A 68072-nucleotide genomic window follows, 5' to 3' on the forward strand; every position below is an offset into this window, starting at 1 on the left:
TGTTGCCACCTCTCTGGTCCAGGGATGTAAGATCCCTCCACTTCCTGTCCCCTGGTGATGTCACACTATGCATTCAAATGTATGTTGTAGGCTTTACGCTGCTACAGCCGTGTTGCTTTTTTCTGGAATACGTGCTCAGATTGACCATAAGCACAAAGTAACTACTCTTAGTTGACTTCACAAATTCAGCTTTTCTGGAACCGAAAAGTCAGAGTTTCCCATTTTAGAGTAATTCAACTTAGAGTTCAGGGTTAGGCTCAGAGTTTGTTAAACCTACTACCTGGAATACCCCCCAGGAAGACTAACAGAATATGAAACTTTGAAAATGGACAATAAAGGATTTGCACTTTGTGTTTTATGTTTTCATTAAATCTTCAATCCAACTTCTGCTGAATGTTATCTATTGTGTCTCACTTATCAAGACAAATATTCCAATAAGGGAGAAGGTAAGCCAGCAAAGAATGATATTAATAGTAACATTACTGTAATATTTCTGTGGCATGAGAGTAGGAGTCAGACAGCGTTAGGACCACTTTTATATCAACAAGAAGGAGATGATCCTTAACTACTCACACATGCTGCAGTCCAGCACTGGATCCCAGCTACAGCAGGGACTCCTTCCAGGTTAGAACATGTGACAGAGGAAGAGTTAGTTAGAGAGACACCAGAGCCCCCTTGTAGGTGGATGTGTGACTGCAGTTCAGACACAGGCCCGGCGTCAGCTACGAGGGGTTTTATCTCAGAAAACAACCACAGGATGGCAGCATGAGACCAGTAAAGGAAAGACAACATCCAACACTGTCCATGTGTCCATCCAACACTGTCCATGTGTCCATCCAACACTGTCCATGTGTTCATCCAACACTGTCCATGTGTTCATCCAACACTGTCCATGTGACCATCCAACACTGTCCATGTGTCCATCCAACACTGTCCATGTGTCCATCCAACACTGTCCATCCAACACTGTCCATCCAACACTGTCCAACACTGTCCATGTGTCCATCCAACGCTGACACACCTGAAGCTTTACTGTGTGTGCGGTAGGAAGCCACATACGCATTTCTTTCTGCCCTGTTTCTGAAACATCAATAAGTGGTCAGCAAAAATGAAGTACAAAACAAATAAAGTGTATGTTTTCAACTGACTTTAAAACAGTGAACAGTGATGTTTGTGAAGCTTCGGATGTGTGAGAAAGGTTTGGCTGAAGGGGGATTTGTGTTGTCTGCTGCTAGGGTAATCCCTCTCTGGGTTCAGGAGCAAGTGTACTGTGGGAACAGCAGTTCCTCCTGCCAGTAAGAACCAGTTAGAACCAGTAAGAACCAGTAGGAAACCAGTAAGAACCAGTGAGAACCTGATCGTGAGTCCAACATTGCGTCTGAGAGCTACACTCCACTATACTCGCACTACAAAGTTCAACTTTCACATCCTGCCTCTAACTGCCTCTAACTGCCTCTGACACTACAACTTGACGTGTGCTCTCCTCTCCTCCATCATTTCTCCTGCTCCAACTGCCTTCACCATCCCAGTTCCTCTCATCTTTACCTCTCTTCTGCATATGATCTCCCTGTGCCAGACAGCACTGCTGTAGTGAGGCCAGAGGAGAGAGGAGAATATGGAGGGATGAGGCCTGAGAGAGGAGATTAGGATGGAGGGATGAAGCAGTGAAAGAGGAGGAGCTCTGCTTCTCTGTAGAGGCAGCATCTACTGCTGCAGCTGTGGTGATTGGCTGCTCAACCACAGTGAGCGACAGAGCAACAGCACACTCCCTCCCACTCTCTCTCTCCCTCCCTTTCTCTCTCCATCTCTCTGTGTCTGTACAGTGGGGAGATAGCAGCTTCTGCTGGAGAGAGAGGAGCACCTGTCCTACTGGGGTGTGACAGACCCACGGCCGGGGGGAGAGACAGCCACACGTCCACGCTGCATGACTGACGAAGGTAAGCCCTCGGGGGGGTGGGGGGGGGGGGGGGGGGGTGAAGGGGGGGGGGGGTCTGCCAGGACTACCACCCCTCCAGACAACATGGGTGTTTCACTGTTCCAGATCTGTTCTAAAGGAAGTGAGGACTGGGGCTTGGAGAGTTGGGTCAAGCAGGATGACTCTATGAGAAGCAGCTGGCATTACGCTGATATGTGGATTAGAGAGATGAAGTTTCTGAGCGTTCTCAGAGCTCTGTGTGGTTTCAAGAGGCTGGGGTGTGTACTGTACGTGAAGTCTGATTTGGTTGACTTAGTTGAATCATCTTGAAGGGTTAGGGTTAGGGTTAGTTGAAGGATTTTTTCCTAATTGCTTTTTAGATGTGTCAGTCGCATGGTTGTTGCCGTAGAAACAGAGACTGATTAAACTTCTGGGGGCGAGTGAGTGAGACTAAGTTTACCTGGTGGAACAGGAGCAGGTTAGGATTTGTTTAAATTGAGGAGCTGAGGGAAAGCTTGTCTGTGTTCATAAACACTGTGTGTTCGTCCAGCAGAGGCTCTTAGAGTCAGCAAACTGTCGACAACAGCTGACAGACAACGTAGGATTTATCTGTAGGATATTAGCACAGTGACAATCTGCTGAGTACAATGGCAGATTAATACAGTAATCCCATTCCCTTACACACACATCAGCATGCATACAGAAGCTGCACTGAGGTTACAGTAACTTCCATGCAACTACACTGCAAAACCCACACTAGCAACTACACTGTAAAACCCACACTAGCAACTACACTGTAAAGCCCACACTAGCAACTACACTGTAAAACCCACACTAGCAACTACACTGCAAAACCACACTAGCAACTACACTGCAAAACCCACACTAGCAACTACACTGCAAAACCCACACTAGCAACTACACTGCAAAACCCACACTAGCAACTACACTGCAAAACCCACACTAGCAACTACACTGCAAAACCCACACTAACAACTACACTGTAAAACCCTCACTAGCAACTACACTGCAAAACCCACACTAGCAACTACACTGTAAAACCCACACTAGCAACTACACTGTAAAACCCACACTAGCAACTACACTGTAAAACCCACACTAGCAACTACACTGCAAAACCACACTAGCAGCTACACTGCAAAACCCACACTAGCAACTACACTGCAAAACCCACACTAGCAACTACACTGCAAAACCCACACTAGCAACTACACTGCCAAACCCACACTAGCAACTACACTGTAAAAACCCTCACTAGCAACTACACTGCAAAACCCACACTAGCAACTACACTGCAAAACCCACACTAGCAACTACACTGCCAAACCCACACTAGCAACTACACTGCAAAACCCACACTAGCAACTACACTGCAAAACCCACACTAGCAACTACACTGCAAAACCCACACTAGCAACTACACTGCCAAACCCACACTAGCAACTACACTGCAAAACCCACACTAGCAACTACACTGCAAAACCCACACTAGCAACTACACTGCAAAACCCACACTAACAACTACACTGCCAAACCCACACTAGCAACTACACTGCCAAACCCACACTAGCAACTACACTGCCAAACCCACACTAACAACTACACTGCAAAAACCACACTAGCAACTACACTGCAAAACCCACACTAGCAACTACACTGTAAAACCCATACTAGCTACTACACTGCCAAACCCACACAAGCAATTACACTGCCAAACCCACACTAGCAACTACACTGCCAAACCCACACTAGCAACTACACTGCAAAACCCACACTAGCAACTACACTGCAAAACCCACACTAACAACTACACTGCAAAACCCACACTAGCAACTACACTCCAAAACCCACACTAACAACTACACTGCAAAACCCACACTAGCAACTACACTGCCAAACCCACACTAGCAACTACACTGCCAAACCCACACTAACAACTACACTGCCAAACCCACACTAGCAACTACACTGCAAAACCCACACTAGCAACTACACTGTAAAACCCATACTAGCAACTACACTGCCAAACCCACACTAGCAACTACACTGCCAAACCCACACTAACAACTATACTGCTAAACCCACACTAACAACTATACTGCTAAACCCACACTAACAACTACACTGCCAAACCCACACTAACAACTACACTGCAAAACCCACACTAGCAGCTACACTGCCAAACCCACACTAGCAACTACACTGCAAAACCCACACTAGAAACAATGTAGTTGGAACGGCCATGAAGTTTGTTTCGGTGAAGCAGTGAAGTTATTACGACAGTAAAACTTGGTATGGGGGAGGTAGGGTGAGGCTTTCCAGTGGTAAGTGGATGTTAACATTGATATTGTTTTGAGAACACAACCTTCAACTTCACAACATCCCCTCAAACCCCTCCGCCACACTGGGCCTACTGGCACTTTTGTAACAACCTTTACATAACTTTATACTATTTCATGATAACAATTCTGATTAACAATGTTTTGCTATGTAGTCACAGTGTTGTCAGTGGCCAACCTTAAAACGTGACTACCTTTGTATCATACTATAGCTAACAAATTGTCCTTTTTTGGGTTATTTTACTTGTGCAGCTGCAGCAGCAGCCCACCATACTAACTGGTGTGGAGAAGTCTGAATTCATAATGAAAGAGACTAAAATAGACACAAACAGATGAAGGAGAGAGAGGGTGAGAGAGGGAATGACTGAGAGGGAGAGGGGAGGAAGAGAGAGGGAGGGAGGGAGGGAGGGAGAGGGAGGGAGAGAGAAAGAGAGACAGAGAGTGAGGTAGGAGGGATAGAGGGAGAAAGAAGGAGAGAGAAGGAAATGTGAGAAGTGATGGGGAGGCAGTGGGCTGCCTGGGTCTGGGGGGGGGGGGGGGGGGGGGGGTCAGTGTCACCCTGACCAGCGGTCTCAGCCAGAAACAGAGACAGCTCTGTCTGAGGCTGCTGGGCCTGTCCTCTGAAAACACACAGTCCTGCTGACTGTGACCATCTACAGACACCGTCCTGCTGACTGTCACCATCTACAGACACAGTCCTGCTGTCTGTGACCATCTACAGACACAGTCCTGCTGTCTGTGACCATCTACAGACACAATCCTGCTGTCTGTGACCATCTACAGACACAGTCCTGCTGACTGTGACCATCTACAGACACAGTCCTGCTGACTGTGACCATCTACAGACAGAGAACCGTCCGGTTCAGAATATTCTGCTGCAGGAACCTTCAGCTGCAGGAACATGAAGCACTCAAAGATGACCTCTGAGTAAATCTCTGGAGAGCAAGCAAGGTAACAAACACACAACATCCGCCCCAGCGATGATCACTCTTACGAAAGGAAACTGCTAAAGGGAACACGGGAACTGTATCGGAGCAATCTCTGATCATGATCGAGGAGTAAAGACAGTAATGTAGGATGTTGGGATGTGAAATCTACAACGTTGGAAACTGGTCCTGCAGCTGGGGGGGGTGGGGGGGGGGAGGAAGCACATGGGGTCGGACAGACTTTTGTCCGCCGAGAAAATAAATACACAACAATGGAATGACATCAACCAGGAAAAACACAGAGGCCACCAACCTGTACCGGAATAGCCCACATATCCAGTCAGCCTCACGGGGGAAGACGGGGGAGAGTGGGGAGGCCAGGGAAAAGGAAGGTTGTGTTGGGGATGAGAAAGAAATTCTCTTGAAGACTGTCTAAACAGACCCTATGTTGTTATATAGGATGTGCCTGGGAGTTTTCAAAGATATATTCTTTTGCCATTTTCCATGCTTTATTGGACTGTTTTAAGTGAAGTGTGACAGAAATAGCAAGGAGAGAGAGAGAGAGCGAGAGAGAGAGCGAGAGAGAGAGAGAGAGAGAGAGAGAGAGAGAGAGAGAGAGAGAGAGAGAGAGAGAGAGAGAGAGAGAGACATAGAGAGAGAGACATAGAGAGAGAGACATAGAGAGAGAGACATAGAGAGAGAGAGAGAGAGAGAGAGAGAGAGAGAGAGAGAGAGAGACAGAGAGGAGAAGAAGAAATGCAGCAAATTCTGGTTGATGGAGATTTGCTTGGTGTAAATGACATGTAGTGTGTTTAGCTGTCACTTCATGATCCATGGAGGCATTCATTATCACTGCTTTACAATGGTCTGGGCTGCTTGTTTCAGCCTGAAACAAAGACAAAGGTTTTTTCTCTCACTAAAACACAAAGGCAGTGTTCAGCTTCATAGATATACTCCTTATTCGTTGTTTCATTTCATGGCACAGACATCTGACTGCTAGCATGACTTCCTGTTGGAGCAGCGTGTTGCTGTGTTCAGCTTCAGTGAGGGCCCACGGGGTTTGTGGTTCATCCATGCTACAAATATGTCTTTGTTCCCAAACAGCAACTTTTCCCCGTTTGACCAATCACCATTTCTCCTTCACTAAACGATGATGATGGACCAACATCCGTCCACTCTTTCTCACTAAAGTCATTCGATCCCCCTTTTCCCCTCATCAGCACCATCCTCCTCAGCTCCAAGCACGGCGCTGGGACCCAGTCTGCGTGTGTTTGTGAGTGTGTGTTCTATTGATGAGACCAGGCAAAATCTCATAGAGATCAAAATAATCTCTCTGCTATAAATATATAAGCTTCTTAAGCCTGCTGTCCTGCAGGACCCAGTGGGCTGGCAGGCTGAACAGGGTCAGGTCCAGCTGCTGACGTGCAGGCTGTTCTGCAGCTTTCAGCCCATCAGGGGGACACAGATAATGCAGCTTCACAGTCAAGAGAGATCTACTCCGCAGTCACCGCTGGGCTCGGACCAAAACTTCTCTGGACGTCAGCGTTAATTGCTTAACACCAGTGGCCATTCAAGGTGGCGTAGACTACTTTACAGTAGACTACTTTACAGTAGGGTTAGGGTTAGGGTTAGGGTTAGTACTTTACAGTAGACTAATGACATGGATATTTTACTGATTTAAACAACCGATGCTGAAGTTTGAGTAGAAAATACGCTGCAATTCTGTATTCAATTTTGCGTTAAAGGGACAGGAGGCTTTTTGGTGACTGAAATCTGGTGATATAACTTTTCTTATAAAAACGACTTGTCGTGATCAGGTTTGACTCCAGAAGTTCAGTAAAAAAGGATATCTGAGTGTTTACGTGCATCAGACCAAACTGAGTTGACTCAGTTGACTCTGCTGTACTGATCTGCCTCTGGCTGTTTCAGCTCAGCCGAACGCTACAACGCTATAGTAACAAATCCTTCTGTTATAGCGACTCCTTTCCCTAATTGTCTGAAAGTGATTTCCTCCAAGGAAATCCTCGCTACAGTATCTATGGCAACGCCCATTAGTGCCGTCTGAGTCAACATCTCTCACAACCAGAAACAGAATTTACAGAGAACAATAGGCAGCAGGAGAAACACGAAACTCAAGTGTGAACAAGCTTTGACGTGTCTAATTGCTACCTAGAGACATGAACCACATGAGCAGAGAGCAAAGTGGACTGTTTACTGAGATGATATGCAGACAAACCTAACCCATTAACCTGTTTAAACGTTAAATGGCCTATGAAAACAACAAGTTACAACAGTAGCCCATAGCCTACAGTAGTGTGTTTTGGTTCTTCAGTGTGACTGAAGGGCCTCTAAAACGTTAGACGTGGGGGAGGAGACGGATTCTTCTCCGTAAAGAGAGAGGAAGAGCAGTCTCTTATGGAAGCTATTTTGGACCAATGAAAAAATAATATCATCAGGAAGGGGAAATTGTGTTTGCTTGGGGTCACAAGAGTGACAGGAAATCTATACACCCCTTGCAGTTTGTTCATTATTTTGGTCTGTTTTAATGTGAGGTCTACAACGGTGTCAAGTTAAAGTCACAACGTTGGTAACGCGTCGCCAGTTGACTATCTGTCAGAGGTTTTCTCTTTGGTCAATTTTAGGTGGATATAAGGCCTATAGCCAATATGAAGAATACATCTCTCTTCTTTCTATAGGGAAAGAAATATGACGATATACCACTCACGCTACAAAACCCTGAAGTGGAAAATAACCAAGGACTAGCTCTGGAAAAAAATAGGTCAAAGTCCTGATGCCATGACGTGAAATGCGTCACATTATTTGAGGGGTTTAAGGCAGCAAACAGCCAGCTGTTCCTCCCAGCAGAACGTATCTACTGGAGAATGTGTAACCCTGTGGTTCCTGGGTCTGTCTGCAGTCTGAAAGTAGGACAAAGGACAAAGGTCAGAAGAAAGAATCAGCAGCTATTGTCTTCAACCTTTTAACTACTCCACCCCCTCACCCTCCCACCCTCCGCCTATCTTGTTCACCACACCCAGACCCCATCTTGTTTACCACACCCAGACGTTTAAACGACAAACTAAACAGGAGGGAGACTCAGCTGGCCTGGGGGCTAATTGATGTTGAGAAGGCAAGCATTACTTCCCAGCAGGATGCTGCCAGCCTTGAATAAGCTGCCTGTCTCTCTGCTCTCACCAGACAGCCCTGTCTCTCTGCCTGTCTCTCTGCCCTCCCCAGATAGCCCTGTCTCTCTGCCTGTCTCTCTGCCCTCTCCAGATAGCCCTGTCTCTCTGCCTGTCTCTCTGCTCTCCCCAGACAGCCCTGTCTCTCTGCCTGTCTCTCTGCTCTCCCCAGACAGCCCTGTCTCTCTGCCTGTCTCTCTGCTCTCCCCAGATAGCCCTGTCTCTCTGCCTGTCTCTCTGTCCTCTCCAGATAGCCCTGTCTCTCTGCCTGTCTCTCTGCTCTCCCCAGACAGCCCTGTCTCTCTGCCTGTCTCTCTGCTCTCCCCAGACAGCCCTGTCTCTCTGCCTGTCTCTCTGCCCTCCCCAGATAGCCCTGTCTCTCTGCCTGTCTCTCTGCCCTCTCCAGATAGCCCTGTCTCTCTGCCTGTCTCTCTGCTCTCACCAGACAGCCCTGTCTCTCTGCCTGTCTCTCTGCTCTCCCCAGACAGCCCTGTCTCTCTGCCTGTCTCTCTGCTCTCCCCAGACAGCCCTGTCTCTCTGCCTGTCTCTCTGCTCTCCCCAGACAGCCCTGTTTCTCTGCCTGTCTCTCTGCTCTCCCCAGACAGTCCTGTCTCTCTGCCTGTCTCTCTGCTCTCCCCAGACAGTCCTGTCTCTCTGCCTCCTCGTTACACCAGCGTCCGCATGTCTCACATCAGAGAGGCACAGAAACACAAAAGCCAGCTGGCCTTTCAGGTCACCTCCCATTCAGTCACAGGTCAGTGGCAGCCTAGGACGATGGCTGGGGGTCTGGCCTGCTCCACCCCTCTGTCAGTGAATACTCCATCACTAGTGCCACTGTCACGGGTGTGTGTGTGTTCAGATTGGGCTGTGGGCTGGGGTTCAGTTTAGATGTGGGTTTGAGAGTCAGGAAGTGTTGTTCCTCCTTACCTCCTCACCTCCAGCACTCCACTTGCTCCCTCAACTAAACATGTGTCCTCCCCACAGATGTCATGGCGTCCAACGTACAGGAGCTCAAAGTTTAGGAACGTATACGGCAAAGCTGCCAGCCGGGAGCAGTGCTTCGATGGCATAACCATCACCAAGAACGTTCATGACAACCACTTCTGTGCCGTCAACCCCAAGTTCCTCGCCGTCGTCACAGAATGTGCAGGAGGAGGGTCCTTTCTGGTCTTCCCCATTCACAAGGTACGGTACAATCTGTGGTTCTGTTCACAAGGTACGGGACGTCCTCCACTTCTGTCTACAACGTACAGCACTGTCTCCAGGTCTGTTTGTAAGGTACAGCACTGTCTCCAGGTCTGTCTATAACGTACAGCACTGTCTCCAGGTCTGTCTATAAGGTACAGCACTGTCTCCAGTTCTGTCTATAAGATACAGCACTGTCTCCAGGTCTGTCTATAAGGTACAGTACTGTCTCCAGGTCTGTCTATAAGGTACAGCACTGTCTCCAGGTCTGTCTATAACGTACAGCACTGTCTCCAGGTCTGTCTATAAGGTACAGCACTGTCTCCAGGTCTGTCTATAAGGTACAGCACTGTCTCCAGGTCTGTCTATAAGGTACAGCACTGTCTCCAGGTCTGTCTATAAGGTACAGTACTGTCTCCAGGTCTGTCTATAAGGTACAGCACTGTCTCCAGGTCTGTCTATAAGGTACAGTACTGTCTCCAGGTCTGTCTATAAGGTACAGCACTGTCTCCAGGTCTGTCTATAAGGTACAGCACTGTCTCCAGGTCTGTCTATAAGGTACAGCACTGTCTCCAGGTCTGTCTATAAGGTACAGCACTGTCTCCACTTCTGTAAGGCTGTGCAATTCATAAATGTCTGAGTCAATAGTAGCAGTGTTGAATCTTTACATTTCACTCGATATTACCCCAAGGCTACTCTACCAACTTCACTAGTTATTCATGTCTTTGTTTCTCAACCAACAACACAAACACAGATTTTGCCCAATAGTTGATACTGCACACAACATGTATCAAATCATTGGTCTGCTTTCCCCCAATCTGGATTTTACAATTCACATAAAAGCAGATATTATTTTTCGTAGTGACGTGCAAATAGTGCCAGGAGAAAGTAAAGCATAGATCAAGGATCAGAAGTGTGTAGTTCTAACCGTCAATATCAAGTATTTCACTGGACATTTCTGTTTTTCTGCACCCCCCCCCCCCCCGGTGAACGTCAAGGCTACGCAGGGCTGGCATGAACCCATCTCAGTCAGACATGTGACCTTGACTTACAATTCTCTCTTTCTCCTGGCTCTGGTATCAGACACAAACAAAGGAAGGCTGACAACGCCATCCACAATGGGTACTGTCTGACAGCGATAGCACAACTGTTGCTTGAAACCTTGAGGCATTACTGAATCAAGATGACATCCACATTGAAAATCCTGTTCAGTTTGGTGATATTGATAATCATTCTTTCACGCTGTAATGTATTCATGTTGTAAAACCAAACAAAAAACGAAGCAAAAGTAAAACCAGTTTTTTGAGCCTTAGTTTAAAAGTTGTTGAGGCAGGCTGGGTCAAGAAGACTCGTCTCGACTTGTCTCGTGTGTGACAGCACAGTAGCGCCCCTCAGGGGACACAAGGGGACATGCAGGACTGGAGCCAGCATGGTTTCCTCCGTGTTACACACCACACCGTTCTGTCCACAGTTTCACCAACAACCTTTCTGTCACCTCTGTGTCTGTCCCCCCAGGCCGGCCGCATCGACCCCCACCACCCCAAGGTGTGTGGCCACCAGGGCAGCGTGCTGGACATCAAGTGGAACCCCTTCATCGACAACATCATAGCGTCCTGCTCCGAGGACTGCTCTGTGAGTCACACCCTCCCCGGGACACGCTCCACAGCCCAACACCGACGTGTGAGGTGGCAGACTAAGCCCATCTCTGAATGGGTGTTTCAGAAGAGGGCCACTGGTAACTGGGATACATGTAGAATGTGATAATAGAACACCTATATGATAATGATTGATAATACCTCACCTCGTGCCTACGACTGCAGGACTACCCAGGGGTTATTAGGCAACACACCCTGTCGTGGTTTAGTGCTTTATTTTGTTCTGTGTCAGTGCGTTGAACTGAGATGTGAGTGTGTGTGTGTGCGTTGTTGACGTTGTGTGTGTGTGTCAGGTGCGGGTCTGGGAGATCCCAGAGGGGGGTCTGAGGAAGAACCTGTCCCAGGCTGTGTTGGAGCTGTACGGACACAGCAGAAGGGTTGGACTCATCGAGTGGCACCCCACCTGCAGCGGCCTGCTGTTCAGCTCCGGCTACGACTTCAAGGTACACATCCACTCTGGGGAGTGGAAGGATGGTTTACAAATGTGGACAAACAGCTTTTTTACCATAGCTGAGGATGTGGTCATTAAATAGGCCGTTCTTAACAAAAAGTAGGTGGGGGTGGAGGGGCAGATTTGAAGTTTTCAACAAGTGGATTGGACATGTCCTGCCCATGTATAATGAAACCTACGCCCCTTGTTCAACCGCTAGTTCGCGGTTTTTTCCATCACAGAATCATCAGAGCTCCTAGTGACCAAGCCCGGAGAGACCTGTTTCCTGTGGTAGTTTGGTTGAGCTCGGTGAACCCTAACCCTGGTGTGATGTCTTTTGACAGATCCTGCTGTGGAACCTGGAGGTGGGTGCGGCAGTGAAGATGCTGGACAGCCACTCAGACGTGGTGCTGTGCATGTCCTTCAACACGGACGGCAGCCTGCTGGCCACCAGCTGTAAGGACAAACATCTGCGCATCATCGAGCCTCGCTCAGGGAAGGTGCTGCAGGTGGGACTCAGCGTCCTGGACAAACACACACACACACACAGACTCAGTCAGATGTGCATGTGTAAGATGTACGGTGTAATGTCGTGTCAGTGAGGAGTGTGTGGTGTTTGTGTGGTGTTTGTGGACAGGAAGCAGACTGTAAGAGCCACAGAGTGAACAGAGTGGTGTTTCTGGGCAACATGAAGCGTCTGGTGACGACAGGTGTCTCACGATGGAACACGAGACAAGTGGCACTCTGGGATCAGGTGAGCCCAAACGTGTGTGTTGAGTTGTGTGTATATGTGAGGGTTTGTTGGTGCATGTGTGTTCTGTGGGAGTATTGTGTGTGTGTGTGTGTTGGCCGAGTGTACAGTTGACAGGGCTTGTGTTGTCTCCACAGGAGGACTTGTCCGTGCCCATCGTAGAGGAGGAGATCGACGGGCTCTCTGGGCTGCTCTTCCCCTTCTACGACGCTGACACACACATGTTGTACCTGGCAGGCAAGGTAGAGAGACAGAGAGAGAGGAAGAGAGAGACAGAGAGAGAGAGAGAGAGAGAGAGAGAGAGAGAGAGAGAGAGAGGAGGAGACAGAGAGAGAGAGAGAGAGAGAGAGAGAGAGAGAGAGAGAGAGAGAGAGAGAGAGAGAGAGAGAGAGAGAGAGAGAGAGGAAGAGAGAGACAGAGAGAGAGAGAGAGAGAGAGAGAGAGAGAGAGAGAGAGAGAGAGAGAGAGAGAGAAAGAGAGAGAGAGAGAGACAGAGAGAGAGAGAGAGAGAGAGAGAGAGAGAGAGAGAGAGAGAGAGAGAGAGAGAGAGAGAGAGAGAGAGAGATGTTACCAACATTTACATTTCCAGTGTGCTCTGTAATCCCAGGTGTGTTAATGCGTCTTGTTCACAGGGAGACGGCAACATCCGCTACTACGAAGTGAGCACTGAGAAGCCCTACCTACAGTATCTCATGGAGTTCAGGTCCCCTACTCCACAGAAGGGACTGGGTACGTCTAGCAATGCCCAGTCTTCATTGCTGTGGCAGTACATTCAGAACATCTGAAGCCTTACGGTAGCGGCCAGGGTTCTAATCTGGCCTTGGCCACATGTCTTTCCCTCTCTCATTCTGCCTTTACTGTCAAACTTTACTTAAAAACTGATAAAAAAAACATGAAAAAGGCTCCAAAAGTATGGAAATGAAGATCAGTAAAATGGTGATGATGTGTTATCTTGAAGTCTTTTCCTGGTGTCCTGCGCAGGTGTGATGCCCAAGCATGGTCTGGACGTAGCGGCCTGCGAGGTGTTCCGCTTCTACAAGCTGGTGACTCTCAGAGGCTTCGTGGAGCCAGTCTCCATGATAGTCCCACGAAGAGTGAGTACGGGAGGAGAGGAGGAGAGGAGGAAGGGAGAGGAGGGGAGACGAGGAGAGGAGGGGAAGGGGAGGAAAGGAGGAGGGGAGAGGAGGAGAGGAGAGGAGGAAGGGAGAGGAGGAGAGGAGGGGAGGAGAGGAGGAGGGGAGAGGAGGAGAGGAGGAAGGGAGATGAGGAGAGGAGGAGGGGAGGGGAAGGGGAAGAGAGATAGTTATTGACAGAAGTTGTTGCACTGGCACGCAAAAAGCAGAAACTTGATTCAAATCTCACAAACAATATCCCCTCAAAAGCCACCAGGAGTAACTCGACACTAATTGCTCAGGCAAAGTAATTCCACAGGATATCAGACTCTACCCTCTCTCAGGCACTATTAGCAACAGCAGTAGCTGATAATGCTACACTATCTCAGAGAGTTGGACTGTAATCCCCCACACCATATGGGCAGCCTGGCCTTCCTCCCTCCCTGCCTCCCTCCCTTCCCCCTCCCTGCCTCCCTCCCTCCCTCCCTGCCTCCCTCCCTCCCTGCCTCCCTCCCAGCCTCCCTCCCTGCATCCCTCCCTCCCTCCCTCCCTGCCTCCCTCCCTGCCTGCCGGCCTCCCTGCCGGCCTGCCTGCCCGTGACCCTCCTGTCGCTGTGTCTCAGAGCAGCACAGCGAGCCAGCAGTTGCGAGTGTTGTTGTGTGTTTGCAGTCGGAGACATTCCAGGAGGATCTGTATCCCATGACGGCCAGCACAGAGCCGGCACTCACCGCAGAGGAGTGGCTGAGCGGCACCGACAGAGGTGAGGAGCTCTTTGGCTGCATCCTGTCCGGGTGCCCTTCACATGCCCTGGACAGGGACACAGACATAGACCTGCTCTACTGGGTACAAACATCACATTCACTGTCATTCCAGTTACACTGTTACCCTCAGTCATACAGTTACACTATCTGTAACTACGGATCTTTTGTGTGTGCGAACGTGTGTGTGCTCGCATCAGAATCAGAAAGGCTTTTATTCGCCATCAAAGTTTGCACAGAAATGTTGCATACATTAAACATACAGGAATCCTAAAACTTAAATATGTGGTCTAACTATACTAAAGGTACAAGTCTATTTAATACTAATAAAAAATATAAAATAAGATATAAAGTAGCCAAATAATTTACTATACAAAAATATAAATAGTAAAAAGAAAACCAAACAGAGCGCACCAACCGACCGAGGCAACCATCTTGGACAAGGATGTTAACGCATGTTAATCCAAGTGTATGTGCGTCCATCCGTGTGTGTGCATGCATGCTAATACGTGTGTGTGGGGTACTTCCAGAGCCCGTGCTGATGTCCCTGAAGGCAGGCTACAGGAGGCCAGGCCAGGGGACCTTCAAGGCCCCGGTGAAGGACAGGAGGAGCGGCTCAGGAAACAGCCTGGATCTGCTGGACATGGTGCCGCCCAAAACAGAGAACGAGGTACACATGCTAGAAGGGTTTTCTCTCTTATTCACAGTACTGTGAAACAGCAGCAGGGCGTGTGTGTGCTGTGTGTGTGTGCATGTGTGTGTGTGCTGTGTGTGTGTGCTGTGTGTGTGTGCTGTGTGTGTACTGTGTGTGCGTGCATGTGTGTGTGTGCATGTGTGTGTGTGGGCATGTGCATGTGTGTGTGTGCATGTGTGTGTGTGTGTGTGTGTGTGTGTGCATGTGTGTGTGTGCATGTGTGTGTGTGGGCATGTGCATGTGTGTGTGTGCATGTGTGTGTGTGTGCTGTGTCCAGGACTTACTTGTCCACGTTGTCCTCCAGCTCCTGCGCATGTTCTTCAGACAGCAGGATGAGATCAAGAGGCTGAGAGAGGAGCTGCTGCAGAGAGATGTCACCATCCAGCTGCTAGAGCTGCAGCTCAACAACCTGAGGAACAACAGCTCCTGACCTCTGACCTCTGACATGTGACCGCCCCCGTCCCCCCTCTGATCTTCTACCCTCTCAGGAAGAGACACTGGCTCCCCCCCCCCTCCCGCACCGAGCTGTGAATACTGCCAAACATCCCCCCCTGATGCCCTACCCCAACACACCGCCCTGACCAGCCCTCAGGGTCCTCATATAGATCTAGTGGAGTGTAAGTGTGTGAAGGGTTAGGCTGAGGGGACCTGAGGACAGGGGGAAGTTAGGGCCACCTTGGGTGATCCTCATTTACGAGTTCCAAAAACATGCGTTCCCTGTTAGTACATCCAGGATCTGCCCAGATAGCCAAAGCACCCATGTAGGATGTGGAGCTGGGAGGAGAATCCACTGTGAAAGGCTAGCTAGGCAATGGGCCCTCTGGCTAGGAAGGAAGACCGTTTGATGCAATAACTGGTAACCTAAACTGAAGTACCGTACTTGTGTGTCATCTTGAAGACAACTTATTGAGTAACATAGCAGGTCGGCTGCAGGAGTGATGAAGATGCTCTGCTCCAGCAGTGATCTGGGAACGAGAGGTGATGTGATGAAGATGCTCTGCTCCAGCAGTGATCTGGGAACGAGAGGTGATGTGATGAAGATGCTCTGCTCCAGCAGTGATCTGTGAACGAGAGGTGATGTGATGAAGATGCTCTGCTCCAGCAGTGATCTGGGAACGAGAGGTGATGGGATGAAGATGCTCTGCTCCAGCAGTGATCTGTGAACGAGAGGTGATGTGATGAAGATGCTCTGCTCCAGCAGTGGTCTGTGAACGAGAGGTGATGTGATGAAGATGCTCTGCTCCAGCAGTGATCTGGGAACGAGAGGTGATGTGATGAAGATGCTCTGCTCCAGCAGTGATCTGGGAACGAGAGGTGATGTGATGAAGATGCTCTGCTCCAGCAGTGATCTGTGAATGAGAGGTGATGTGATGAAGATGCTCTGCTCCAGCAGTGATCTGTGAACGAGAGGTGATACGATTTGAAAACCAAGCCACCGTCTGCCTGGTACTGTTCTTTCCGTACATGCAGTTGGTTTTCATGATTGTTAAATGATCCTCACATCAATACTGAATATTGTCAAATGAAAGGCATCAACTTACCAAGCCATATCAGTGACAGCTTGGCTGGTCATGTGAAGTGGCTTTCCGAGGTTAAAGGGACCATTCTGAGAATGTTTCCTGAAGTCTGAATAAAATCTATCACAGATGCTAAGGATACCTGGGGCCACTTCTGTGTGTTTAAACATGTTAATAAAAGTGACAATACAGTTTAGAAAACTCTAAAGCATTCAAGGTCAGAGAAGGTAAAACATTGAATCCTGGAAAAGACGGTATCAAGAGTATCTTATCATTTGAAAAGAATGATGTTTGTTATGTTGAAGAGGGTGCTTTGTACGTGAAGTTTGGAGGAAGTGTGAACGTTGGCTTTAGTAAGACAATAAACAAGTGCTAATATGATATGAACTTGTGTTATCATGCTACTTATTGGAGCATGAATCTGCATATCCCTGCAGCTGTCCCATTTACTAATTAAATTAACTGACACCTAAAATGTACCATCAGTGTTCTGTCTTCAACAGCTGCTATGATTTCCATGTGTGCTTAACGGTACATCACAGATAAGCTTGCCAAGATGACAACATTTACGTTTTTAAATATTGTAACATTAGACTGGAGGTTCAAACTCTTCAGGTGTGGGACCACTTCTGAACGAGTCAGGAGGTTCTGCTGAAGCCAGGGACAAACACTGCCTCCACACTCCCTCGGACAAACACAGCCTCCACACTGCCTCGGACAAACACAGCCTCCACCAAACACTGCCTCCACACTGCCTCGGACAAACACAGCCTCCACACTGCCTCCGACAAACACAGCCGCCACCAAACACTGTCTCCAAACTGCCTCGGATAAACACTGCCTCGGACAAACACAGCCTCCACACTGCCTCGGACAAACACAGCCTCCACACTGCCAGGGACAAACACAGCCTCCACACTGCCAGGGACAAACACAGCCTCCACACTGCCTCCACACTGCTTCCCATCCTCCTGAGGGAGGGTTTTGGAATAACAAGAATAATTCAGGGTCAGAAACCACACCTCTTTATGATCTTCTGCCACTAGGTGGAGCTCCATGTCACACCACTGTATCAGACATGGTGTAATAGCGCCTCACTTGCAGTAATTACATTGGTTAAAAGGGGTGATGGTGTATGTGTAACAGATGGCAGCTGTTCTCATTTCTAAACATGGTTAAGATTTAGACCTTTACTTAGTATGAAGTAATACCCAACCATCTCGCCATTTGCCAGGAAAGTCATTTAACAACTAAATTACAAATAAAAATAAGAACATTAAATTTTTGGGGGAACAGAAAAAGAACACATTATCAACTGCAGAGAACTAAATGTTTGGCATTGAGTAAAAACAAGGAAAATATAATGTCAGAATATGGCAAGGGGCAGTGGAACAAATCTTAACATTTCAAGAGACCACAGGTTGCACCAGTCAGGAAATCTAAGTTTGCATGAGTGCTTTGGTACAAAGATCTGCAGATCTTCCTGCAGTCTTGGTGAGAACCTTTCCACGACACAGCTGAAACACTGAAAACATACACAAAGGAATAGAATTACACTGTCTTTCATTTTACAATATTTAATTTATTGATTACAACAGGGAAATATAAGAAATGTCCACCATTATCAAACTAGCATAGAAAAGGTTTTGGTCACTATTTACAAAAATCCACAGACTTTTCAAGAAAAGGTAAGAATGAATCTGGTGATGATGGAGGACATTCATTATAAATCGACATGAGGGGAATTCAGTATATGAGGAATCTCAGCCTCCCTGACAAGACATGGTGCTACCGACTTCATGAACAAAGGATAGAGAACACAGGCAGGTATGTAGGGCATTCAGTCCAAGGCGTGGGTACATGGGTCCATCTTGAGGAAACAGACACTGCTGACAGGATGTGCGAGCACACACAGAGACACATCTTGAACATGGGAATCCACTTCTGGTTACACAAATGCCAGTGCAGTCTTTCTAGTGGCTCGATAACAGAGGGAAGAAATTAAATTCCAATAACATAAAAATAATATTGTAATTCCCAACTAAATCCATGGTTAACATTTCCCACTCCCACCCAATATAATAGCTTAAAAACCAACAGGGAGACATATGCTTAAAACAATACGAGGGGGTATGGTGAGGGTAAGACAGCGTCTCTAGTCGTCATCATCATCATCATCATCGTCGTCATCATCTTCTCCTTCGTCATCTGCTGGTCGTTTCCTTTTCTGGCCCCGATCCTCACCTGTGCAGAACAGTCGTGTCGGGTTAGTGTGAGAAAAACGTCTCAACTTGAAATGTGTATTTATGTGATCATTCAGCACGTTTCCTACTCACCATCATCTTCCAACTCCTCCTCCTCCTGGAGCAAGAAATCAAACATTAAACAGGTTTTATCATGTAATAACATGTAAACTCAGTTTAAAATGAAATTATATACAGTTTTTTTTATTAAAATGTCAAGTCTAAGAAACACAGCTAAATGTGTAGTAGTTGTGACACTGCTAGCCTGATAAACTGGGGGACATCAGGCGGTGCCCCAACATGTTAAATGCAAGTCTAGATGGCGACAGTCTCACCTCCCCACTCAAGTCATCCTCGTCTCCTCCTTCCTCATCCTCTTCCTCCTCTACCTCCTCATCATCTTCATCCTCATCTCCTGGGGCAGCATCTTCATCATAGTCTTCCTCCTCTACCCCTTTACAGGAATAAGAGAAGACTTAAACACAATGGATAGGTGAGGGAGCCCAAACCAAACAACCACATGGCTCTTCTGCCCCCACAGCCTAACTTCTGCCCCCACAGCCTAGCTTCTGCCCCCACACCCTAGCTTCTGCCCCCACAGCCTAGCTTCTGCCCCCACAGCCTAGCTTCCGCCCCCACAGCCTAGCTTCTGGCCCCACAGCATCCCACAAGCAGCTACAGCAGCTGCTCCTTTCATCAAAAGGTATGGAAACAGGGTTTCAGCAAACATTTACCATAAGAACATACATAAGAACACACATAAGAATATTAAAAACAGGAAAAAGGTAACCCCCCACACAAGGGGAAATGAAGGGTCCCTCCTTCTGCTGACTGATCAACCCCATCTCGTACGCAACAACAGAACATACCGTCCTCGTCGTCATCGTCCTCGTCGTCCAGGCCAGTGTAGCCCTCTGCGTCAGAGTCGGGGGCCTCCTTGTCGTCCTTGTCGTACCCGTCCAGGTAGGTCAACTGGGGCAGCAGCGTGAACACGCTGTCTCGGTACTCCCCCAGGTTAGTCACCTCACAGTTGAACAAGTCTAAACTCTTCAGGTTTTCTAGTTTTTTCTGTGAAGGGAGAGACGAGAGAGACAGGTGAGAGAGACTGCTCAGTGCTAGATCCCAGGGTCTCTCCAGCAGGTGGACAAGGCTCCACTCACCAGAGGTTCTATGGTGCTGAGGTCTTTGATTTTGTTTCCACTGAGGTTCAGGTGTGTGAGGTTTGGACATCTCTCCGCCAAGACTTCCAGACCGCCTGAGATTCTGTTATCACTGAGCTCAAGCTGAGGGAGCCATGATGAGCATGTTTATTAAGTGCCAGTTAAAAGGATTGTAAAAGTGTTTTGTATGTCACAACAAGTAAACTTACCTTTTTTAATTTCTTTAGTTTGGGCAAGTTTGCAACTGATGTTAAGCCCACATTGATTGTACTTAAGAATTCCAATTCTTCAAATTCATCTGTGAGGCCCTCAATTTTTCCTTCATTTGAGCGGCAGTTATCAAGAACAAGTTCTTTCACCTGGAAAACAGGGGGAATTTGATAAAATAAATAGCCTAACATGCAAATTGTAAAGCTCTTTGAATGGGGTTAGATTCCATAAAGGCAACCTCTATCCACTAGCTGGCTAAAGCTGGCTTGTAACTGATTGCAGAATGTAGTTATGTGTATGTGTAAGAATGTTATGTATTTTAGAAAAACGTTAGTATACAGTAATGTTGATTTCATAGTTTGAACTAGGCCTTATCATACATGTTCGTTTTATTGTAAATGGACAGCTATCCACAACACCGCATGATCTCGTGTCTTAAATAGAATGCAGCAAGCTTATCGAAATTTGTAACAAATGTCTTGACCTCATGAACGATATGCTGGACAAAATGGCCGTCCGCGTTTATATTGTGGAATTTGCATCTAAAGGATCATTTGGAAACACGTATAAGCAGAATTGCGTGATTGTCGGTGATAAAATCGTGTGCGAGTGGGGGTGGAGAAGAACTGCGAGGTTGGCGCTTACTTCAGTTGGAGGAGGGGGCGTAATCCCCACAAACACCGTTAGTCTATACACTCGACGTTTGTGTTGAACAACATACATATATGTATGTTCACATTAAACACAAGGTCAACGATTGACCATGCTTTCAACTATGTAAATGCAGATTTCTATTCGGGCTAATTGCTTAAGATATATTTAACCGCTGCAAAACCTTTTCATTATTTGTCATTGTTGTTAGCAAGAGCTAACACGAGTTGTCGACAATGGCCAGGCAGGCAGGCTAACTGCTAAAATGGCGACGGAATGCTAGTCTTGCAAGCTAACTTAGCAGCAGGTATCGAAATTAATACGAAAGCATTTTGTTGAAAGGATTGACCCAGACGGAATGTTTTCGATGTATAAAAAGTCACGCAAAACGTTGTCTTATCCTGAGAGCTTTGGTCTATAATAACCTAGCACTTGGCACAGCTTCTTGTTTTTAGTTGATATGAGTGGATGTCGGTGTTGTGCTCTACTACGATAATAGCCCAGTCGTGTGACAGGGTCCGACGACTTATTGGCTTTCAGATATGCATTTCTGCACAACACTGTTTACTGCGCCGTTACGTTAGTTGTCTGTTTGGGGCCCGTCTTTTAGCGTACAATATTTGTGCGATTGTCTTTCGACTTCGCACATCTCGAAACAAGATGTTTTCGCAAACAGGACTGATGCTGACTGGATGTTTTTTTTTTTGGCTCTCCATTAAAGCCAAGCGTAGCCGTTTCGGAGATACCAAAACCGGCGCACCTGGTACCGGCGACATTTCAAATCGCTTAGTTCACGTAAAACGTAAAATAACTCCTGAGAAATCTGTTGGTAGCCTACCATTCATTTCCGTGAACGGGGTAGTATAGCCTACGTATTACAGGCTGCTAGCCACCGAGTGTTGTTGACTATGCGGAGCGGCCTCTGTGCGCTACGCGGTCCGTTTCCCTTGAGCGTAAATTAAGTTTATCAAGCCCCAGACCTACAAGGGTCAGTTTTCTGTTAGACACATCATCGTAAATAACTTAAAAATTGTTACGAAGAATAGAATACAATTTGTATGAACTACAAAGACTAAATGAAAAAAAAACACTTTACAAACTACTTAAAACAACCTCTTCCGTAGGGTAGCCTATGACTTTTGCCTAATAACAAAAAATCCATGTGCATAACAGTTGAACTGCAGATAATAACGTTAGAATGTGAATGGTCACCAACAAAAAGTAGCACGGAGACCGTTTAAACAATTCTGATATGAACAACCGTAATTTCACTAGCAAGATGGACTACACCATATAAAAACGCACACGAGTCAGCCCATTGTGTTGCATATTTGACCCGATTCCCGAATTGAATAATGAAATTTCTTGTGTGAGCCTACAGTTTGTTAAAAGGGCGCGATCATGATTTTACTTAACAGTCTACCCGATGTTTACGGACAAGTTTAACTCCCATCACAATCGCCCTGGCATTGTGATGAGTTCTGCACACTGACTTTGCAAGCTTTTCACAAGTTGCTTTTCTAAAAACCTTGCATGGCTCGCCGACACGATCGTTTAATTAGAAGTTCAAAGAGTCAAATTCAGTCTATAGGCGCCCAAATGTTGTTAAATTGAACGCAAGAGAGCCTCAAACCTTACATGCACTAACGTTACTTACAGCTTATAATTTGGAAATAAATAATAAATATTTGAGGATGTTCTTACGTCTGAAGGTGTTCGATTCCGCAGCTCTAGATGAATTCTTTTTTTCATGTCCATTTTAAGCCTAACAAGCTATTCCAATTCATAAACCCAAGAACAGTTGAACATGTAAAGCTCTATCCACACAGCTACCGCCTTGGCCACTATTCACTCAAACTTGATAAGTAAGGGGCGGGATTAGGAATTTATTGTCGTCACTATAAACCAATCAATACATTCATAGCAGATATACCAACGTTTTCGGACGCCCATCCTTCATTCTGAGCCAATCACAGAACAAGGCGGGGTTTAGTGGTCGTATGGTTGGAGAAATGCAATAGCTACTAGGCTATTGAATACTGCCCTTTTAAGTTATTTCACAGCCAAGACACAAATGTAACGCTCTTCATACTTGTATTAAAACATGTAATGTGAAATGTGTAGGCTACACAGGTTCAAACAATTTCTCATTGGAAAATGAGAATGGACAACAAAAAGCGTTCTAGTGATCTGTAAAATTATGCCCAGGGCAAATACTACACGATAGCGTCTCTTCACCTTTTTAATTTAACCATAGATACTCGTTTTTTATGTCAATATTTTACCTGCAAACTTTTATGGTGAATGTTTCAAATGTTAGGCTACAACATTACAATTTAAGACCACCAAGCCTTGAGACGTTATGATATAGCCTACGCTAGGATATATATTTTGTTGTGTAGCCTATTATCACACATTCGGGAGTGATAACTACAATTTAAGCTATTTAAAGGGTGGGTAAAGATGATAACCAAGAACAACCAAGTTTTCTACATATCCACTTCACTTTCAGTAAACTAGATGAAGAACCGACGTCACCGCCAAGATCAACAACATATTTGGGCATTGCGACAAATTCACCTCCCATGAAAAGAGATTGACAAGAGCCTCCACAAACAACAAGCCGGATTTTCCATATCCTTCCCCTTTCAGTTTAGGAACCTACCAATGAAAACACTACAACGACTACCGACTTCCTTTCCCCATTGAATCTACTGCATTCCAACGAGGCCAAAGAAAAATGTCATCTGACCTTTCCAATCGCCATTTTGTCAGCAGAACACACGATGTCTTGAAATAAAGATAAAACAAAAATTATAGCTTGAAATGTGAAGTAAATTAATCCACATTACCCATCATTCTGGCCATTGACGTGTTGCGCTGCCGCTTTTAGAGGCACGGACACTGAACAGCAACTGCGTGGCATTTTCGTGTCAAAGCCGACTTGGTATGCTGGCTTGAAAACCCACCGAATTTCAAGAAAGTGCTCGTTTGAATATCATAAAATGTATGGAATATTATCAATACGTAAGAGCCATATAGCAGCGAAATACCGTCTTCGGCTGCCGTTGTGAACAGTTTCCACCCCGCGTCTGCAGGTTTTATTGAGAGCCATTGAACGGTCTCCTAGCGCAGGGAGCACCACTTTCCTCTGGGTGTGCTTCATTGCTGCCTTTCCAGCTAGTTTTGCCACACTGTGCTCCACCGACTACAGACTGCAGTTGTCGGAGTAGCAGAATGCGTCCACTTGAGTGCGCAATGTAGCCTACCCAGGGCACGGCCCGTAGAACCACGGCACCTGCACACTTGTCTTAACACAGATCTTTACTCATTGGCGTAATGTCGTCAAGAGCACACAACATAAGGTGAAAACGACCAAACGCTGCACAGCCATGCTTGTGTTGGCGACTTTGGCGTCTTCGTTGTTTGTCCAATGGCTATCAAACATCGTCAAGTCAAGAAATCGAATTTCCTCAAACTAATCCCCTGAAACGTACAGAAATAGTTGCCCCTCTTTCAAAGTCACTGTACTAAATTATGCAGCGAACGTTGAACCTGCACGATGCACTTCTAGGCTACGTGTTTAGAACCTATAAGCTGTGTCAACATCATTGCATCGACATAGAAGTCCGGTTGTCCAGATTTGCCATTCCAACGGGACATGCTTTATACCAATTATGGTCTTTTCTATTTTTTTTCTTTCATTATTTGACTTCTGACGTAATGGATAATGTGCAAAGATCCCATGTAGAGTTCAAATATTGCCATCTAGTGTCTAACCGTGAGATTACAGTACCTGACATCACATTCCCCAAACCGCAAAATAGTATTGGAAGCTATCATTGAATTTAATTTGGCCAACATTCATATTCAGTGCTCAGTCCATACCATCCAATCCAATTACATTAGATTTTATTAAACAAACAATATAACAGGGATAATAGTAAATTCAAGGTCATGCCACATGACCCAGTCTAAGTAAGTACTGTTTGTATTCAGCAGACAAGGACCTATCTTTCATATTGTTCTGTTGTTGGGCCTGAATAGAGAGTGTGAGGGCCTGTGGTAGTGAAGTAGCCCAGCAGGGAGGTGGTGTCAGACACAGCTGTCGCCTGTCGCTCCTCTGACGCTGCCTCCTCTACACCCAGCCTGCTGCCTCCACTACACCCAGTCTGCTGCCTCTACTACACCCAGTCTGCTGTCTCCACTACACCCAGTCTGCTGCCTCCACTTCACCCAGTCTGCTGCCTCCACTACACCCAGTTTGCTGCCTCTACTACACCCAGTCTGCTGCCTCTACTACACCCAGTCTGCTGCCTCCACTACACCCAGTTTGCTGCCTCTACTACACCCAGTCTGCTGCCTCCACTACACCCAGTCTGCTGCCTCTACTACACCCAGTCTGCTAGATGACCTGTGGAGGTGAGCTCTAGCTGGCAGGAAGCTACACACACTGAGATACCTTGAAGGTGTTGATCAAACAGGGAGTACAGGTACGATGGCGTTGTTGTCTGATTTCTTCTGTTTGGTTCTTTTGCATGTGTTTTTTTTTTGTATAATGCTAAACAGAACAGAAGCTCTCAATGTGTTGCATGTCATAAAACTGCATTGTACTGTAATTTAAACATTTACACGACACTTAATCCATGAATATATTCCATATATTTGAAAATATACAGCACATATTGTGTCCTCTAGTCTTGTAGTATTGGCAGACATGAGTTTGTAAGGAGTTTTTGTATTATAGATAAATTTAATCAAAAGGAAGATCAAGCAAAAATGTTCAGTTCCCATTTTCCTTCTCTGCTGCTGATGTCTCCATGGCAACGTCAGGCCATGCTGGGTTCCATCTATAGACCATTCACTATCAAATGAGTTAATTCTTTTAGACTCCTTCATATTTCAATAACATGAACAACGTATGTCTGACTGCCAGCTACATACAGGTGTGTTTTCTACACCTGAGTGTGATGTAAACATTTCCAACAGCAAATTTGAAAAGTGTTTAACATCAGGAGTGTCCATTTAACTCCTTCAATGTAAATGATAGATCCACTCTTATGAGGTAATGCAGTAAATGATAGATCCACTCTTATGAGGTAATGCAGTAAATGATAGATCCACTCTTATGAGGTAATGCAGTAAATGATAGATCCACTCTTATGAGGTAATGCAGTAAATGATAGATCCACTCTTATGAGGTAATGCAGTAAATGATAGATCCACTCTTATGAGGTAATGCAGTAAATGATAGATCCACTCTTATGAGGTAATGCAGTAAATGATAGATCCACTCTTATGAGGTAATGCAGTAAATGATAGATCCACTCTTATGAGGTAATGCAGTGAGTATTCCAGCTAAATCTCAAACAGAATTGTGGGACACTAACCATACTCAACTCTAGTATGTAAAAAAACATAAACATCAAATACTGTACAATACTTCATGACAAATACTATACAACCACCACCCTTGTGTTTAGTACTTCCATCCCCGATGGTTGCATTATAGAGTTCATCCAGTGTGTCCGTGTATTCTTCTTGTGTGGTGGTCTTCAGAACCAGCACACCAGCACCATGAGCCTGGACGATGATGCCAGCTGGCTAGAATGGGTCACCAAGCAGTTTGAAAGCATCGCCGGGGACGACAAAGAGATAGACCTGGAAGAGTTTAAAACTGCTCTCAAAGTCAAAGAGGTGCGAGAGAAGGGTCCCGAATGCCCTGGAGGGAGGAACAGGCTGGGGAAATGGTGTTTCTGTTCAAATAAAACACAAATGGTAAAGATATGAACTGTTGAGTGTTGGAGTGTGAGAGGTTTTCCTGATCTCTACTGTTGCACAGTCTTTCTTTGCAGAGCGGTTCTTCGCCCTGTTTGACGCTGACGGCAGCGGCTCCATCAGCCTGGACGAGCTCCTCAAGGCTCTGGACCTGCTCATCCACGGCAGCGAGACCGACAAGCTCAAGTTCCTGTTCCAGGTGTACGACGTGGATGGTACACCTGGCCTCCAGCACCCAGACACACAGCACCCAGACACACAGCACCCAGACACACAGATGTAGCCGGTGTGTGGTGAAACTCCTCACTCCTCAAGTATGTAACAGGCCACCCGCGTCAACGAATTGCTAGCTTTTCGTTGGCGTAGTTGGTAGTGGTGGCGCTTGGGAAGTCAGAGGTGGTAAGTTTGACTCCCTGTGGGAGCGGACGGAGGCCCGTATACCTCTGACGGAACCTGCTAGACCACGTCTGTTACACAGACACACAGCACCCAGACACACAGCACCCAGACACACAGACACAGAACAACCAGACACACAGCACCCAGACACAGCAAACTGGGGCGTGCGCAGAAATCTATTGAAGTCTGTGATGACCTCTGACCTCCAGGCAGCGGCTCTATCGACCCTGACGAGCTGCGTACGGTGCTGAAGTCATGCCTGCGCGAGAGCGCCATCTCCCTGCCGGAGGAGAAGCTGGACGACCTGACGCTGGCGCTGTTCGAGTCGGCCGACAAGGACAACAGCGGCTCCATCACCTTCGAAGAGCTCAAGGCCGAGTTGGAGACTTTCCCAGAAGTCATGGAGAACCTCACCATCAGGTGAGAGCGTACACACACACACTTACACACACGTACACACACGTACACACACACGTACACACACAGGCTGGCACACGCTCTCTCTCACCCATCTGCTCTCCGCCGCACACTGTCCCTCTACCCATCTCTCCTCTCAGCTATCTCCTCTCCCTCCCTCCCCCCAGCTCTCCTCTCACCTATCTCCTCTCCCTCCCTCCCCCCAGCTCTCCTCTCACCTATCTCCTCTCCCTCCCTCCCCCAGTGCTGCTAACTGGCTGAAGCCTCCACAGCAGGAGCAGAAGAAGAGGAAGCCCCCTCGGTACCTTACCCCAGCCTACTGGCAGAACAACAGCCGCAAGCTGCTCTTCCTGTGTGGCTACTCCTGCCTCAACTTCCTGCTCTTCATGGTGGCCATGCTGCACAACAGCCATGGCGGGCCCTGGTACATGGTGGCCAAGGGCTGTGGGCAGTGCCTCAACTTCAACTGCACCTTCGTCATGGTGAGATGAGGGGTGAGATAGGGGGAGTGGGGTGGGGGGGAGGGATGGGGTGGTGGTGGTGTTGGCAGAGGGCAGACTAAAAGGGCCTGTTGGTGTGAAGTCCATATTAGCATCTCACAGCATGGTATGCAGCTGGTCTTGGGTTCTAAACCCTTGTAGCAGTATGAGCTAAGTACGTGGGGTTAGTCAATATGCTGAGAATAAATATTTTGTTTGTTTTGAAGAGGCCTGTCCTTAACCAATGATCAGTTAACAATATTTAAAGATTACAACCAATGATTACTTTAATACTCTTTGGAATGCTCTGAATATACTAAACAATGTTTGAACTATACCCTGCTATATAAGCTCATGAGAACATGGAACGTCAGGGCCATTTCTAGGAGCCCTATCTAAAGCCCAAACAAAAGCTATCTAGCAAGCGGCGTCCTCTTTCTGTGCTTGTGAAGGCTGTGTTGATTATCATCCCCCTGGCGTTTCTTGTGAGTAAAAACCCCCATATTGTGATCCTATTTAACAGCCCTTCATCAGTAAAAACCCCCATATTGTGATCCTATTTAACAGCCCTTCATCAGTAAAAACCCCCATATTGTGATCCTATTTAACAGCCCTTCATTGCTGTATTCTTGGCCCAGTCTTCTGAGATGCTCAACTTGAGTGTATCAGACACCTGCACCTTACAGATCTGTCATAAATACTCATAATAATTTGTCTTGAACTTGTACTTGGCGATCCACTTCATTGACTTGGTACTTTTGGGTACTAATACTTCTTCAGTTTCTAGCAGGCTTTGTGTCATTTGTGATCCTGGATGATTCACGTGTGTGTGTGTGTGTATATATGTGTGGGTGTGTGTGTGCTTGTGTATATATATGTGTATGTGTGTGTATATGTGTGTGTAGGTGCTCATGCTGCGGCGCTGTATGACCTGGCTGAGGGCCACATGGGTGGTCAGAGTGCTCCCTCTGGACCAGAACATCCTGCTGCACCAGATGGTGGGCTACGCCATCCTCTCCTTCACCCTGGTTCACACCATGGCACACACCATGAACTTCAGTAGGCCTCACACTCCCAAACACTCACTACACACATTGTGTAGTGTGGTTATGAGACAATATGCAATAGTTAGGAACTGCTTGTTTATTCTGTGGGAATACTTTACATATGACATGAGGTCATTTCCCAATGACAATGTTTTTCTCATGTAGCCGTCAAAACTGTTCGAATGACTGACCCTCTCTCATTTTCTTTCTTCACAACTTCTCTCCTTCCCTCCTACCATCCTTCTCTTCTTCACTCCTACCCTCTTCTCTCCTCTCTTTACCTACCCTCGCTCCTCCATCCCTGTCCTCTGCCAGTCAGCCTGTCTCAGAGCAGCAGCTTCAGCCTGTGGGAGTACCTGTTGACCACTCGCCCGGGGGTGGGCTGGGTGCAGGGCACAGCCTCGCTGACCGGCCTGCTGCTGCAGATCTTCATCTGCCTCATGGTGTTCTGCTCCAGCACCTTCGTACGGCGCAGCGGACACTTTGAAGTAGGTGTTCAGACAGGAAGTGGAACCAGGATGACCAATAAATCAATAAAATAAGCAAATTTTTAGCAACTACACTGCCCATTTCTCGTTACATTTTAATTCAGATGCTGATTTACATGTACTGTTTAGCTGAAATATGAATTGTAAAAACTTACAACAATGGCGGTCAAAGGATTCTGTTCTCTTGTTGGTCACGGCAACCCCGCCCCCGCCCCTGACTCAAGCAGTTCTTAATACGGACCAATCACAGCCAAGGGGTATCCGTAAAATGACGGACGGATAGTCAGGAAAATCAGGAGGTGCACGCAGAGCTCTGCGAGGGGCTCGGAGAGGGCACGGAGAGGGAGTTCCTTGACGGAGAGGGCGTTCCCTGTGTGCATGTCCGTAAAAACGCAGAAGTATAAATTGGCCTTGAGAGTTGGCCGCTCTGCGTATTGCGGACGGGAGGTGCAAACGCAGACATATGTATGCGTTTCTAAATTTACCCAGGCTAGCTTATGATGAGTCTATCAGCCGCACAAGTGCCTTTACTGTAGATTATTAATATTGAAATGACTTAGTTTTGTTTATAGTGATATATTGGGGGGAACACATCATATTTTCCCCAGAATTTGGGGCATGTGTTTCCCCATCCCCCTTCTGATCTCCTCCCGTGGATCAGAGACAGCGACGGACTGGGCGGGAAAAATGGCCCAAGTTACTGTCAGACGCGCCCACTCAGTACAGGGCACGTTGCCCACTCAGTACAGGGCACGTTGCCCACTCAGTACAGGGCACGTATCAACCAGTCAGTGGCCTACATGGAAAAATACCCATACACTTAACATTATTTTGGATGATTACAAAGAAATGACATCATATATGTTTTTTTTATTTTTATAACATTTGGTCAGCCCATCGGGAATTCCCCTGGTATCCCCGATGGCCAGTTGGCCCCTGATCAGAGATCGCTGCTGTTCCTCCAGGTGTTCTACTGGTCCCACCTGTCCTATGTGTGGGTGTGGACTCTGCTGGTAATCCACTGCGCCAACTTCTGGAAGTGGTTTTTGGTTCCGGGCGTGGCCTTTCTGCTGGAGAAGCTGGTGGGCGTGGCCGTGTCTCACATGGGTGGGCTCTACATCATCGAGGTCAACCTGCTACCCTCCAAGGTACCCCTGAATCTGACCCTGGATCCACACACACTCAGTTGCACTTTGTTGTGTTTTTGTAATGGCGCTAATCTGGTTCTGTTCAGAATATTTGGGTGGATATTCTAAATGTCACATTGTCATGTTTGGTTCTGCAGGTGACTCATCTGGTGATCAAACGGCCGCAGTTCTTCCACTTCAAGCCGGGAGACTACGTCTACATCAACATCCCCGACATCGCCAAGTACGAGTGGCACCCTTTTACCATCAGCAGCGCCCCGGAACAGTCAGGTAGATGAACCTGGAACACCTGATGTCTTCAGAGCTGCCCTTTCAAGGCTTCCTTCTTGGCTTCACCACAGATTCAGTTCACACATCACAGGGGATCGTTTGTCTCCATGTTTGAAGACGGTCTGAAGAGACTGTTTATTGAACAACACTACAGCAACATCTTTGTTCCAGTCACCACATATAGCAGCCTCTTGTAGGAATACATCAGGATGTACCGATGTGGCTGTTGCTCCCTGTGTACAGTTTGATTGTGAGACGTGTCATCCATAAGCAGCACGTCGCATGTTTCCCCTCACAGACACTCTCTGGTTGCACATCCGTTCGATGGGCCAGTGGACCAACCGCCTGTTTGAGTACTTCAGACAGCCAGAGAGTGACGTCCTCGGCACCAAGAGACTCAGCACCAGCCTGAAGAACCGACAATGCCAGAGGAAGACCCAGGTTCAGCATGAACACACACACACCAACATACACACACTGCACAAATATATTTAGATGTATTCCCTATCTCTGGTACTCACTGTTTCAATCTCACTTCTTTATTGACTCAGTAAATGTGACAGACAACCTTGCCTGGCCAAATGTTATATCTGTAATACATCTGCAAATGCATCATTTGAATTCTGTAACAGTGGGACTTGGCCGACCGATTGAATATTCTTCCAGGAAGAGCTGTTCAAATCAGCATGCTGGAACGGAACCGTGGCTTCCAGTGAAGATGAGGACATAGAACTGACCATGTATCGATCAAATGGGACCAAACCTGGACCAGAGCCAGAGCCAGACAAAGTACCAGGGCCAGGACCAGGGCCAGAGCCAGACAAAGTACCAGGGCCAGGACCAGGACCAGGACCAGGGCCAGGACCAGGGCCAGGGCCAGGGCCAGGGCCAGGACCAGAGCCCAATCAGGACCAGCTGGACATGGCTGAGAGAGGGGAAGGTGCCCCAAGTAGAGAGGTGGGGGCTTGTTTTTAAAGCTCAAGCTTTGGCCTCTTGGATGGATATGGTTGTTGTTGTGATCATTCTGGTTCTCCTTTCAACCCACAGGCCTCTGCCAAGATGAGTGACAACCACAGGTTCAGTAACATTAAGGTAGGCCAGTCTCCACCAGACCATCAAGCTACAGTACACTTCAGGAAATAATCAAGTATATCTGCAACTGATAAGTAATGATTGTCTGAATATTCACAAGATGCATAAGTGTCATTGATATATGAACACGTGAATTGATATGTAGATGCCCTTTAACTGTGTGTGTGTGTGTGTGTCAGTGCTATCTGGATGGGCCGTATGGGACTCCGACCAGACAGATCTTTGCTTCTGAACATGCTGTGTTGATCGGGGCTGGCATTGGGATCACACCCTTCGCCTCCATCCTGCAGAGCATCATGTACCGGTAAAGCATTTTGAACCATGAGAGTGGTTTTACATATATTAAACACTCTCAATCACAGTCTGTATGAATCACAACTGAAACAAAGGAGTGTCACGGGAAAAAGGTGTCATCTCAAAATGACGTGAATGTCCTAGTACAGGGTTGGCCACCCCTGTCCTGGTACTGTGTACTAAATGATAGCAGTTAGTTAACAGCTGGTCGTGAAGTGAATGTTTCCGTATCAACACGTTGGCAGCTACCGCATGAGGAAACAGAACTGTCCTAGCTGCAGCTACTCCTGGTGTGAGAACATCAAGGACAACGACATGGTGCTGAGGAAGGTATGTCCTTCCATTCCGTCTGTTCTTAGGGTTACTACTATAGTGCTTTGACTGCAAGAAAGACAACAAATACTATGTAGTATTATTATTATTATCCTGTTTCTGGTCAGGAGCTCTGCTGGAGGTCTGCTGAAGAGACACTACAGTCTAGATCATTTTGGACCTTTTGTATATTTTGATAAGGTTGACTTCATCTGGATAAACCGTGACCAGAAGTGCTTTGAGTGGTTTGTTAGTCTGCTGACCAAACTGGAGATGGACCAGGCTGACGAGGAACCAGAAGGTGAGACAGAAACTGTGATGCAAATAGGAATATAGAAACATCATGTCAGAGATGTATACACCTCGCCTTTGCTGTGTGTCTGTGCAAGTCTCCTCTGGTCCTGCTTGTGTTCAGGACGCTTCTTGGAGATGCATATGTACATGACTTCAGCCCTGAGCAAGAACGATATGAAAGCTATCGGCCTGCAGATGGCGCTAGACCTGCTGGCCAAGAAGGAGAAGAGGGACTCCATCACAGGCCTGCGGACACGCACCCAGCCTGGGAGGCCTGAGTGGGGCAAGGTGAGGGGGCCTGAGGGGGGCAAGGTGAGGGGGGCAAGGTGAAGGGGGCCTGAGGGGGGCAAGGTGAGGGGGGCAAGGTGAGGGGGCCTGAGGGGGGCAAGGTGAGGGGGGCCTGAGGGGGGCAAGGTGAGGGGGGCCTGAGGGGGGCAAGGTGAGGGGGGCCTGAGGGGGGCAAGGTGAGGGGGGCAAGGTGAGGGGGCCTGAGGGGGGCAAGGTGAGGGGGGCCTGAGGGGGGCAAGGTGAGGGGGCCTGAGGGGGGCAAGGTGAGGGGGGCCTGAGGGGGGCAAGGTGAGGGGGCCAGGAACGTCATCTATTGGTTTATTGGGGAAGTTTGATAAACGGATTGAATATATAAACTTGCAGTGGATCGCAGAGGGAGAGGTCTTCCCTTTTGTAAATAGTCCTGAACATGTTCAATAGTCCTGAACATGTTCAATAGTCCTGAACATGTTGGACTGGATGTTCCGAGCAGCGTCTTCAGATGTGTGTCTGCGCTGCACCGCAGGTGTTCCAGAAAGTGGCGGAGGAGAAGAAAGGCAAGGTGCACGTGTTCTACTGTGGTTCTCCAGCTCTGGCCAAAATCATCAAGGCCCAGTGTGAGAACTTTGGGTTCCACTTCTACAAGGAGAACTTCTGAGTGGCCTGCTCTCCTCTCCCCTAGCTCTCAGTCTTGCTCTCACAGACTCACCCTCGTGTTCGTTACAGATTAGTATTGTGCATGTGATGATCGCTCTTTCTACATGTGGTGTCTTCAAGCTCTTCAAACTGTACTATGCCAGAATATAGTGTGTGTGCATATGTGTGTGTATGGGTTTGTGTTTATGAATGTTGTTCCAGAATGCATACACGTGTGCATGATTTGGGATATCTGCCTTCAAACTATAATGCCTGCCTTTTCTTTGTGTCTGTTTTGTCACATTTTAACTCTTAACCGCTTAGGAACTAGACGTAAGCAATTTCTGGTATTTGCTTGTTGTATTGCTGTTGTTGCAAATGGATCTGACGTACATTTACAGTGATATTTCTGTTCAAATGTTTTATGGTAGATGCTACAGTATATGCATTTTCAGTAGCATTGCGGTTTAATTAGACATATATACACAGTTAAACTTATAATTATTGATATTGAATTAATATTGATTTCTGTGTGATGTTTTTAATAGATCAAATTGATATCTATAAATTTAAATCATTGTCTAGCAGGTTGTTGTAAAATAACATTTATGTTTGTAATAACATTTACAAGTATAGTTAATCACTATTCAATGTTCTTTCACGTAACACCACTGTTTATTCTACAAACCTAGAAACGTCAACCTCAATTTATCTGCACTTATGTATGTAATTCTCCGTAATATTTTTCGCGACAGGAATATGTTGTAATAAACTGAAAACGATATAAAGCAGAATCCAAGTAAATGTCGCGTCTTTACTTCCTGGCTTACTAAGTCCCGTTTAAATCACTATGATGTCAAGGCTAATATGGAGCTAACCTTCTTGGGTTAATGGCAATTGGAGGTCATTTATGTTTCTCTACTATATAGTTATCTCTATATATTTCAATCGGTACAGGTCACACATTGCCGACAGAGGTTAATTTGAATCCATTGACTCCAGTCATCTAGTTTTATCTACGTGACACAAACAGTGGGCTAGTCTTTTCTCTTTTTAGGAGGGCGGCATGAGTCCTAGGCCTTTTTGAAAACATCGACTTGTTCTGTTTTCGATTGGTCTCTATCTGGGCTCTGTTGTTTTGACTGCCTGCCTGTTTGGACCGTTTCCTGATCTGGGAAGCTAGCTAGTTAGCAAGCTAGTTACGCAGTACACTGGGGTAGCTATCATAACGCATTAGCTGCATACCTCACGGAAAACATTTATATCGTATTTTACAGATAATATGAATGTTAAAATTTGTAATGACCTTAGATTGTTAATAGGTATTCATATTTGTACATCAATTCTAGGTAGTGAGTAACTTGCCGTAGCCGTCTATATTTTTGCTAGCAAGCTAGCTGTCCAGCTAGCCTTGACGGGTACGCCTATGATGTCAAATATCAAGAGAAATTCAAGAAAGAAAGGTAGGCCGTGCCCTTCTGACTGGCAAACCAGCGGTTAATTTAACAATCTCATGATTTTCCATTCACATAGCTAGCTGATGTCATTTTATTTTTGCTCTCAAAATGTCTATGTAGTTTTATAGCTAGGTCGTTAGCCAGTGCTTGTATATCCGGGCTCAGGCTGGCAAGATTCGGCAGTACTATCAGGGTAGCTAGCTAGCTAGCTAGTACTGGCACTGCGCTAGCTGAGTTTTGTATTGGCTGGTTACCAAGTTGAGCGGGATAACGTGGCTAGCTAACGTTAGTTGTTTTTCTGGTTTGGTTTAACCTTTCTTGTAAGTTTTCTTAATATGTGTGCTTGCAAAATTACATCAGTTTTTCAATTTTTTATCACTGAAATAAACAATTTGACTGGTTAGCTGGACCGCTAAAGGGTTGACTTGGCTGATCTTTGTCTATCGAAGTGACATGTTGGTAATCAGTCTCTAGCTGCTTGGCTACTGTAGCATTTTTCTAACCAGCTTGCTAGCTATTCTCTAACGTTGGCTACATTTGTTTATTTGGCTAGTTAACTTGTTATTGCCATGGACCCCTTTCACCAACGATGCATTGTTACTTACCTATCAAACTAACAAGATGACTAATCTTTAGCTATCTGTTAGTTAACTACGGTAGAGAACATATCTTAAAAGAAAATATTTGACTCAAATTACGATCGGATGGTTTCTTGAGTTGTTAGATAGCACTAGTACCAATGTAGCTAAAACACAGAAGGCTGTATTTCTCACTCTCATGACTAATTACTTAAAGTATGTAGGCGTTAAGCTAACACGTTTGTAAACTTTCAGTCATGACGAAAACAGTCATCAGCCTGTCTTTAGGCTAGCTACTTGGTAAACATATTGACCTCTCGTGTGGCCTTAGGTGGTGTATTTGTTTTTGTTAAAACTGCATACGAATCTCTACCCTTGTAATGTCAACGTTTAAATGGGGTATCATCGTAAAATATATCTCTCTAATCTGGATAGCTTCGTTTGATCAATGTTCCCCCTGTTCTAGGTAGGCTTTTTTAGTCTGCCCTGAAAGCTGTGACGAGTAGAGTTAATAATTGTCAAAAAAATTCCTCCATACATCCCCAATCCCATTTTTTATTTGAATTAACGTAGAGATAATTAAAAAAACGAGTAAAAACCAAGGACAAGGCTGTTCAGCCGTGCCTCACAAATGTTCTGGAAACAAGGTTATGAAAGTTCAAGAGCACAATGATCCTTTTTGGATGTCTGTCTGTCTTGGGATTGAAAATAGGACCCACCCATCGTGGTTTGAAAGTAATGTGCTAGGCTTGGCCATCCAAGAATTGTGGGCTCCCTGTTGACTGTTATGTTGTCGGTCATGAATGTAGGAAAATCTCTCTGGCGTTTTATAATGTCTTGACTTCCAACCCCCAGTTGCACAAAGCTTTTTAAGAGGGTGCTAACAGTTTCTCTCAGCCAATTAAGTGTGCAGCTGTGTTTTCATCCAATGTGGTGTTTTGCCAAACTGACCAAAATGCATCTGGATTTCAAAAGGCTCATGCAAAGTCTTAGGCAAGTATCCAGGCGTGTGGTGTCAAGTTCTGGCCGTGAGTGCACCACGTCACAGAGCTGCCTTCAGCTTACACCCCCCTTATGAAGGACGCAAGATATTTTAGAACCAATCTCTTAATAGCACCCCAGCTCACGTTAGGAGCCCTGCTGCTAGCTGTGAGTTAACGTAACAACTAGGCCGATCTGAAGCTCATAAACCACTGCTAACCCTGCCTTGTAGCTGACCGGGCCGCTCTGTCCCCTGTCCCCCCCGTGTCCCCCCCCGGTGTCCCCCCTGTCCCCCCCCCCCCCCCCCCCCCGTGTCCCCCCTGTGTCCCCCAGTATAGAGCTGTGCATGGCGAGCGAGGTGCAGCAGGAGTGACGGAGCGTCCAGTGTGAGCAGCCTGCTAGCAGCAGCGGTAGAGCCCCCCCCCCCCCGCCCCCGTCATGGCGTCCCGCCAGAGGAATGCCGTGTGCATCCTGGCCAGCCGTGAGCAAGGATCCCAGCTCTCTGGATCCCAGCGCCTCCTGCAGCAGCTGGTGGAGGAGAAGGTTCGCGGGATGAAGTGGCAGAGTCAGGTAACGCAAGACTGGGGGGGGGGGGGGGGGGGGGACGATGTGTGTGTGTGTGTGTCATGGTCCTCAACACCATGGTCCTTGTAAGGCTCTAGTCCCCAGCTCCTTGTGTCCTGGACACAGGGTCGGTGTTCAAGCCCATGCTTACAGCAGTGGCACACAGAGGAGTGCAGGGACAGAGGTTTCATTATCAGGTTTCTCCTATCCTTTCTTTGAAACGGCAATCTGACCCCCCTCGCTCCCCCTCCCACACAAACACACACACACACTTTTTATTTAGAAAATGATATTCAACAGCCGCATCCTTGGTTATAGAAAATAAATAAAAAGGTCCCTCCCACATGTGAAAACAAACCTTTGCCCCTTAGAGCAGAAGACCATGTGGAGGGAGGGGGGGGGGGGGTGGGGTGCAGCCTGCAGCCAGGCAGCATGCAGCAGGCTGTCAGCGCTGGAGGAACCAGCCCACTCCTCCACTCTCCTGTGGGCGTTCCAATCTGGGGCAGAGCCGTTGTCTTTAGGCCGTCACCGTGGCAACGCTGCCATGTGCACGGCTAAATTGTTACTACGTCGGCCTATTTCTGGGCGCGAGTATCTCAATGCTTAATAGGTGCTGAAACAATTAACAAGGATTGGATAAATCCTTTGAGGACCTGCTGGTTTGGAATGTGTGCCGTTCGTTTTGTCTCAATGGCTCTTTTGTGCGTGTGTGTATGTGTGTTTAAATTCACTTCCCCCTGTTTGAGGTCAGCCTGAGAAATGTCTGTGTTTGTGTAGAAAGTGGAGCTTCCAGACAGCCCTCGCTCCACGTTTCTCCTCGCCTTCAGCCCCGACCGGTAAGCCACCACAGGACCCTGAGCTGCATGGAGGGCATCATGACTAGTGTGTCTCACAGCACCACTAAACCAAGCAACACTGTTCATATCCCTCCTCCCCTCTCCTCCCCTCTCCTCCCCTCTCCTCCCCTCTCTTCCCCTCTCCTCCCCTCTCCTCTCCTCCCCTCTCCTCCCCTCTCCTCCCCTCTCTTCCCCTCTCCTCCCCTCTCCTCCCCTCTCCTCCCCTCTCCTCCCCACAGGACCTTGATGGCCTCCACCCACGTTAATCACAACATCTACATCACAGAAGTGAAGACTGGAAAGTGTCTGCATTCCCTGGTGGGGCACCGCCGCACCCCCTGGTGTGTGACCTTTCACCCCACCATCCCAGGGCTGCTGGCGTCAGGGTGCCTGGACGGGGAGGTCCGCATCTGGGACCTGCATGTGAGTGCTGCTGCGTTTACCAGCCCTGAACCCAGGTGCTCCTGTAGAACAGGGGTGGAGCTGTCCTTAGACATGGGGGGGACCTTTCCCCATCCACTTTTATTAAGAACATTATATTTTACGGCCTCCTCACTTGAGGCATCCTCAGTAAAAATGTTCTAGGTTAAAAATAAATACATAATAATACATTTTGTCCCACCCAGCTTTGACATCACAGCTACGTCTCTTATATAGAATGTTTCTCCAAGGCATCTCTCCCCCTGTGCCGACCTCTGTGCCAACCTTCCTAACACGTCTCCCCTCTGTGCCCACGCAGGGGGGCAGCGAGAGCTGGTTCACCGAGAGCAACGTGGCCATCGCCTCCCTGGCCTTCCACCCCACTGCCCAGCTCCTCCTCATCGCCACCAACAACGAGCTGCACTTCTGGGACTGGAGCAGACCGGAACCCTTCGCTGTGGTGAAGACTGGGAGTGAGACGGAGAGAGTCAGGTACATTTCCTCAGACGCTTTAGATGGTTGGATCACCGTTGCCTAGTGTGGATTTGATGGTGTTTGATGATTAGGATTTGAATAGACATTATTGAGGACGTGTTCTCTTTCCAGGTTGGTGAGGTTTGATCCGTTGGGGCACAATCTCCTGACAGCGATTGTCAATCCCTCCAACCAGCAGGTGAGTTCTCTCTGGTCCTGGGACATCTCTCTGGTCCTGCTAAACCTCTCTTGTCCTGCTACATCTCTCTTGTCCTGCTATATCTCTTGTCCTGCTACATCTCTCTGGTCCTGCGACATCTCTCTTGTCCTGCTAAACCTCTCTTGTCCTGCTACATCTCTCTTGTCCTGCTACATCTCTCTTGTCCTGCTACATCTCTCTTGTTCTGCTATATATCTCTTGTCCTGCTAAACCTCTCTTGTTCTGCTATATATCTCTTGTCCTGCTACATCTCTCTTGTTCTGCTATATATCTCTTGTCCTGCTACATCTCTCTTGTCCTGCTACATCTCCCTTGTCCTGCTATATCTCTTGTCCTGCTATATATCTCTTGTCCTGCCACATCTCTCTTGTCCTGCTTCATCTCCCTTGTCCTGCTATATCTCCCTTGTCCTGCTATATATCTCCCTTGTCCTGCTATATCTCTTGTCCTGCTATATATCTCTTGTCCTGCCACATCTCTCTTGTCCTGCTTCATCTCCCTTGTCCTGCTATATCTCCCTTGTCCTGCTATATATCTCCCTTGTCCTGCTACATCTCTCTTGTCCTGCTACATCTCTCTTGTCCTGCTACACCTCTCTTGTCCTGCTATATCTCTTGTCCTGCTACATCTGTCTTGTCCTGCTACACCTCTCTTGTCCTCCTACACCTCTCTTGTCCTGTTATATCTCTTGTAGCCACATTGAGTAACACCAACCTAACTAGCCATTGCCTTGCGTTTCCCCCAGAATGAAGATGACTCGGAGGTCCCTATGGACAGCGTGGAGATGCCCCACTTCCGCCAGCGCTCCTTCCTGCCCTCCCAGCCCGTACGCCGCACCCCCATCCTCCACAACTTCCTCCACATCCTGTCGTCTCGCTCCTCCGGGGCGCCGGCCGGCAGCGATCTCCCCCGACCCAGCGTGGAGGTCAGCAGTGAGGGCCCCAGCGCGCCCCTGGGCCAGTACCCTCCAACCCACGAGCGTGGGCCTCCCTACCCAGGGTGCACCCAGCACCTGGGCATGGTGTGCCTGTGCAACCGTTGCACTGCCAACCGCAGCCCCTCCCTGGGCGAGGGGCCCCCTCTCACCTCCTCCAGGGCCCCCCCGGAGCCCCCCCATGCCTCCACCTTCTCTTCGGCCCGGACTGAGCCCCGCCAGCCCTCTGAGAGACCCTCCGCCTTCACCTCCGTCTACTACGCCGGCGGCAGCTCCCTGCACCGTGCCATACCCACCCCGCACCTGGCCAGCCAGCCCCTCAGCCAGCCCTCCGCTCACGAGGCCTCCGGCCGCCTGCCAGGGCCCGACTGGACGCGCAGCCTGCTCAACATGCGCCCCGGCGCTGAGAGCGGCATGCTGCCTCCCAGGACCAGCTCCTCCTCCGTCAGCCTGCTGTCTGTGCTGCGCCAGCAGGACGGCTCGTCCCAATCCCCTGTCTACACGTCTGCCACGGAGGGCAGGGGTTTCCCCCCACAGGGCCCTGAACCCGCCCCTGGGGGCCCCAGCCAGAGGGCTGGTGGAGGGGCGGGCACCAGCAGCGGACATCACCCCTTCTGGGAGGGCGCGCGCAGCAACCCCGCCTCTTTCCGCAACGTGCTGCAGTGCAACCTGAGCCGCTACTTCATGGAGTTCGATCGCATGCAGGACCTGGAGTCTCCTCTGGGGGGCACTGCAGGCGTGGAGGGCAGCCAGGAGCAGACCCAGGAGCTGCTCAACAACAACATTGACCCTGAGAGGCCGTCATCCTCCTCTGCCTCCTCCTCACACTACCAGCCACCCCCTCCTCCTCCTCCTCCTCCTCCTCACAACTCAGAGAACCCCCCTCCCCCAAGCCCCCAGACCCACTCGTCCCGGGGACACCTGAACCGCTGCCGCGCCTGCCACAACCTGCTCACCTTCAACCACGACTCCCAGCGCTGGGAGCGCACCAGCCAGGCTGCCTCCACCTCCGCCTCCGCCCAGGAGCCCCCCTCCTGGCAGGCCCCCAGCCCGGCCTACGACGAGGGGGGCCAAGGGCCTCGGAGGGAGCCCCAGGCCCACGAGAGGAGGGCCCCGGCAGCGGAGCCGAGCGAACCATCCCCTGGGGGAGGCGCTGGGCCGGTGCCCTTCCCCATGGCTTCCTCTTCCCCCCAGCCAGGGGAGCAGACAGTGGGCCTGGTGTACAACCAGGAGACAGGCCAGTGGGAGAGGGTGTACAGGCAGGCAGCTTCCGGACGCCCTGCAGACACACCGCCTGAGGCCTTAAACCAGGAAATGCCTGTGGACAACCCAGACGAGGACTCTCTGAGGAGGTAGGCTTCACAGCCCAGAAGGAAACATCGATCTGCCACCGTGGGCGTTTTCTCAGACTTGTCATCGAGTTGAAATACCGTTTTTAATCTGGTTCCAAGGCTGTTTTTAGGTGCTAAAATGTCCTGTGATGTTTTAGAAGAGTGCTGCTGACTGTTGTGTCCTGTGTCTCAGGAGGCTGCTGGAGTCGTCTCTCCTTTCCCTGTCCCGCTACGACATGGGAGGCTCCAGAGACCACCCCATCTACCCCGACCCTGCCAGGTACGGCCCCCGGCACGGCCCCCGGCACGGCCCACAGCACGCCCTCTCTGTGTGTGTGTGTGTCTGGGAATGCTAGGTTCTGTATTCCAGCCCATTAACAGACGTGGTTCCTGGTTCTGCAGGTTGTCCCCTGCAGCCTACTACGCTCAGAGGATGATCCAGTACCTGTCCAGAAGAGACAGCATCCGCCAGCGCTCGCTGCGCTACCAGCAGAACCGCCTGAGGACCCTGTCATCCTCCTCGGACAGCCCGGCTGGTAACCCCTCCGCCGCCATGGAGAACAACGACGTGGACTTTGAGGAACTGGAGTGAGTCTTGATGTCCTGTCTTTATGTCCTGGTGTTCCACCTCCCATCTCATCTAAGGGAGTCTTCATAGAAGCTTTTTTATTAGATCCTGATTAGGGCTGTCACGATAACTACTTTCGTTGGCCGATATAACGTCCCAGAAATAATCGCGATGTATGAGATATTATAGTCTTGATAGAACCTCCTGTCTCTATTCTCTCCTGGCATTCCCCCTCCCTTCCCATCTCTTCTTGGACTACTGATGTTCGTCTTTGTCCTTAACTACCTTTTGTCTTGATGTTTGTGTCGTTTAGTGACAATGGAGACCGGACAAGGCACAGAACGCCTCGCAACGCCCGCATGTCCGCCCCCTCGCTGGGACGCTTCGTTCCCAGGTCTGTCATACATCAAGACTCCCTCAAAGGCTATATATACATATATATACAGTATATATATATATATATAATATAATATAATATATATATAAAATGTACTGAGAGTCGCTGTGCTCTAACTGTCTGTGTCCACTCCATCCTGAAGACGGTTCCTGCTTCCTGAGTACCTGCCATATGCTGGAATCTTCCATGAGAGAGGTCAGCCTGGCCTGGCCACACACTCCTCTGTCAACAGGGTCCTAGCAGGTACACGCCCTGTCCAGCACCACTCCACAGCTGTCCTCAGTACAGCCCTATCTGCTCTGCAGGTTTCACATCCGTGAACTGTCAGTAGTGTCCTCCCTCTGTGGTAGTATCAACTCCCTGCTGGTTAGGCTCGTGTGTTTTGATTGGTTGGACCTGGTTGCTGACCGCTATGGTTTGTCTGACCGGTCAGGTGCCTCCATCGGTGATGGCCAGTCCGCGGTCGCCAGCAATATTGCCAACACCACCTACCGGCTGCAGTGGTGGGACTTCACCAAGTTCGACCTCCCAGAGATCAGCAACGGTACAGGCAGACCTCCTTGCTCGAGCACGCCTTTTCTGCACACCTAGGCCATATTTGTTTCCACTTTTATTAATGTATTTGTACATCACAAGTTAATTTATCAGTAAGTTCACAAGTAGTTTTTTAGATGTATTTGTATTCTATTTATAGTTTACTAAATTATTATATTTCCTGTTGACCAAACTCTTACTTACTTTGTTGTACATGGTGGTCCTCCCTCCCTCCTCCTAGCCTCAGTCAACGTGCTGGTGCCAAACTGTAAGATCTACAACGATGCCAGCTGTGACATCTCTGCAGACGGCCAGCTCCTGGCGGTGTTCATCCCCAGCAGCCAGCGGGGTTTCCCCGACGAGGGCATCCTGGCCGTCTACTCCCTGGCCCCTCACAACCTGGGAGAGATGCTGTACACCAAGAGATTCGGTCAGTCAGCAACACCACCAGGAAGCCCTCATAAGTAGACCACGTCATTAGTCCGTTCAGATAACACTTAAGGTTAAGGTATTATTGGCTGTTTAGACAAATCCGATGGGTGTAGAATCCTGTTAGACTGCTGTGAGAGTGGGTGCTGATGATGTCCCGGTTGGTCCCAGGTCCCAACGCCATCTCCGTCAGCCTGTCTCCTATGGGCTGCTACGTCATGGTGGGGCTGGCCTCACGCAGAATCCTGCTGCACCCCTCCACTGACCACATGGTGGCGCAGGTGTTCAGGCTGCAGCAGCCCCACGGAGGAGAGACATCCATCAGGGTGAGGAGGGGAGGGGAGGGGAGGGGAGGGGAGGGGAGGGGAGGGGAGGGGAGGGGAGGGGAGGGGAGGGGAGGGGAGGGGAGGGGAGGGGAGGGGAGGGGAGGGGAGGGGAGGGGAGGGGAGGGTTGGTTAAGATGCAGTCCTGAGGGTGAAGCCCTCTGTGGTGAACAAAAGAAAAAGAAAGTACAAGGGACAAATAAAAAAAATACAATAAAAATATATATGTATAAACTAGTGCTGTCAAACGTTTAAAATATTGAATTGCATTAATGTCATCGTTAACTCGCGATTAATCGCAATTAATCACACATTTTTATCTATTGTAAATGTCCTTAGATTTCTTTTTATCAAATTATTTTTTCACATTTTAATGCTCTTATCAACATGGAGAAGTGGATCGGATTGCTCGGTGAAAATGATTTTTTAAAATTGGAAACAACATTGCAATCGCCTGGCTTTGACGAGGGGGCGGAGAATTCGCATCAGCTGTGTGCTTGGCCATCAAGTGGTATTTCAGACTGGACGTGCTGCGATGATAGCTCAGTTCACAACGACAAAACACACAGATCACTTTGGTCTTGTCAATGGAACCATTTGGCATCTTTTTAAAAGTAAACTTGCCATTCAGAATCTTATTGGCATCCATTTCGGAGTCTCGCGCTCGCCATCCACTCAAAATGTAACGTTACCCTACTACTCTTTAGCCGGCTCGCAAGCCCAAACAAGTGTGTGCGACGTGCCTGTTGTTTTGTTTCCGGTCTAACTAGATCTGGTGTGGTGTTGTAGTTTTTCTAACGTCAGTGGTTGTTACAACATCATGTGAAAAAAACTATGTTTGCTAGGCCAAAAGAACGTTAATTGCGCGATAAAAACATTGACGCTGTTAAAATGGGTTTGCGTTAACGCCGTTAATAACGCGTTAAACTGACAGCACTAGTATAAACATATAAACAACAGTAAGCAACTAAAGTATGAACACACAATATAAACACATAAGCAATGACAAACCAGTGAGGGTACGTTGTATTTCCTCTGACGTGTGTTTTGGTGGCCTTCCCTAGATGGTGTTTAATGTGGTGTACCCCATGGCCCCCGACCAGCGCAGACACGTCAGCATCAACTCAGCCAGATGGCTGCCGGCCCCGGGCATGGGCCTGGCCTACGGCACCAACAAAGGAGACCTGGTCATCTGCCGGCCAGTGTGAGTGTTCCCCTCTCAGGTCCACTTCATGCTCTGCTCCCTGTTCAGAGGCCTCAGACTCGGGTCCACTTCATGCTCTGCTCCCTGTTCAGAGGCCTCAGACTCAACAACCTGCTTTCCTGATGTGTTGGTGCTGAACCTGTCCTATAACGAGGGCGCGATCCGAGAGCTTTAAGATTTGCGTGCACAGGTTCCCCACACTGGAGCACAGTTCATGATTAGATTAGTTTAATTGTCATTTCAAGCAGGAAGCCGATGGAATGGCTGTGGTCAATTATCAGTTGCTAATAAGGTCACCGTCTGGATGATTGCTTGAAGGAATCCCGTCAGTGACAGTTCTGATTACAGCTTCGTCTCTGTGGAAACGAGTCATGATATGTGTTCCACAGGTTCTACCGCACCGACGGGGAGAGCCCTGCAGAACCCAGCACAGAACCCATATTCTCCGTCAACAACAGTGGGGGCACCAGCAGAACCCGCGGTACCGAGAGGCCAGGGTGAGAAGCCTTCATCCCCTCACGTCTGAGCCCTAGTCGCGTCTGAGCCCTGGTCACGTCTGAGCCCTGGTCACGTCTGAGCCCTGGTCACGTCTGAGCCCTGGTCACGTCTGAGCCCTGGTCACGTCAGAGCCCTGGTCACGTCTGAGCCCTGGTCACGTCTGAGCCCTAGTCACGTCTGAGCCCTAGTCACGTCTGAGCCCTAGTCACGTCAGAGCCCTGGTCACGTCTGAGCCCTGGTCACGTCTGAGCCCTGGTCACGTCTGAGCCCTGGTCACGTCTGAGCCCTGGTCACGTCTGAGCCCTGGTCACGTCTGAGCCCTGGTCACGTCTGAGCCCTGGTCACGTCTGAGCCCTGGTCACGTCTGAGCCCTGGTCACTCACGTCAATCTGGAACACTACCTGTGTGTGCATGTGTGTAGGAGCCAAAATGTGAGAATGTTAGTTAATGATCCCAAAGTTATAGTTCCATCATTTCTGGTCAGTGTAGGCCAATAAAACAAATGTCCAAACCAAATGCACATAAATTGAGTAATGATTGTCAAGGCTCCCTTTTAAGACATTGAGGGAGGTCATATGCAGTGGAGTGGTTGTGAGAGCAGTGTAACTTAAACCCTTTCTACGCCAGTAAACATTCCTTAAACAGGATCACTGTCCTGTCAGCCATGTCAAGCTGATGTCACGGAGCCCACAGCTCCTCTGGTTCACCCTGACCCCTCCTGTCTCCTCTGTCCCAGGCCTCCCAGCAGACCGGGCTGGAGACCGGACAGGGACATGGGCCTGATGAACGCCATCGGCCTGCAGCCCCGCCACCCCGCCCCCTCCGTCACCTCCCAGGGGACCCAGACGCCGGTGGTGCAGCTGCAGAATGCAGAGACCCAGACGGAGAGGGAGCTGGCCACCCCCAGCACCTCCCACGCCACACCTGGTGAGGGGCACAGTCACCTGCAGGGTCCAGAACCACATCCAGCAGGGATACATGGAGGGTGCAGGAGGAGGGTGCAGGCAGGGAGAGAAAAAACAGTGTTGGAATGTAATAGTAAAGGATGTATTCATTTAGCAGATGTGTTTATCCAAAGCGTCAGACAGCACAGAGAGGGGGAATACAAGCTGGGTCCTTGACCTGCAGTCACATGCTGCACCGCAGACCTGCAGCCTGCCAAGCACGGTAGGCTCACCACTGTGTTTCCTGTGTCTCTGGGGCTCAGCAGAGCCGCAACAGGAAGTGGCCTCCACCAGCGCCGGCACTGCAGGAACCCTGGAGCCACAAGGGAGCAGGGCCATGGATGGGACCCTGGGGGGCGGGACCCTGGGGGATGCCAGCACTGAGGCCAGCACCTCCACCGCCCACACTGGTAACCCCTCACCTGCTTGTCCTCCTGATAACCAGGGCTGCCTTCAGGCACTGGGGTTTACAGCTTCAAAGGGCCTAATCTGCAAAAGAAAAGGGGGCGGATCGGTGATGGATTCATGTAACGTAACTGTAATGGAATACATTAGTGATTTGTACAAATGTTGTTGTGAAAACTGTTTGTGTACTTAGAGCTTGTAAAGGAAGGATCTATGTTAGGGAAGGGTTTCCTCACGCCGTGTCCCTCCGCCCCCAGGTGACGCCCCGGAATACGCCGCCGGGGAGGACGCCCTGGCGAGGATCCGCCGGCTCATCGCCGAGGGCGGAATGACGGCGGTGGTGCAGCGTGAGCAGAGCACCACCATGGCCTCCATGGGAGGCTTCGGCAACAACATCATCGTCAGCCACCGCATCCACCGTGGCTCTCAGACCGGCACGGCACGCCCCCCCAGCGCCCCCCTGGACCCCCATGTCCCCAGCCCCTCCTCCTGCCCCCTCACCCTCACCATCACCCAGCCCCAGCCCAGCCAGACTCAGACCCTCCGCCTCACACTGGAGCACCCAGCCCTCTCAGAGGCCCCCATGTGGGGGCCCCCCGCCCTCTCGCGGCCCCAGCCCCCAGCGCTCCTCCCAGATGGGGCTGGGCCGGGCCTCGCCATGGGCATGGACAGCGTGTTTGAGGGAGGACGGGCGGACGCCGCTGACCCTGCTCCCTCCTCCCCCGGACTCTTCTCCCCCTCCTCCAGCTCTCACGCTGCCTCCCCCTCCTCCAGCAACCGCAACAACAACAACAACAGCAGCCGCAGTAGTTACCCTGGAGACCCCTACAGCAGGTAGCCCTGGGTCTGGTCTCAGCCCAGGACCAGGAGGGCTTCGCTACGAAGCAACACAGCAGGCGACAGACGGGTGATAGCGGCCCTGCTGTCTGCGACAGACTAGCGAGAGGCTCTGTGTTCGAACCAGAGCACCTCCTCAGCTGCTCCGACAAGCCTTATGTCTTCAGAAGGGGGACTTGACTGCAGGGTCTCCTCGACGTGACCCCCACCCAGCTGAGAGCCTTCAGCTCTCCCTCCTCTTCTATATGGGTGTGCACTTACACTGCACTTAATGGACCTAGTTGTTTGATCATTCCATGTCAGAAAGGGCTTCTACTTGAATCGTGCCAGCACCGAGGTCGGCCGCTGAGTCTGTCGGTCTTTTCTCCGTGCAGAGGCTTGACGAAACGAAGGCTGTTCCCTGTCAAGTGCCATGTATGTGGGTGTCTGGAATGAACAGTCTCTCCGTCACGGCCCCAGTTGGTGCCATGCAGATAGAAATGTGGTGCCATGCAGAGATCGGAAGAGAGAACAAATCAAATCAAGAGTGAACATTGTGTAAATGTAATATGATGATGACTGACAGAAGAACTCCTACTGTGTGAATCATGGGCCTGTTTGTGAGACCTTTCAGTTGAATCCACACCTCTTAGGACTTTCTACCACTGTTGTGGACTCTCCTCCCATGAGCCCGAGGTGACCAGCGCCTTGTGAGAGCCTGCCTGACCTCGGGGGGCTTCTGGCTCCTGCTACTACAGACTGTCACGCTGGGGGACGTCACGTTACATGGCTTATCAATCATTTCTGACTTTATTGATGATGAACTGTGCTGTTGTTTCGCTGCATGTTTTCAGTAATGCTGCGTTGGTCCCGACCACGGAACGCCACAGGACCGACATGCCTGGTGACATATGACATGCCTGGTGACATGTGACATGCCTGGTGACATGTAGAAATAAAGGAGGGATCCAGCCAGCTGTTAAAGCTTGAGGGAAGGCGGGGGGGTGGGTCTGCTAGGTGGTACCCGGTGAGGGTGGAGGGGGGCCGGTGAGGGTGGAGGGGGGGTGGAGGAGGGCGTTTCTGAGGCGGATCCTTGTCAGTCGTCTCACACCTGGCACCGACACACCCTGAGAGGAGGCGCTTGTGTGGGGCTGCTTGGGACTGTGCCTGTGTGTGCGTCTGTGTTCCAGAGTGTTGGCGTGGGGCAGACAGCTGGTGTATGTAGCATCTTTCTCTAGTTAACTCTGCTCTTAAACGGTGTGATTTGGTGCATTGCGCACTCCGGGGAGAGAGAGCTTGGATTGTAATCTCAACCTGCCCTCGCTCGCCCACCTAACCCCTCAGCTAAACTAGGAAATGAGAAACCAAACTTGAATTCTTGGTCATCATATATTTTTTTGATGGAGTTTTGTAAAGTCAAAGGCTCTTCGTAGCCTGTTGTGACAGAGTGTCCTTAGCATATCATTTCAACACCAAGCCCCAAAACCAAGCTTACACAGGATAACTAAATATCCTGCATTCTTACTTTGTTTTTTATTATGACTAAACCCATACAGCTATAGCTATTCCACATTTTAATCGCTTTGTAGGTTCTTTCTTGATAGAGTTGTTGTGTGCGCGTATGTGTGTGTGTGTGTGTGTGCTGAGGGGTAGAGAACAGGACCTATGAGAGGGAAGAGAGAGGGCAGACTGTGTGTGTGTTGTCTGGTTTGAAGATGTGCAGTGAGTCCTTGTGGGGCTGGAAGAGAGCTTGTTACTGCATCATGTCACAACTGTCTCAGTGGGTAGAAGAAAGTCTAAATGCCCGGCAGGTGGAAAAAAAAAACGTTGAATTATCTGAATGCTCCTCCTGGCTTTACTTGATTAATGAAAATTTTAAACAATATTTGGCCTGTTCATGTGTCTGTTTTGTGTAAAAAAAAAACTTTACAAAAAAAACGGTTACAAAAACAAGAAAACAAACATTTTTTTTTTACAAAAAACACTTTTAACCCATATCATGCTCCCTGTCACCTTGATAGGTGATTATACTGTAGGTCCAGCACACTCTGGACAACCTGCATACAGAACCGTTTCATCAAATGTTACTGCTGTCAAATCTAGTTTGAGGGCTCGTCTTGTGTGACACCCTCCGAGGCGTGGGCTCCAGCTGTTGGGTGTTCTGCTGTGAAACCACAAACATGTCAAGTACAGGATGAGGAACATTTACATGCTCAGCTACATACATGTAGACCATTTTCAACTACACAAGCTTTTGAGATTGAGCAGTGGGAAAATGTACCAATGGAGCAACACTTGCTGCTAACCAAGTCTGTGTAGTGACTTAGTTCATTAAAGTCATCATCATGCTTAACACTATGTTCTTTGGTGAGGTACTTTGGTAACAATCTGGAATTGATGCATTAAGAACAAGTTACTGCTTTCTTTTGCCGAGAGATTATTTACAGTACTTATAAATATTTAGAGAATAAACCAACATGTCAGGTTTTTATCCATTCATATATTTTCACAGATGTTGAGGGGCAGACTGAATACCTTGATTTAGTTGGTTTGTGAGCCTTAATTTGATGTGGTTTTAAAGTCTCCAAAATAGCCAAAGCTTCTTTTGGTTTGAGAGATGGAGTGGGAAGTCTTACATTGACGTGGTATGAAGGAGTTCTCAGACTGGCTCTGTACTCTTTAATGCTTCTTCTCAAACTTCCTGTACTACACCTGGTGCTGTGCAGTATGTAGCCACTCTGTGACTTTCTAATATTCTAATCATCGACGACAAAACTAACACAGAAGTTCAAGTCAAGACTCTGCTGTCTGCTGTCCATCTCTGCTGTCTGGCCCCCATGTTTCACAAGTAGTTTTTATCAGCGTGGTGGATTTTTTTCTTTTATATTTGTTTTATGACAGATTACAGTTAACAAGTTTAAACATGCACCCTTCAAGGTCATATTTCAATATCCTTCACAAACAACCGTGATGCTGCATCGTCACTCCAGACGGTTGGGCTGCAGTGAGAGGGGCTGCAGTGAGAGGGCCTGCAGTGAGAAGGGCTGCAGTGAGAGGGGCTGCAGTGAGAGGGGCTGCAGTGAGAGGGGCTGCAGTGAGAGGGGCTGCAGTGAGCCTAACCCTGGACAGCATCCTAGCAGACTGTAGGTTTCTGCTGTCGTTGTCCTCGCCGCATGAGAGGACTGAACACCAGGCCTCAAGGGAACACTAGGCTGTGGTGTTGTGAAGACCCCATTCTGCTCTCTAAGCTGTCGCTAGCCTCAGTGGGTTTGAAGAGTGATGGTGATGTGAGGAAGATGTTATTTGAAGCAAAATTGAGATTATTCAATTTCAGATTTTAACAAGTGCTATGGGAACACCAAAGATCCTGTGTAAATGTTGACAACAAAAAAGGAAATAAAAATGGTAAAACTTGATGCCATGAGTCCATGACTGGGTCTGTCTGAGTCTCTTGTAAACCTTCTGAAGAGCTTCAGCAGAGCTCCTTAGTGTGGTGACAAGCTTTCTGAGGAGCTTCACACTGGGGGGGAGGGGTGAGGTGGAGGGAGGTGACATCACTTGGGGGTGGTCTCACTGTGGATGCAGAAAGGCAGCTTTAGAGGAGTGGGCTGAGAGGCTCTGAGACAGAGCAGGACCCAGCAGGACCTGGGAGAGTCGGGTTTAGACTGGTAACCGAGATGCTGAATGACGTCATGTAAACATAGGACCACAGTGTGATGAGTGTTGACTGGACAAGTCACCAAAGAAGTCTTTCTGATTCTGAACCTTCCAGCATGGACGGAAGACAGGCTGAGACAGGGGAGCTGTCTCTGAACTTCAGTAGTGAGTTCCCATCTTTATCAGCCAGTGCTGTTTACAACTGATGTATCCACTTCAGAGAAGATAGATGGTAATCATATGTTGTATGGAAGTGAATTACACACGCAGTTGTTTTGAATGTATACTGTAATGATGTAGGTTTCTTCAGGATGTTTTTCATGTTGTTAAACATGGCCAATATGCTCTTGTCCTTTCAACAAACTATCCTTGGAAGTTTGTTTGAGAACTGCTAGATTATAATGATCCGCCACATTTGAATCACTTCAATTAATTGAACCTTTGTGCTTGTTTAATATTTATTTTCTTGTTTCAGCTAAGGATCCTAACACCAGTTGGGTCGGTTCCTGCGGTAACGGCTCGTGTCGGTCGTCCTGGCGACCAGGATGCTCCTACGGCACAGCCGGACTGGTCCTCATTGCCGTGTTCACCGCCTCCCTCAGCATCCTCACCGTCCTCGGCAACGCTCTGGTGATGCTGTCAATCACAGTCAACAAGCAGCTGCAGACCATCAATAACTACTTCCTGTTCAGCCTGGCGTGTGCGGATCTGATTATCGGGCTCCTTCCCATGAACCTCTACAGCCTCTACCTCATCATGGGCTACTGGCCGATGGGAGCTGTAGTCTGTGACCTGTGGTTGGCGCTGGACTACGCGGTCAGTAACGCCTCGGTCATGAACCTCCTCCTGATCAGCTTCGACCGCTACTACTGTGTGACCCAGCCTCTGGTCTATCCGGCCCGGCGCTCCCCTAGGGTGGCCAGGGGCATGATCGCGGCGGCCTGGCTGCTCTCCTTCTTCCTCTGGGTGCCTATCATCCTTCTGTGGCAGCACCTGCACCACACGCTGCCTGAGGGGAAGTGTTACATCCTGCTCCTTGCCAGCCCCACTGTCACCCTGGCAACCACCCTCCCCTCCTTCTACCTCCCTGCCGCCATCATGATAGTCCTGTACACCCGCATCTCCCTGGCCAGCAGGAGCCGGCTGGCCGAGCTGCGCTTGGAGGGCAGGAAGAGGGGGACCTCTAGTGGTGGATGCCGGCGCGGCACGCGCAGGAAGGGTGGAGCTGTGTCCTCTGAGATGGAGAGGGACTGGGACAAGGTTCATGAGGTCGCCTCCGTTGAAGTTGAGACCAGTGTCGGGCCGAAGCAGGACGCACGTCTCTCAAACGCTCCTCTTGATTGTACAGGGGAGGCCAAAATAGAAACCACTTCTGATATCCCTCACGCAGCGCTCTCACCCAGAGAGACCACGCCAGATGCCACACTCTCACCCAGAGAGACCACGCCAGATGCCACACTCTCACCCAGAGAGACCACGCCAGATGCCACACTCTCACCCAGAGAGACCAGAGCAGTGTTCAGCCACCCCACCACAGTGGTTCAACCACGCCCTCCTCACAACGACTCCTGTGGATCAGAAGCGCTGCAGGCTCTCCCCAGGTCCAGTAGGAGCCAGGCGAAGACACGGAGGCGGGTCGGAGTGAGGGAGAGGAAGGTGACCAGGACTGTCTTAGCTATCCTGCTGGTCTTCCTCCTCACCTGGACCCCCTACAGCGTCATGGCCGTCATTGGAACATTCTGTCACTACTGTGTGCCTGACACCATGTGGACCCTGGGATACTGGCTCTGCTACATCAACAGCACCATCAACCCTGCCTGCTACGCCCTCTGCAACCCCACCTTCAGAAGAACCTTCCGCAACCTTCTACGGTGTCGCTGCAGGAACATGGGACGGATGTGCAGGTGAATGGGACGGATGTGCAGGTGAATGAGACGGATGTGCAGGTGATTGGGACCGATATGCAGGTGAATGGACCGGATGTGCAGGTGAATGGGACGGATGTGCAGGTGAATGAGACGGATGTGCAGGTGAATGGGACCGATATGCAGGTGAATGGGACGGATGTGCAGGTGAATGGGACGGATGTGCAGGTGAATGAGACGGATGTGCAGGTGAATGGGACCGATATGCAGGTGAATGGGACCGATGTGCAGGTGAATGGGACGGATGTGCAGGTGAATGAGGATAGGATATCCTCATAATAAAATACGGTTTGTTTGTCAAAACAATTCTGTTCACTGTTATTCTGTCCACATAGTGACTTCATGTGATGATGGCAAAATGCCATAGAGATGTTTGATTAGGAGTGATTAGTTAGCTGTGTTGGAAATCCTGTATTACAACTGAAATATTACATGTTTCAATACCAGTATCATTTGTGGAAAGTGATATTTTTTTCAAAGTGTGCCTCCGGTTTTTATTGCATTGTACTGTATATATTCAATATGCATAGATACATTGTATGAATTCATTTTCATAATATAAATTCAGACATACCAAACATATCGTTGTTAAACAAAAACAGTACAGTTTTAATTTGTCTTTTTAAACAAACCTCATTTGTAATTATGCCACAATGTTTCTTCTTTGATATCTTACACACTTGCAAAACCTATTAATCTACAATTTTCTAGCATAGAACTCATTCAATATATTCAGTAACACCCTCAATCATTGTAGAAGCATTACGATATTTTTCATTGCATGATTTGGATGTTAATTACCTAAAGCTGTGTAACTATCTACAAATGTTTGAGTTCTTCAACATTTTCAGTTAAAACAGGTGATAAACTCTTGACTAAATGATGACTGAATTAGGTTTCATCGTTCCCTAGTAAAAGTAATATTTAAAAAGTTTACACCTTTAATCCAAAAAAGCAAAACAGAAACTACCCTGTGTGGTGACCAGACGTGACACACAGGAAGGACGGGGGGGGGGGGGGACAGTACAAGGTGGGTTGCTGTTTCAAGGAAGAGAAATCGCTCAAACGCAGAAGCGCTGGCTGAGTGTTTGGCAAAGGAGGGAAGATGTTGATTGTGCTGCTGAAGTAAGCCAGAGTTGACCCCTGCTGAGTCCTGGTCCAACCACTCACTCTAGTTCCTCTTTTTATCGCCTGGAAAAAGAAACACAAAAGGTGTCAACTTCACAACGGCACTGGAACCAGAGGAAAAAATGGGGAAATAAGCGTGATATCCAACCCTAAGGTCGGTGTTTGATTCCCAGTCACTGGCAGGGTCACACGCCAAAGGACTGAATAATTAAAAGTAGGAAAATTCCTGATGGTCAACATAAAAATATGGATGACGTTCCCACTAGCATGTCTCAGCACATAGTCACACTTTTCCCCCAAACATTTCAGTTTTGACGGTAATGTAAGCAATGAGGACATGCGTCCACCGGGATGAGTACATGCGTCCACAGGGATGAGTACCTCTGGTCCTCTTGGGTTTGGCAGAGCAGGGTTTAGACACCTTCACTGTTGTCTCACACTGGGCGTTGAATAGGGCCTTCTTCAGAGTGCCAGACCTGCTCTTGGTCCCCACCTCGGTGTCGCACTCACCCCAGCTGGTGAACCTGTACTTGCAGTCGCCTGCAATCACAAAATCATTGTTGCTTTTGTGATTTCAATTTGTACGACAGTACGAATCTCTACGGATGATACAGTTCTCTGGTCAAGTTCCACTGCTTTCACGCCTCTTACTAATGTCTTTCTTCCAGTTGCAGGGGATTTTGCAGTCGATGTTCTTGGTCTGGTCCTTGCAGGTAGCCTCGCGGACGCCGTTTCCACAGTCTCCTGCTTCTGGGACACACTTCCCGTAGGTCCACTCACTGCACTCGCCCCCAGCCTTCCCCTCTTTACCGTTACCATGTTTACCTGGAACCAGGGAAACAGAGAGGACTGTTGTTACAAGAGCTTGTTGCTGTCACACGTTAGAAACAACAGGGGGGGTTATTTAGAAGGTGAACATGATTCCAACAGCACAGCTGACCTTTGTGACCTCTGTGTCCCTTGTCGGCTTCTGTGGTCACCATGACAGCCACAAGCAGGAAAAGTGTGATTGAGAAAATGCCACGCATTCTGTGAAGAAAACCACAAATATGTTTTTTTCCAAGTCTCGTATATCTGGGTCTTCTGGGGTTGTGCCCTAGTCAAGATCTCAAGGATCTCTTCATCTCCAGAAATCCCTGGAAGGATGTAGAAACGCTTAAGTACTAACCAGTGTTCTTGTCTAACCAGAGATACGAGTTTGTCCAGCAACGAAACTGTAAGGTACAGCTTCTCTAACTGCATGCCATACCCATCACAGCCAGATAAGATCACACCACGTTTCCATTACTACATTTCCTTATGGAAAATTTGCCATTGCACCCTGGTCGACATTTAATCAAAGTACTTATGTATTAAATATGTAACCTAATAAAAATAACCTGTGATTTAGTTTGGACCCAATTCTGTGTTTTGGCCAGAGCATTAGCGCCTGCTGCCATCATGGCTCTGTGTGAAACACTCCTGTCACCAGAGTAGGCTGACGTATTCGGAAATAGCTCCCATTTGTGTTGTTACTTTCCACAAATCTTTTTTTCCTGGTTGGATGCTGGAGTCGGTGAAACAGCAGTGCTTTAAGCATCATGAGACAAGGCCTCAATCAACATCATGAGACACGGCCTCAAGGCCTCAATCAACATCATGAGACACGGCCTCAAGGCCTCAATCAACATCATGAGACACGGCCTCAAGGCCTCAATCAACATCATGAGACACGGCCTCAAGGCCTCAATCAACATCATGAGACACGGCCTCAAGGCCTCAATCAACATCATGAGACACGGCCTCAAGGCCTCAATCAACATCATGAGACACGGCCTCAAGGCCTCAATCAACATCATGAGACACGGCCTCAAGGCCTCAATCAACATCATGAGACACGGCCTCAAGGCCTCAATCAACATCATGAGACACGGCCTCAATCAACATCATGAGACACGGCCTCAAGGCCTCAATCAACATCATGAGACACGGCCTCAAGGCCTCAATCAACATCATGAGACACGGCCTCAAGGCCTCAATCAACATCATGAGACAGGGCCTCAAGGCCTCAATCAACACTCAGAAGATCCTTCCCTCATTTAAGGGCCCCGGACACACCCTCAAAAAACGGAAGAAAATGTGTCAATGTGTCAATAACCCATAAATCCACCCCCCCTCTCTCCATCTCTCTCGTTCTGTCTCTCTCTCATTGTGTTGAAAAATTACAGACTCCCTCTTTCAGGCCTCCATTAAAACGAGGGGCTTCTTTCACAGATCAGCCAGCGGAGCAAATCCCAGTCCTCGGGCCGCTCCTAACTGTGGAGGGCTCCTCCGGCCCAGGGGGGGGCCTTTGTGTGAGAAAGAACGGTCTCTCAGCGGGCCCCTCTCTGTGCTCCAGCCATGCGGAGGAGAAGGCCAAGCATCGCCTCAAAGACGCTTTACACTCCCCCTCAAAGGAATACTGATTCATTGGCCCAAAACAAAGACCCTTCTTGCCTGTTTTCATTTCTCTCAAAAGCCCTAACACAGATCCCATGCCACATCTTAGAGAGCAGGGCCCTCTCTCGAGACCAGCTGAATATAAACTTATTTGCATAAGAAGACAATCAAGTCTTAAGACGAAGAAAATGAGTGTGATGCTGCCTATGGTAAAAGCGAGGGGCGTGGTCTACATTTAGAGAACTTCCTCATGAACCAGAGTTCACTATCCCTGAAAGACAAACTTCATGAAAATCCTTTACAGAGGATGTTGAAAGCAGATGTGTATAGACCTTAAGAACTGAACCGTTTTTCTGATCAACCAAACACTGTTTAGTTCAAAGAATAGTTTTTGCTGAGATGACGATGAGAGACGACAAGAAAACGACAAAAATAACATGAAATTATCCATTCTTGTACAGAAAGCTTCAGACCATATCGTAAGTTCTAGAGCCTCTAGACATACTATTCCTCACTCTCCAAAGACACATCGCCTGAAAGGACCTAACAATTGTGTGGTCTGACCAATAACCCCAAGAAGGTTGAATGAGAAGTGCAGAGAACACAAAAGGATAGAACTTTGTCACAGGAGGATGCCGCGAGAGGGTGGCTAGGGTGCATTCCATTCCTCTGGCTTCTTATTTCAACCATGACTAGCGTCCAAAACCTTTTAGTTTTTTAACAAATGTTGAACATGTCTCCCCGATATAGGCTAGTAAATCTTTACATGGAAAATTAGTATTTGATAGGCTACTGACGCAGTGTTGGTCCTGGTCCTGAGAGGAAAATGAGCTTTAACCCCCAAGGCTGTGTGCAAACAATGAGCTAGCCATTGCTACTTCCTACAGCGTCAGATGAATCTACACATTGACGGCTTTGACAGGGAGACAAAAGCGATGTGAAATCCTACCGCCTGTACACTGTCACAGGGCAGAACGATGCACCGTCTTTTGTTAAAATTTGTGTTTCCCAATAGGCTAGTTTCACTCTTTTAAGGCCAAACTAACTGAATCAATATTTCTAACAATTAGCCTACAAAATCTGTAACTTAAAAAAAACTGTTACGGAAACATCAAATAGCCTAGTCAAACACTCCTTTTGCCACTTAACAAATGCATTGGGGATATAGGCTACAAGGAAATACGGCCAAATAAATACATCAGCAGTATTCTCCACTCAACTGAACAGCTATGCTTTCAAATGTCTTTACATACTAACAAGTAGGCATAGTAACTGAGTCCGACCATTTAAAGTTTAAGATGAAAATCCCAGTCGTAAGTAATTAGAATGGTTGGGGTAAAACACAATTAGTAAAGCGCACTGGATTGTAATAGTTATAACTTGAGACAAACATTCATAACATATAGATACAATTTTACATTAAATAATACCTTTAAAAATACCATTGAATTTACAATTTGACAAAATAATATCTAAGAAAATGTCTCTAAAAGTACCATTGTATAGACCAAATTAATCTTACTTTAATGTAAAAGTGCGTACCTCAGTCGATTTATCGGTAGATTTGTGATGCTGTCTCGCTCTCAGACCACAGCTTGCGTCTATTAAGTCGACCTGCTTTTTCCTAAGCTACTTTTTGGGTTGGTCGCATATGAACAATGTTTAAATCAGCCACCCGATGACATCACGAACCCACGTGGCATTACTTTAATCCTCATAATCAGGCGCAAAACAAGAGGCTCTCAGGGTCATTTGCATAAAAGGCTTGTGATTATGATTTTAAGTCCTCCATAGAGCTTCTTCTATTGTTCTTCACAACTGAAGGTATCCAGCACATCTGTTGTGTTTTTGTTTTTGTTACCTCGCATTCTAAATACAATGTGATCCTCAAGATTGTCATTGGACATTCTGTAACTGCTCCTGTCTTTGAAATGCATTTACAGTAGCCTATAACGTTTTTTGTTTACAATCTCAAAGAGACAGATGAATTTAACCGTTTATGAAAAACAATTTAACCGTTTATGAAAATCGTTTAATTTAGGGAACAATTTCTAATGATTTATCAATATAATATAAGCCTGCATTGGGAAAAAAAAATTATGATAGAAGTTGATTGTTGACTTGTTAAAATTAAAACTCACTTCCACTGAACTGACTGAAAGATCATTCAGTTGACCTTAGTTAGGGAACAAAATAATGCAAAATCCTATAGCATACAGACAACTGGGGCGGTTGAGACATGCGCTATTTCTAGCTCCTTTTTCCTTGCGATGCGAACACGTCCAGGACCTGATCTCCATATCAATTCCTTCAATGGTCCGTCCACCCCACTGCCCTCTTTATAACAGAGCCACGGGTGAGATATTTATCCAGATTAATAACGTCCTTGAATCCCCACTTTATATACAATGAGCGGTCCACAAAGAGTTGCCTAATCCAGACCAAAACATCAATGCATGGCGCATGTATAGGCCAAGGCTCAGAGTTTGAGTCATTGGGTAAATACGGGTTTGTGTGCCGGTGACTGTATGACAATGTTGGCCTGACGTGTATAGCTCATTCCTCAACGTCTGGAAAGAAACCATTAGATTATGATCCGTCGGCACAGTTGACCATTCTGTCCAGGTTTGGAGTTATAGTGTTCGTGCTTGTTCTTGTTCTTAAATAATACTGTTTAGAAAAGAGCGCCTGATCAGAATCAGGTTTATTCGCCAAGTAAGTGTACAATAATGATTAATTTGCTTTGGTGGGCAGGTGCATACAACAAACATTACATTTTACATTTACATTTAGTCATTTAGCTGACACTCTTATCCAGAGTAACTTACAGTAAGTACAGGGACATTCCCCTTGAGGTAAGTAGGGTGAAGGTGAACTAAGGTGATTGCCTTCTAAACAATTATAAACAATACTGTACAATATAAAATAGAAGAGTGCAATAGGGCTGCTGCACTGTGCAATAGTGACTGGAGAGCATTTATGTAACTGTTATTACACTGTTATTACACTATGTAGTTATTACACTGTTGTTACACGGTTCTACACTGTTCCACACTGTTATTACACTGTTATTACACTGTTAGTACACTGTTATTACACTGTTCTACACTGTTATTATACTGTTGTTACACTGTTGTAAACTGTTATTTTGTTGTCATACTGTTGTTACACTGTTGTACACTTATGTTATCATACTGTTGTTACACTGTTGTACGCTGTTGTACACTGTTATGTTGTTATTATACTGTTGTTACACTGTTGTACACTGTTATGTTGTTATTATACTGTTGTTACACTGTTGTACACTGTTATGTTGTTATTATACTGTTGTTACACTGTTGTTACACTGTTGTACACTTATGTTGTTATTATACTGTTGTTACACTGTTGTATACTGTTATGTCAGAATCAGAATTGGTGTTTATTCGCCATGAAAGTTTGCACGGACAAGGAATTTACTTTGGCAGGAGAGCCTACCCAGGCAGCCATTTTTGGTGCCATGTTGTTATTATACTGTTGTTACACTGTTGTACACTGTAATGTTGTTATTATACTGTTGTTACACTGTTGTACACTTATGTTGTTATTATACTGTTGTTACACTGTTGTACACTGTTATGTTGTTATTATACTGTTGTTACACTGTTGTACACTGTTGTACACTGTTATGTTGTTATTATACTGTTGTTACACTGTTGTACACTGTTATTACACTGTTGTACACTGTTATGTTGTTATTATACTGTTGTTACACTGTTGTACACTGTTATTACACTGTTATGTTGTTATTATACTGTTGTTACACTGTACAGGCAGAGTGGCTCTCTGCTTTACATTTAGTCATTTAGCAGACGCTCTTATCCAGAGCGACTTACAGTAAGTACAGGGACATTCCCCCGAGGCAAGTAGGGTGAAGTGCCTTGCCCAAGGACACAACATAATTTTGCACGGCTGGCAATCAAACCAACAACCTTCTGATTCATAGCCCAACTCCCTAACCGCTCAGCCATCTGACCCCCCTCTGCTACAGGCTTATGTGGACATTGTATTCATCCGACTCTTGTTTCCAGAGCAAAGTTCACACAGAGCTTCTAGAGAGCACAGCAGCAGATCATGGATCAGGAGTGTTTGTCCTGGTGTCCTCGGTGACTGCAGCAGCACCAAGACATGTCCAGGGACAAAACCACCTGATCTCATCATGACATCACTGAAGAGCTCATGGTGCAGGAGGTGTTCAGATGCCAAGTGTCTGGCCTCAGTGTTCAAATGTTATCCTTAACTAAACCAACAAATCATTTGTCAAATTTTCCTCAATTAATTCCCTAAAATGTTCTCTGCACCCTCCAAAAAAAGAATAACAGACAAAATATGTACAGGAAGATACCCTGACATTTCTTAATACTTTCAACAACAAAAACTATATTTTTCTTGTAGCCGTTTGTCAGCCATTGTTCGTGGGGGCAGCGCTTAATACCACCACCACCCAAAGTTGTCAGCTCCCTCCCCACGCTAAAATGGATCAGTCATGCGTGGCAGCCATTGTTATTCTGTTGCTGTTGGAGTCTGCAGCTGGGAAAAGTCACATGAAGGAAGTGGTCCCCTGCTGGGCTCCACAAAGTCGTCTCCTCTCCCAGCGCTGGAAAGACCAGGCGCAGAGCAGGGGACCCAACACTTCCACAAAGTCGTCTCCTCTCCCAGCGCTGGAAAGACCAGGCGCAGAGGGGACCCAACACTTCCACAAACAAGGAATGTATTCAAACTGCAACAGCCAGTGTTTGATGATCTCACTGGTTGATGTGTCCTTAATGTAGCGATGCAAGGAAAGGGAGCTTTTTGTGGTGTTAAATGTTATCAAATGCTCCAAAATAAAGTTTGACAGAAAGGTCAAATGAAACACGACAAGTCAATTTTACATGTTTATTTTTCTTCAAATACACAGTAACAAACAGGCTAGAAGACCAATATACAGTACAACTAATATTTTTTTCTTTTACAATTGATACAGACCTGTCCTTAATTTTGGTTGCTCATCATAAGTACAAAACTTCACTGATGAAATCTCTATAATTACAAGGACTAGGTTTGGACAGAGCAGTCATTCAGACATCTGTTTTAGCACTCAGCACACTTTTTCAAATGCAAATTCTCTAACCCTGAATTGCACAGCAACTCAAAAACAAAGCATTGATAATACAGACAACTAATTGTTGTTATAGCCCCTTACAAAACTAAACCGAGCCAGTAATAGCAAGTAGTTTGATAAATATCCCTCTACATTTCACTAAGGTCAAGCAATGTTTTTAATAATACTTAAGTACAATTTTACACAAAAAAGTAAACTGATGTTGGATACTTTAGGTTGCACACAATCTTTAAAACAGTGTTCACACAAGTTCCCCCACATTTCAACACAAAATTATCATGTAAACTGACTAATATTTGAAAGACACTTAATTATGGAAATAACTGACAGTAGTTGTAACGATGGGCCATTAAAAACAGATTTTGTTTGATACATTTTGTTATACCACAAGATAAAAACCTGCTATGTAAAGGGTCACTTACTGAACTTTGGCATAACACATCTATCCCACCATATGTTCATATTCACCCACAATCAAATCTGAAATCATTGGATTGCAATGGCAAGTGTAATAGTTAGTGCTAATAATTAAGTAATAATTATATTAATCTATTAAGGGATGAAAGGGACGATGGACTTTCTCCTTTTAATGGGTCATTGTTATTGCTAACTCATTTCACCCCTTCTCTTAAAAAAAGAATGAGATCTACATGAGAAACATTTAACAACTAAAGTAGGTCTGCAGTTGCAGGATTCATCATGGTGTAACAGAACAAATGGCAGGCATCGTTGCTTTGGCAGAAACAGGGATCACTTTCCATTGTCCAGCCAGCAAGGTCAGGATCTTGTTAACCATCCACGCTAAACCAGTGCATTTTCTACACCAAAGATCCCTTCCACGATGTTTATATGGAGGTATTTACAGTTTACATTGCCAAATTCACATTTGGAAAAATACATTAAATTTACATTTTATGTAACAAACAAAGACTGATTACAGAAAAATATTTCAAAGCTGTATATAAATATTTGGAAACTGTATAATGTAACGCCGTGACCAAAGGTCGAAGCCACAAAGAAACACAGCACTGAAGCAGGAAGCAGTGCAGCACTGAAGCAGGAAGCAGTGCAGCACTGAAGCAGGAAGCAGTGCAGCACTGAAGCAGGAAGCAGTGCAGCAATGAAGCAGGAATTAGTGCAGCACTGAAGCAGGAAGCAGTGCAGCACTGAAGCAGGAAGCAGTGCAGCACTGAAGCAGGAAGCAGTGCAGCACTGAAGCAGGAAGCAGTGCAGCACTGAAGCAGGAAGCAGTGCAGCACTGAAGCAGGAAGCAGTGCAGCACTGAAGCAGGAAGCAGGAAGCAGTGAAGATAAAACTGCTGTTTTGTTACACTCGGATGCTTGTGGTTTTCATTTGATCATAAGCAAATATGAAAGCTTATCATTATAAATAGTATAGTATTATCATAAATATCTCAAATTCAGTGATAAACATACTTTTAAAAGTTAAATATCCTGAACACTGTCCTTCGAGTAAATACATCCATAAGTCACTAAAATTCATAGGAAAATCTAGGAGCCGTCATCTCAAGCCCACACTTATGACAATAAAATCCTGCCTGCCTAGCTACTGAAGAACCACCTCGATCCCTTTCAATGACGCCATCCAAATCTCTACATTCCTTAAGATATTTTGTCATTGCATATTGGGAAGTCGATAAAAGCCACATTCAAATACGCTTATTCTAGCCGTGAAAAGAATCCCCCCAAACGTGTTTCCACGTGTGTCGATGTACATTCGCTTGCTGTGTGCTCTGCAGTTCAGTCACATCATTCGCTTGCTGTGTGCTCTGCAGTTCAGTCGCAGACTTGGGCCCGTTTGGAGAAGAGGGAAAAGCACAAGGTCCATCCACCCCCACCTGCCCACTCACCCCCACCTGCCCACCCTCACCTGCCCCGTCCCATCCACCCCCACTGAGGGAACAGTGTTCCTGAGTCTGACACCAGATCATCGTAGCTGTTTGTCTACTAGCAGCCTGGCATGTAAACCCGGAGGGGACCTCAGGAACCCTGTTCAACAGCTTCCTTCTGGAGAAGGATGGTTCGGCTGAGAGAGAGGAGGGAAGGACGAGGACGATGGTGTGTGTACTTGTACTTGTGTGTATATGTGTGAAAAAGAGAGGGTGTGTGTATGTGTGTGTGTACGTTTGAGTGTGAGTTAGACAGCAGTCTCCTGGTCCTCTCTCTGGATCATCTGGTAGTGCTGGCGGTTCTCCAGGTACTCCGCCAGCTCCTGGTCTTCTGCCTTCTCTGCTTGCTGCTTAGGTGTCTCACCCTGAGAGGACAGGAGGAGGGAGGGAACGAGACGAGACGAGACGAGGGGGGGGGGGGTGAGAGGAAGGGGGGGGCAGAGGAGGAAGGGGGGGCGAATGAGAGGAAGGGTTTGGGACAGAATGAGCAGTTGATTGCAGAAGAGAAGAGAGAGAGTGAGAGAAAGAGAGAGAGGAGGACACTGAGAACCTTGTAAAAGTTCAGTCGATGAAATCAGCTGAGCCTGAACTGTCCTTTCCAATACTAAATAGAATGAATCAAAACATGAATCGTTTTTAATTGTCTGGAAGAATTCTTTCCAGTGATGTGATGTTTCTGGTCACCCGTGACTTCACCATGGCGACAGGTTACTAAAGCTACAGAGGATCTATGAATCAGGCCAGGGGTCCTGCAGGGCTGCATTACTCACTGACACCAGGCATTAATCATCATTACACACAGACTGCAAGTCCCTAAAAAAGGAGTTTCTTTTTACTTGACCTAACCTAGCAATGCAAACAATTAGCTCTAGTTTAATATTTAGGTGATTATGCTGCTAGCTGTGGGTGGAAGCTAAGTGCTAGCTGTGGGTGCAGAGGCTAGCTGCTAGCTGTGGGTGCAGAGGCTAGCTGCTAGCTGTGGGTACAGAGGCTAGCTGCTAGCTGTGGGTACAGAGGCTAGCTGCTAGCTGTGGGTACAGAGGCTACCTGCTAGCTGTGGGTACAGAAGCTAGCTGCTAGCTGTGGGTACAGAAGCTAGCTGCTAGCTGTGGGTACAGAGGCTAGCTACTAGATGCTAGCAGAGGCTAGCTGCTAGCTGAGGCCCACCTGCAGGTTTGTCTTCATGAGAGATGCTCCGGCCTCCACCAGGTAGTGGCAGATGGTTCTCTCACACGCCGTGGCTGCTTTGTGAAGGGCGGTCTCCCCTCTTCATGACGCGCACACACACACACACACACACACACACACACACACACACACACACATGGGGGTGTGAACACACACACGTACATACAGTAGACACACACACACACAAAACACTACCAGGTCAAACCACTACTAGGTCTCCAATCTTTATTACTTCAAACCCACATCAGACAAGAATGACTCACGTCTCCCTCTCTGGAACATCCAGGTGGCTTGTAGGAGCTGCACATTAACAAAGGAAAAAATGTCATACTTTAGTAAAGCCATCATTAATGTGCAAGACTGAATATGGAGACTTTGAGGACGTTGTCGTACTGTTGTCTATGATGTACTTGACGATCTCCTTGTTGCCCAAGCTCACTGCATAGTGGAGTAACGTGCCCCCCAGGCTGTCCTGGGCTGCCATGTCGGACCCCTCTTGGTGTAGCTCCCTGAGCTGAGGAAAGTACTGTGTCACTAACCTCATTTACACAAACAAAGGCTTTCACCACTCATACATTATTACATATGAATAATAATCTTTTGACTTACCCTGTGAAGGTCTTCTGCTTTCACACACTCCATCAACTCTGAAACTGTCAAAACAATGGTGAACTGATAAGTTGCCAACGGTGAACTGATACGTTGCCAACGGTGAACTGATACGTTGCCAACGGTGAACAGATACGTTGCCAGCACATTACACACGTCAGTTCAAACACTTCCTTGTAGTCTGGCGGTAAGGAGGAACCTAAAACAAGATTTTTACCTTTTTCTGGGTCGCTTGAGGCAGTGCTTTCGGAACTGGGAGTAAAGAGACATATATAAACAGGTCATTAGAATGAAGATAATGAAGATATTTAGAAACTTGATTGACTTAATTTAGATGGTTAAAGGGCCACCTTACATCCCCACCAAGCATGGAAAAGAAGAGCAATGAGTGTGCGACACAAAGAAGCATATATAGCCAAGGGTTTGAAACTGGCTGACGTTGTGTTGGACCGATGAACACAGATGAGGAAACAAAGACAGAAACAACACAGAGCAGGAAAGAGAGATTCAAGGTGTGAACAGACAGTATGAGGAAGCAGGAAGCAGGGTGATGACTCCTCCTCTCATCATGGAGGCCTACATGCCTCAGATGGCAGCATTTCCATGTGTTCATTACCCTCATCAGTATCAGCCGATTAGCACAATGAGTCAGGAGGATTTTGAATTATGAGCAGATAAGAAGCCCTAAACACCACAGTTAATAGTGCATTGTTTGGTGGCCAGCAAGGCTGGGGCTGGATGTGAGGCTGGATGTGAGGCTGGGGGCTGGATGTAAGGCTGGGGGCTAGATGTGAGGCTGGGGCTGGATGTGAGGCTGGATGTGAGGCCGGGGGCTGGATGCGAGGCTGACCTGCAGAGGCCTGTCTTGGAGGAGGCCTGGGAGCCGCCGTAGGCCAGAGTCTCGATCACAGAGCTGTCACTGGAAACCCTCTTCCTCTGAGAATCCCTCGCCCTGTCAAGAGAGGAGGGGGGAGAAATGATGAAGACGAGAGAGAGAGAGAGAGAGAGAGAGGAACAACTGAGAGAGAGAGAGGAACAACAGAGAGAGAGGAACAACAGAGAGAGAGGAACAACAGAGAGAGAGAGAGAGAGAGAGAGAGAGAGAGAGAGAGGGTGGGTGGGTGGGTGTCTGATTCTGCATGTCTGCATGTCTGTCTGGTCTATATGTGTCTGCATGTCTGTCTGGTCTATATGTGTCTGCATGTCTGTCTGGTCTATATGTGTCTGCATGTCTGTCTGGTCTATATGTGTCTGCATGTCTGTCTGCCTGCCCGCCCTTCTCACCGTGGTCCAGGAGAGGAGATGGGGGAGGAGGAGGAGGAGGGGAAGGCGAACTGCTGGGCGTCGGCCTGGGCCTCTCCGTAGGAGTCCACCAGGTCGGGCATGCCTGGAGACGTCCCCACCGTCTCCTTCAGCACCAGCTCAGGGTCCAGGATGAACAGCTCGTCCTGGGAGATCTCTGTCACATAGTTCAGGTGCTCCTGTGGGCCACACAGCATCATGTCATCCATCAAACCAGTCAGAGGAGTACTGAGTACTGTCCAGAGATCAGCCTCCCAGTCTACAGCACGATGCCTCGGAGACACACGCATCCAACTGAACACTGCTGAATATGAATACTTCAGTGTTTTTTTTCTTAATTATGTATTTAATTTGATTGATTCTATATCTAATAGAAGCATGTACATGCGTTGGTGGCTTACCTGAGCACGGTCTATCCTGTAGAACCGATCGGCAGTTGTGCCTAAAAATGAAGACCACGCAGCAAAATGACTTTCACAGGTTTAATTTTGACACCAAGTAGGTGCATGGCCCCTTGTTTTAATGTCACTACTTGTGTTTACTTGTGTAACCTACTACTCAGGAAACGTACCAGACACCTGCATTTCTATTGTCTCACACTGAGGAAGGAAGTTTAGTGATCAGAAATGTTGCTTCTGTTTCAGTATAACTGCACTTACAGTCAAGAAAGCACCATTTCGGGGATAGCTTCTGAGAAGACAGACTCTCAGATTTCATTCCATCACTTTCCTGTAAAAGAAGTAGAATACATCTGAACAATTGAGCTCTTCTTATTCAATTATAAATCAGTTATGACTTACTGTGCTTTGTTTTATCAGTGCCATGCAGTACCGACATCTTCCAGAAGAGAGCAGAGCAGTTTAAAATACCGATCCTTCTCTCCTTCTGGTGTGTGAGGATTCTCTTATCGCCCTACCTCATCCAGGTTCTGCTGGAGGCTCTCGATGTGTGATCGACACGTCTCCAGGTCGCTGTCTCCTGGCACAATGATGACCCCCAGAGGGATAGCTGAGAGGGGGGGGGAGGGGAGGAGGAGGAGGGGGGGCCGGGGGAGGGTTAGAGGGGGACATTGTTATGGACACTGCAAAGCCTGCATGGTTCTTCTATTCCCATACACCACGGTGTATGGTGAGTATTGACATGGTTATATTAGGGGTGTGTGTGTTAGTGTATGTGTGTGTAGGTGTAGATGTAGGTTTGTGTGTGCATGC

General features: G+C 47.7%; 7 protein-coding genes across 15 annotated transcripts in view; 4 read left to right on the forward strand and 3 right to left on the reverse strand.

Annotated features, from left to right (window-relative positions):
• The first annotated feature begins 1803 nt into the window (after positions 1–1803).
• Positions 1804–16940, forward strand: coro2bb (coronin, actin binding protein, 2Bb). The gene is made up of 12 exons (XM_047034838.1): positions 1804–1937; positions 9368–9568; positions 11084–11200; positions 11517–11666; positions 11998–12162; positions 12291–12407; positions 12542–12646; positions 13037–13133; positions 13386–13498; positions 14186–14276; positions 14805–14944; positions 15273–16940. Exons 2-12 carry the CDS (start codon positions 9368–9370, stop codon positions 15396–15398), a joined length of 1422 nt encoding a protein of 473 aa, XP_046890794.1. The 5' UTR covers positions 1804–1937; the 3' UTR covers positions 15399–16940.
• Positions 16941–18046: 1106 nt separating this feature from the next.
• LOC124476915 (acidic leucine-rich nuclear phosphoprotein 32 family member D-like) lies at positions 18047–23563 on the reverse strand. The gene is made up of 7 exons (XM_047034360.1): positions 22454–23563; positions 20098–20247; positions 19889–20011; positions 19598–19796; positions 19064–19182; positions 18822–18846; positions 18047–18729 (listed from the first exon to the last, which is right to left on the reverse strand). The coding sequence occupies exons 1-7, from the start codon at positions 22505–22507 to the stop codon at positions 18641–18643; spliced, it is 759 nt and encodes a 252-aa protein (XP_046890316.1). The 5' UTR covers positions 22508–23563; the 3' UTR covers positions 18047–18640.
• A 2763-nt stretch (positions 23564–26326) lies between these two features.
• On the forward strand, positions 26327–34052 carry nox5 (NADPH oxidase, EF-hand calcium binding domain 5). Its single transcript, XM_047034400.1, has 15 exons — positions 26327–26446; positions 26592–26742; positions 27136–27346; positions 27588–27825; positions 28728–28881; positions 29184–29356; positions 30322–30504; positions 30642–30774; positions 31073–31215; positions 31822–31866; positions 32046–32170; positions 32406–32490; positions 32674–32773; positions 32888–33054; positions 33560–34052. Exons 1-15 carry the CDS (start codon positions 26327–26329, stop codon positions 33689–33691), a joined length of 2160 nt encoding a protein of 719 aa, XP_046890356.1. The 3' UTR covers positions 33692–34052.
• A 735-nt stretch (positions 34053–34787) lies between these two features.
• On the forward strand, positions 34788–47623 carry ambra1b (autophagy/beclin-1 regulator 1b). Of its 5 annotated transcripts, XM_047033589.1 has the most exons (20): positions 34788–34885; positions 35019–35132; positions 37019–37255; positions 38027–38085; positions 38325–38508; positions 38825–38997; positions 39112–39178; positions 39945–41485; positions 41658–41744; positions 41867–42052; positions 42346–42426; positions 42572–42672; positions 42863–42973; positions 43205–43393; positions 43564–43718; positions 44780–44919; positions 45309–45416; positions 46154–46344; positions 46625–46771; positions 47024–47623. In XM_047033589.1, the coding sequence occupies exons 3-20, from the start codon at positions 37124–37126 to the stop codon at positions 47602–47604; spliced, it is 4233 nt and encodes a 1410-aa protein (XP_046889545.1). In that variant the 5' UTR covers positions 34788–34885; positions 35019–35132; positions 37019–37123; the 3' UTR covers positions 47605–47623. The 5 variants fall into 5 exon arrangements, with proteins under 5 accessions (XP_046889545.1, XP_046889543.1, XP_046889547.1 ...); XM_047033587.1 differs by having other exon boundaries at positions 34800–35132; XM_047033591.1 differs by having other exon boundaries at positions 34800–35132; positions 46628–46771.
• A 3547-nt stretch (positions 47624–51170) lies between these two features.
• Positions 51171–54183, forward strand: chrm4b (cholinergic receptor, muscarinic 4b). Its single transcript, XM_047034669.1, has 2 exons — positions 51171–51404; positions 51715–54183. Exons 1-2 carry the CDS (start codon positions 51299–51301, stop codon positions 53145–53147), a joined length of 1539 nt encoding a protein of 512 aa, XP_046890625.1. The 5' UTR covers positions 51171–51298; the 3' UTR covers positions 53148–54183.
• mdkb (midkine b) lies at positions 53747–58366 on the reverse strand. Of its 3 annotated transcripts, none has more exons than XM_047034672.1 (5): positions 58233–58366; positions 55233–55321; positions 54944–55117; positions 54674–54832; positions 53747–54355 (listed from the first exon to the last, which is right to left on the reverse strand). In XM_047034672.1, the coding sequence occupies exons 2-5, from the start codon at positions 55318–55320 to the stop codon at positions 54336–54338; spliced, it is 441 nt and encodes a 146-aa protein (XP_046890628.1). In that variant the 5' UTR covers position 55321; positions 58233–58366; the 3' UTR covers positions 53747–54335. The 3 variants fall into 3 exon arrangements, with proteins under 3 accessions (XP_046890628.1, XP_046890627.1, XP_046890629.1); XM_047034671.1 differs by having other exon boundaries at positions 58253–58364; XM_047034673.1 differs by lacking the exon at positions 58233–58366 and adding an exon at positions 57508–57573.
• A 3332-nt stretch (positions 58367–61698) lies between these two features.
• dgkzb (diacylglycerol kinase, zeta b) overlaps positions 61699–68072 on the reverse strand; it is a 38908-nt gene continuing 32534 nt past the window's right edge. For all 3 annotated transcript variants that reach the window (XM_047033409.1, XM_047033410.1, XM_047033408.1), the window contains 11 exons: positions 67778–67869; positions 67521–67590; positions 67263–67303; positions 66844–67040; positions 66410–66511; positions 65777–65811; positions 65560–65603; positions 65344–65464; positions 65214–65250; positions 64930–65029; positions 61699–64127 (listed from right to left, as the gene is read on the reverse strand). In XM_047033409.1, the coding sequence (XP_046889365.1) occupies positions 64011–64127; positions 64930–65029; positions 65214–65250; positions 65344–65464; positions 65560–65603; positions 65777–65811; positions 66410–66511; positions 66844–67040; positions 67263–67303; positions 67521–67590; positions 67778–67869 (956 nt within the window). In that variant the 3' untranslated portion in view covers positions 61699–64010. The remainder of the gene's footprint in view (positions 64128–64929; positions 65030–65213; positions 65251–65343; positions 65465–65559; positions 65604–65776; positions 65812–66409; positions 66512–66843; positions 67041–67262; positions 67304–67520; positions 67591–67777; positions 67870–68072) is intronic.

Source organism: Hypomesus transpacificus, chromosome 14 (assembly GCF_021917145.1).
Source record: "Hypomesus transpacificus isolate Combined female chromosome 14, fHypTra1, whole genome shotgun sequence".
NCBI lineage: Eukaryota > Metazoa > Chordata > Actinopteri > Osmeriformes > Osmeridae > Hypomesus > Hypomesus transpacificus.

Bases quoted from the DNA above. Each gene is read 5' to 3' on its own strand.
- coro2bb (XM_047034838.1), top strand. From the start codon at position 9,368: ATGTCATGGCGTCCAACGTACAGGAGCTCAAAGTTTAGGAACGTATAC. The intron at 12,408-12,541 runs GTGAGCCCAAAC...TTGTCTCCACAG, and splicing joins AAGTGGCACTCTGGGATCAG to GAGGACTTGTCCGTGCCCAT. The intron at 12,647-13,036 runs GTAGAGAGACAG...TCTTGTTCACAG, and splicing joins TGTTGTACCTGGCAGGCAAG to GGAGACGGCAACATCCGCTA.
- LOC124476915 (XM_047034360.1), bottom strand. From the start codon at position 22,507: ATGGACATGAAAAAAAGAATTCATCTAGAGCTGCGGAATCGAACACCT. The intron at 20,248-22,453 runs GTAAGAACATCC...CCTGTTTTCCAG, and splicing joins GGAATCGAACACCTTCAGAC to GTGAAAGAACTTGTTCTTGA. The intron at 18,847-19,063 runs GTGAGACTGTCG...TTCTTGCTCCAG, and splicing joins AGGATGACTTGAGTGGGGAG to GAGGAGGAGGAGTTGGAAGA.
- nox5 (XM_047034400.1), top strand. From the start codon at position 26,327: ATGAGCCTGGACGATGATGCCAGCTGGCTAGAATGGGTCACCAAGCAG. The intron at 30,505-30,641 runs GTACCCCTGAAT...TTGGTTCTGCAG, and splicing joins TCAACCTGCTACCCTCCAAG to GTGACTCATCTGGTGATCAA. The intron at 32,171-32,405 runs GTAAAGCATTTT...ACACGTTGGCAG, and splicing joins CTGCAGAGCATCATGTACCG to CTACCGCATGAGGAAACAGA.
- ambra1b (XM_047033589.1), top strand. From the start codon at position 37,124: ATGGCGTCCCGCCAGAGGAATGCCGTGTGCATCCTGGCCAGCCGTGAG. The intron at 38,509-38,824 runs GTGAGTGCTGCT...GTGCCCACGCAG, and splicing joins TCCGCATCTGGGACCTGCAT to GGGGGCAGCGAGAGCTGGTT. The intron at 44,920-45,308 runs GTGAGTGTTCCC...TGTGTTCCACAG, and splicing joins CTGGTCATCTGCCGGCCAGT to GTTCTACCGCACCGACGGGG.
- chrm4b (XM_047034669.1), top strand. From the start codon at position 51,299: ATGAGTGTTGACTGGACAAGTCACCAAAGAAGTCTTTCTGATTCTGAA. The intron at 51,405-51,714 runs GTGAGTTCCCAT...TTCTTGTTTCAG, and splicing joins GCTGTCTCTGAACTTCAGTA to CTAAGGATCCTAACACCAGT.
- mdkb (XM_047034672.1), bottom strand. From the start codon at position 55,320: ATGCGTGGCATTTTCTCAATCACACTTTTCCTGCTTGTGGCTGTCATG. The intron at 54,833-54,943 runs GTAAGAGGCGTG...TTGTGATTGCAG, and splicing joins CAACTGGAAGAAAGACATTA to GCGACTGCAAGTACAGGTTC. The intron at 54,356-54,673 runs GTACTCATCCCT...TTCTTTTTCCAG, and splicing joins CAAACCCAAGAGGACCAGAG to GCGATAAAAAGAGGAACTAG.